The sequence below is a fragment of the Oxyura jamaicensis genome, chromosome 4, assembly GCF_011077185.1.
Source record: "Oxyura jamaicensis isolate SHBP4307 breed ruddy duck chromosome 4, BPBGC_Ojam_1.0, whole genome shotgun sequence".
NCBI lineage: Eukaryota > Metazoa > Chordata > Aves > Anseriformes > Anatidae > Oxyura > Oxyura jamaicensis.
The window spans coordinates 47,523,480-47,583,585 of NC_048896.1; the positions used below are offsets into that span (position 1 = coordinate 47,523,480).

The 60,106-nt window shown below is 41.8% G+C and overlaps 4 protein-coding genes across 8 annotated transcripts in view; 2 read left to right on the forward strand and 2 right to left on the reverse strand.

Annotated features, from left to right (window-relative positions):
* Positions 1-811, forward strand: part of C4H4orf54 (chromosome 4 C4orf54 homolog) — a 4,496-nt gene extending 3,685 nt beyond the window's left edge. The window contains exon 2 of the mRNA XM_035325772.1: positions 102-811. Within this exon, the coding sequence (XP_035181663.1) occupies positions 102-708 (607 nt within the window). The 3' untranslated portion in view covers positions 709-811. The remainder of the gene's footprint in view (positions 1-101) is intronic.
* An 8,207-nt stretch (positions 812-9,018) lies between these two features.
* MTTP (microsomal triglyceride transfer protein) lies at positions 9,019-37,143 on the reverse strand. Its single transcript, XM_035325773.1, has 18 exons — positions 36,960-37,143; positions 31,970-32,157; positions 31,301-31,444; positions 29,192-29,299; positions 28,288-28,404; positions 27,095-27,234; positions 26,082-26,232; positions 22,122-22,279; positions 21,047-21,215; positions 19,889-19,996; positions 19,239-19,451; positions 17,998-18,209; positions 17,248-17,345; positions 17,025-17,146; positions 15,990-16,217; positions 12,143-12,267; positions 11,644-11,814; positions 9,019-10,713 (listed from the first exon to the last, which is right to left on the reverse strand). Exons 1-18 carry the CDS (start codon positions 37,018-37,020, stop codon positions 10,545-10,547), a joined length of 2,682 nt encoding a protein of 893 aa, XP_035181664.1. The 5' UTR covers positions 37,021-37,143; the 3' UTR covers positions 9,019-10,544.
* Positions 37,144-40,153: 3,010 nt separating this feature from the next.
* Positions 40,154-51,128, forward strand: TRMT10A (tRNA methyltransferase 10A). 5 transcript variants are annotated; one of them, XM_035325810.1, is made up of 8 exons: positions 40,154-40,212; positions 41,203-41,504; positions 42,490-42,654; positions 43,727-43,871; positions 44,319-44,393; positions 45,415-45,564; positions 46,699-46,804; positions 49,638-51,128. In XM_035325810.1, the coding sequence occupies exons 2-8, from the start codon at positions 41,284-41,286 to the stop codon at positions 49,802-49,804; spliced, it is 1,029 nt and encodes a 342-aa protein (XP_035181701.1). In that variant the 5' UTR covers positions 40,154-40,212; positions 41,203-41,283; the 3' UTR covers positions 49,805-51,128. The 5 variants fall into 5 exon arrangements, with proteins under 5 accessions (XP_035181701.1, XP_035181696.1, XP_035181699.1 ...); XM_035325805.1 differs by having other exon boundaries at positions 42,490-42,652; positions 43,800-43,871; XM_035325808.1 differs by lacking the exon at positions 40,154-40,212 and adding an exon at positions 40,360-40,431 and having other exon boundaries at positions 42,490-42,652; positions 43,800-43,871.
* Positions 51,129-55,626: 4,498 nt separating this feature from the next.
* Positions 55,627-60,106, reverse strand: part of C4H4orf17 (chromosome 4 C4orf17 homolog) — a 4,604-nt gene continuing 124 nt past the window's right edge. The window contains exons 1-7 of the mRNA XM_035324353.1: positions 60,044-60,106; positions 59,398-59,462; positions 57,688-57,849; positions 57,349-57,430; positions 56,846-57,014; positions 56,494-56,537; positions 55,627-55,823 (exon numbers count right to left, since the gene is read on the reverse strand). The exon at positions 60,044-60,106 is cut by the window's right edge and continues 124 nt beyond it. Of these exons, the coding sequence (XP_035180244.1) occupies positions 55,627-55,823; positions 56,494-56,537; positions 56,846-57,014; positions 57,349-57,430; positions 57,688-57,849; positions 59,398-59,462; positions 60,044-60,106 (782 nt within the window). The remainder of the gene's footprint in view (positions 55,824-56,493; positions 56,538-56,845; positions 57,015-57,348; positions 57,431-57,687; positions 57,850-59,397; positions 59,463-60,043) is intronic.

A 60,106-nucleotide genomic window follows, 5' to 3' on the forward strand; every position in this document is an offset into this window, starting at 1 on the left:
CAGCCTTTCGGCTCCGCCAAGCCCTCGGGCAGCCCCGGGGGCTCGGCTACCACCAGCGAGGCCTCCACCGCCGCCGCCGCCGCAGCCCCAGCGGCCGTCGAGGCCCCGCCGGCCGCCCTCTTCCCGCCGCCGCTGCCGCCCTTCGCCGCGCCACCGCCGCAGCTGCTCTGCTTCTCGCCCTCCGTGCCCGCCGCCGAGCCTCTGCCGCAGCGCAGGGTGCTGCTGGACGTGAGCAGCGGGCAGTACTACCTGCTGGACGCCGCCCCGCAGCAGCCGCCCAAGCGGCGCCTCTTCGACCCCGAGACCGGGCAGTACGTCGAGGTGCCGGTGCCCACGCCCGCCGTCGCCCCGCTGCCGCTGCCGCTGCCGCCCTTGGCCCTCAACGCCGGTGCCTACGGCACAGCCTACATGCTCTACCCTGGCCTGCTGCCTGCCGCCACTGTGCTGCCCGCTGCCGCCCTGCCGCGCCCACTCTCCCACCCGGGCAGCGATGGCAGCACGGCGGCCGAGCCCGGCAGCCCGGCAGTGGAGGCCGAGGGTCCCTACTTCATGCCCGGTGGCGAAGGCCCGGCCACAGCCTCGACGGTGGCCTCGACGGTGGCGGCCAAGCCGCTGATCAGCATCACGGCGCCTGCCGGAGGCCCGCGGCTCGTTGCGCCGCCTTCCTTCGACGGCACGACCATGCGGCTGGTGGTGGAGCACCGGTAGGCAGCAGGGAGGGGGCCCACAGGGGTCCCCAAAGGAGGCCAGGGGAGAGCAGTGCCCTCACAGTGGCAAGGTCATGCCCATGGCCCCTTCTTGTCTTCCCCATCGTGCCTGGGCATGCAAGCGCAGCGTTGCCATTCACCTGCATAACGCCCTTCTCCCTCAGTGGGCTTGTTTCTGTATTTCTGTCTTTCAGTAGCTGTTTCCTCGCAGCTCCCTCTAGTTTCCTGCATCCCCTTTGCCTCCCGTACCCCGGCCTCACCTCTGTGTTTGCTTGGGGTCGGTTCTTGCCCTGAAGCAGCATCAGTAGTTCCATATCCTGTACGAATCCGAGGACAAACGCTTCACCATTTTTCATTCCAACTGCTTTCAGATCGGGTGTTTTCATTGCAGCAAAGCAGGGTACGGCTGTGAAAATCCAGCCGGGTTTCACCGCTTAGCCGCAGGCCTTGGGCAGCGCGAATGAAACACCGTCCTTCCCAGGCCCCATTTTCTTCTAGCCAGAGCCTGCCTTGAGCTCTCCTTTCTTTCCACTCCTGTATTTCACCCCGTGCTGCACATCATCTCTGCCTTCCGTACTTGTTTTCCTCCTTTTCCACATCTTCACTCACCAACCGCGCCGCCGCATCAGGGACTCATCCCTCTTGGCCTTTGTCACCTGTTGGCTTTTGGCAGCACGGTTCTTGCCTGGGTTTCCTGCTGCCCTTTTTCTTTTGTACAGAGGGAAAAAAAAAAAACAACAGCCAGGGATGCTGATTTCCAGTTGTAGTAGAATGTACAGCCTGCATTCATGGCCGGTTCTGTGAAGCATCAGCCCAGGTTTAGTGGGAGTGGGGACCGGTCTGTGGGGAACTGCAGGGAACTGAGGAACGTTTCACACCCCCAGTGCTGGGATGGGCTCTGCTGACAGCAAAAGGCTGCCTGGCTTAGGAAATTAGTAGCAAGAACATCATGGCAGAGAAGAAGATGCTGTGTGCTTCTCTGGAGTAATGAGGATTGCTTAAATGTTTGTGGCAGCTCTCAAAGAATCAACTTTTTATTAGTGACCCTTGAATGTAATATTTTTAGACCCCAGTTCTAAAGGAGAAGACAGCATTTTTTTTTTTTTTTTAAGACTGCAGTCTTTTCTGCAAAAACTGATGATTTTGCTGCCAGCAACTAGTTTGTCTCAATAAAAGAGAATTACTAGCACGAGGGTGAAACTAAACTACACTAGTGTGTTCTTGCCCCAAATTTCAGTTCAGAGAAGCATTTTGGGAAGCCCATAAATACAAGATCAAGCCTAAATTGTTTTACGTAAAGCTTTCTTGAGGTTGAAAATGTAAGATATGAATGAAAATCCTAAAAGTCTGTACTTGAGGGTTTGCCACTTGGGAGGTTTTCCTGCACCCGTTTCTAAATCCTTCCTGTGTATCCACCAGGTCTGCCTCATACACCTTCAGAGATTTGCTGGTGTTTTAGCCATGCTGATCTATTTTCCCTGGCAAAGTGTTTTTTCTACATTCAATTTTCTCACTGATGGAAGCTGGATTTCTGAGTGTGAAGGCTTTGCTGGGACTTTTTCACGTTTTCATTGCTGTTTTATAAACTTCATGATAAATTTCTACGTTGTTTTTTAAGACCCCATAGGCTTTTTTATTCTTTGAGGTGTCCAGATCAAAAGGGGATACATATGTAGGTCATTAAATAAGATCTTTACACCTTGTTTTGTTGCTCAGATAAGGAGAGTGGCCAGAAACAAATCTGTTTGGGGAAGGAATTGACTACTCAAAAATATTTCAGTTGTGTTAATTGCCAAATTCCTAATGTTCATTTAAAAACAGCATGAAATTGGCCAGGTTTGCAAAGCAGCTCCAGTTCACTGCGGCTCCAACATGTGAAGGTAGGGCAGGCCTTTCCCAGATACTTCTACAGCAAAGGGGAAAAATGCATTGAGGTAATCAGAACCCCAAATTTCTACTGCAGTAATAGCAAGGTTTCTGTAAATGGTTTTTTTTTTTTTTTTTTTTTTTTTTCACACAGAGGAGAAAAATAACCTGCTTGCTGCTAAGGAAGTTTCAGGGTTTTCTCTTTTTAAAGAAAACCCAAGGTTTTAATTTCCATGAGTAACTTGCAAGACAGAGAGAAATCAGCTGCAACTGTCTTCATATGTGTGAGGTTTTGTTTCAAGGGAGTTTATTTGTCCACAGGCACAGATTGGAATTGCCCTCAGGATGAAATGCACAGCATGTATACAGATAGTGAACGATTTAACATATATCTTCTCATTTGTCTTCATCACTGTGGAAATTGAATGCAAAAAATAACATCCCGATCCTTTCTAAGAGCTTGAAGTGCCCAGCTAGAGCACACAGCGTGTGAGCTTGACCCCCTTCTCTTCAGTCGTGTGGTTCGCAGTTGCAGGCCTTGGCTTTCTGCCGGGATTCTGGCTGAAAGCCTCTTAAAGAAAATGAATGCTTCTTCACCATTTTCACAACCGAATAATTCTGTACGCCTTAAAAACGGAGCATCAGCATTATGCAGAACAGTACTTGGGACTGCAGGACAGAGCAGCTACCCGAGTAGGTTGTCCACGGGGACAGCAATGTGTACGGTACGTTCGTTACAATGCCAGCATCTCTGTTCAAACAATATTTGCCTCCTATCTCTTCCTGTATCGGTGCTCGGAGCGAAGTTTCACATTGCAGTTTACAAGATACAGGTTTGCACACACAAACTCAGGGTTTACAGTTCCACCCGGTGTACTTGAAAGGAAAAATATGCCTTGAAAACAAGTGCCCAGGATTTCAACATGTGTTTGTTGGAGGAAGATTTTGTAGGGACTTTTTTTGTTCTTTAGCTGCCTATAGAGATGAGAGCAATGAAACAAGGCAATACCAACAGCTATTTATTTTCTCAGGGGAGATTTCTTCAGGGGAGTGTGTCACTTCTAATGTCAAACCATGTTTGCTTGGCTTTGTCGATGACTGAACAGGCCCCGTGTTTGCATGGAGGAGGGTCGGTTTTGCAAGGAGCTGAGCTTCCCAGACCCAGTCCAGCAAAGCCCTCACACGCACCCCAGCTTCAGACACCCACAGGGATTCCTGGGGGCCCTGGTGGTTGCCCACCGGTGCAACGCTTCGCCCAGGGCGCTGGGCGCCTTGCACACCCGGGTACCTGAACACCTGGGTGAGAGCAGCCAAAATTCACCCCCTGCACTCAGCAGGGCAAATCCCACCTGCCACTTGAGCTCCGGGTCTGCGTCTCCCCAAGTTTTAGGTTGGCATCCGTTTAAATGACGCGGCGGGACGGGAGGGATGCGTGAGTGTTGTTCTGGCCCTTCACAGTGGGGCTGTTTTCACTTGGTTGAAATTACTCCTTGGTGAATGATTTAAAATGTATTTATGGGTTGTGTGTGTGTGTGTGCTTTTTTTTTTTTTTTCCTGTCTGCATTCAGAGGTGCCTTTACTATCTAGTGTTGATGGCCAAGTGTCATTCCTTACTCTCATAAATTACTTGTGGCTACCCCAGAACACATACAGTATTTTAAAAATGCTTGTGTTTTTCCCCCTTTTTCTGTGTTTTTTTTTTTTTTTCCTTTTTTTTTTTTTTTTTTCCCCCCTGTTTAAGGGGGTGGGTTATCAGTGTAAAGACATTTAAAAGTGCACATGTGAAGTACGGACAGCGACTGTTAAGGGAATGTGGGTGGTGTGGCTGATGGCAGAGCGGTGGGTTGTAAGGCAAAAAGGAAAATGCCATGAAAGCAATGCGTGGAAAAAAAAAAAAAGAAAAAAAAAAAAAAAGCTATATAATTGGAGAAAAATGGACTCTTTGAGCTGCTTTCAACATAGGTGACACTGTGGGGAGTGTGCAGCCGAAGCCTGGAGCGGTCCCACTGTGAGGATGCCGCGCGGCTCCAAGAATTGCACTAGCGGCGTGCTGCACGTCGGGGACGCTTGGATCGTGTGAGAACAGACTGGTTGGAACCGCTGGATACCAAAGGTTGTAGCGGAATGAGCAAGCATTTGTATTAGTGGGTGGGTTTTTTGTTTTGTGTTTTTGTGTTTTTTTTTGTTTGTTTTTTTTTGAATGTTATGACAAATAAAATGTATTTTTCAGTAAAAGACACACTGCAAGTAAGCCTGCTTGGTCACATTTTTGCAGAGTTTCCCTTGCTGCTGTATAGAACAATAATAACAGCGACGTCACTTACCTGAACACATAAACAGCAATGAGGATTTCATTGCAGAGGGAATGCAAAGCGTCACACTGAGTCTCCCTGAGTTTCTTTCTGACCTGACCTCACTCTGTTTGCCCAGCCCTTGTGGCGACAAGGGGAAGCTGGGCACATGGCTTCATTTGATTTTTATTCTTTTCCCAGATATAGATTCAACTGAAAAGGAACTGCACCGTTTCAGTGCAGTAACTTTCACTGCTATATCGGTTTGGGCATCCAAGATTCTGTATCCTTGTCGTGGTCTGTTGGGACAGTAGTTGGTAAAGCAAACAATTTTTTTTTCTGGTCATCCTCTTTGCTATTTTCCTTGTCTTATATTGCCATATGATCAATAATAAGATCACCTCATTGCTAGAGAGCATTATTGCTTGAATTATTGCCAGGAAAAGCCTTTTGGTGCTTTCATGTGTTGCTTTTACCCCTGCAGAGAATGAGTAGCTCTCTGATGTTAAGCCTAAATGCTTAAAAAAGCATGAGTCAAACACCAACAATTCACAAAAGGGACTTGAAATTTTTAAGATCAGTCCTTCAGTTTAAAAGAATCATTTCTCTTCTCAGTTTTCAGTATGTAAGAGGCAAATTATATCATCCTTTATATATATTTTATGGTATAATTATGTATATCATCCTTTCAACTGCATGCCTGAGATACTTAAAGGAAAACAGATTTTCACCTCACCATTTATTTGCAAGTAATACAATTTGAAGTAAGGCGCCTATTATCAGTCTGCCATATTATTTCAAGACATTCTCTTCCTATAATGCTGAAAGCCCAAGTTTAATGGTAAAACAGTGGTTTGGTGTTTGTAATATTGTCTCTCTCTGGGTTCTTTGAAATGTGTATCTTAGCTTTGCATCCAGGATAGGTGTCATCAATGACTTAACTGCCAATGGATAGCTAATGATTCTTATCTATATCTCTTTGTATGTACAGAGATACAAAGTGACTAAAAGAGAACAGGTGGAGAAAGGAAGAACTGGGAAAAGGGGAAATGAACTGGGGGAGAGTGGAGGCACACAGCCTCATCTCAGTAGGAGCAGGCGATCCCCGGCTATCAAAGGGCGACCAAAAGAGAACAAATTGTGGGAAGATAGTGGAGAGAAGAGCCTTAGATTGCCTTGTTCAAATGAGAGGAGTCTGAAATCACAAAGGGAACTGGGGTTGTCAACAGGGAAATTAGAGACCTGCTCTTTATGTTTCACCAAGAAGAGTCTCCAGAGCCTGGAGCCTGCTTGCCATGCAGCTCTGTGAATTCCCATCACTGCTAGCTTCGCCTGATAGATGATTTAAGATGAAAATTCTACTAAACAGAGGTCCAAAGTACGTGTGTTTAGAGAAATGAACTCTCCCCTGTCCCCAAGAAGCCCAGTCTTGCAGCCAGTGTCCATTTCCCAGCAGCATTTGCATCTTAGACTGCAAGAGTCCACTGAAACTAAGATGGAAGAGTCTCTTAGGCTGTCTCAAAGTAACCTGAAATGTCAGGTGAAATATATCTGGGGTTATCAAGGGTTGGTGGAGAAAATCTTCACAAATTGTCTTCAAAACGTCACTGGTAGGAATGATGTAGGAAAGGTAGAAGTCCAGCACCTTTTGTCAGAAGCAGTGGGAACAAGGCAAAAGGAGAAGAGATTCCCTGGTATCAAATCCAACCAAGCAATCCAGGATAAAACAAGGGAATATGGTACATTTGGGGAAAAAAATGAATAATAAATAAAAACAAACAAACAAAACTATGCCTATTTTACAATAGTTATCATCTTGGATTGTTACTAGGGAGAACAAGCAATTGGCTTGACATTCCCAAGCTGTATCCCTAGTGTATCCCTGTTTTATTTTTGAGGTACCTATCATCTAGTTACCGAATTAGAACCTGACGCTGCAAAATGCTGCCTGCCAGCCCAGCACTGCGACTGCCCTGCTTTCCCTTGACGTCAGCCGGAGCAGGCACGCATTTCAAGTTGAAAATGCAGTTAACAGCCTTACTCAATCAGGCCCTCTGTTTGGTTTGCTATTTTTAACAAATCCCCCTGCATGCTAAAGTACATGGACACTGCAGCGTGCCTTATGTGTGTTCTTGACTCCTAAAAGTATTCATATTTAAGGACTTTTATTTCCTTCTGTTCTGTGATCCCTATGTAGCCAGACAGCTCAGCACCAGATGCCCTCAGGGAGCTGGAGCCGATTCATCAGTAATGTGTCCCTTGAAATCTGGGCTAAGTATTTTACAGGTTGCTGAACATGTGTTCAACTAGCAGCATTCGGCAAGGATTGATTCATACTAATAAAGAAAATAATTGAAATTAAGACCATGGTCCCTCTAACAAGGGAAAAGGAAGGCACTGCCAGCATGCCTGAAGGCTTTCTGAGCTCACACCATTTACACCCAGGCAGCTCTGGTCTGTGTCTGTTTTGGCAGGAAAGGACACATTTTGCCAGTAGTTGTTTATGCTCCAGTTATTTATGATTTACAAAAATCAAGATGTTTAGTCCCGATATCCGCTAACCATCAACATCATCGATGGGTTAACTCATAATAATTCTCAAGGATTTAAGTACAAACCCAAAGCGGATTGCATGATCTTCCATGTATTTCTTATCTGGCAAAGGAAAACAGGCCTCTGTTTATTTTGCTTACAGAACTTTGTGTTTAAACATTGCACAGAGCCCCTAAATTATTATTTCATAGAAGACAGAAATGAACTCTCTGTCTCGGAGGACTACCTTCCAGTCCACTGATCTTTATCTTCCACTGTGCTCTGTGCATTAAATTATGCTTAGGAGTGGAGCAAGATGACTACTGAAATTCGAATACTTTTTGAAGAGTATATGAAAAACATTCTTTAGAGAAAAGTTTCAAAATCTCTTTTTCAAAGGCTTACTTTTTGGAGTTACTATTCCAATTCCTGAATTATTATTGTGTTGTTCTTTCGGTGTTTTTACTTCACTGTGAGATATTATTCAATTGCTACCACTGCTGATAATTTAAAAGTACATGTAATAGAATCACAGAATCACAGAATAGTCTAGGTTGGAAGAGACCTCCAAGATCACAGAGTCCAACCTCTGACCTAACACTAGCAAATCTTCCACTAAACCATATCCCTAAGCTCTACAAGGGACATTATTAAAATGTATGTTAGACATTATTAAAATGTATGTTACATATTCACCATTAACCCTCCATGGTCTGATAAGCATCCACAGTGTTTGCTTTGGTTGTAGCCCTAAGTGTGCTTTCTCTTCAAATGCAGGATTAAGCAATGTATTAATTTCACCTTATTTTTAGAGGATCATCAGTTTTGTTGTTTCCGTAGCTATGGAGCCCACATAAGTAAGCCATTGCCTTCCATTACCCAGCTGTTGGCCTAAGACCCTTCTGGCATCCCCATTATCTCCAGCTGTTAGGGTCAGATAACTTCGGACACAAGAGTATTGCTGCCAGGGGGGAGCCTCGAGGACATTTATCTTTTCTGAAGGAGTAACATGGGCCTTGCAGGCTCCATTTGATTTAGTTTCAAGGGATGTTGTCAAAGCTGTGGAAGCCCTAATTTCAGAATGTCCCATTCTGAAAGAGCTCTTTTCAATAATTCAGACGGTTGTAGGATTTTCCCCAAGAAGATGTGCCAGGGCTTGATGAGTAAACAAAAAAACAAAGCACGCAGATCAGTATCTCCAGGGGACTTGATGTATTTATGTAAAACAGACCTGTGCACATTCACATGGAAGAAAAACAAACTCAGTGTTGGTGGCCAAATACTTGGCAGTGGCCAAAGTACCTTTCATAGTCAGAAAATACTTCATCTCTACTAAGTGGCGATGCAGAGGAGGGGCAGGTGTGTTGTACCTCTCCTCCGGGTGCAGGTGGATGGGTACCTCCAGCACGTGGTTCTTCATGCTTGGGCTCTACCACCCATTGCAGCTACCACCATCTCCGGGCTAGAGTGGGGGAGCCCCAGGTAATCGGGTGTCCAGCTTATGTTGTTGCATCTTACGTGGTGGGGAAGTAAATGGTTCCTCTTGCTCCCATCAACACCACTCCTTCTGGCTATCCCAAGCCCAAAGGTAACAGACAAAACCAAGACTGAAAACAAAACAATTTTTTCATACTGTATTTTTGCCTGTTTTATTTATACTTTGACTAGAAGAAGTCAGCATCATCAGGAAAGACAGCAAGCAGACTGTTTCATCCCGTTGATAGTTTGATTTCTGAGGATTGGGTACTTCTGGTCTTTTACAACATGAAAGGATATGGGATTTTTTTGATATATATATATTCCTGTAATACATTGTTTCATGGTAATCTATGAGGTTTTTTTATTATTACTATTATTTTTAAAAACAAAAACAAAAACAAAAACCATTCTTCCTGGCTTTTTCTTTTATTTTTTTGTTACAAGCACTCACATACCTTGTCCTATAAAATTAAATCAGATGGATCATGTCAGTGATCAGCTAAGCTGGGATGAGGTACATTTTTTTACCTACAATGCTGTTGTAAATGTAAAATGTTTTCTTCTTCTTTTCCACGGTTCTAGTGAAGCCACTGCTTGAATGAGCAAAAAGGTACTCATGTAAGTTATTTTAATTGGATGACTGGCATGAGTAGCAATTACTTGTACTTACTCAAATATGAGCCTAACTTATCTAGAAAAAAATTGTTCTGGCTCTGTGTAGTCTTTGCTAGACTGTGCATTCAAAATTGATTTCTTTCAGGACCTTTTCATTCATCGTAGTTCAGAATTGCCTTAGTGAGTGGGTTCATTTTTGAACTATACCTGCCTTAATTATACACAGTGACATAATTTTTCAGAAGGAAACTTTGAAGAGCAATTGGTGTTGGCTTAACTCTGCTCCTGCTGGTAGCTACAGAAATTATACCATTGCTTTCAGTTGGAACAGAACTGAGTCAACTGTAAGTACTTCTGGAAATGCTACCCCACATTTTTAATCAATTGTATTTAACTGCGGCAGTGAATACAAAAAAAAAAAAAAAAGGGGGGGGGGGAGAGAGAGATAAATAATAATAATAAGCAAGTTCTGGCTGCTTAAAAAAATGAAAGATCCTGTTAAAATTACGTAAAATAAAACCTGCTCTTTTTGTAAACAGGCAATACTGAGTAAGCAGGAATTCATGGTCCCATCTAGATGTTAATTGTATTTGAATATTGGAATGAGGATTGGTCATAGGCCTAAACACCAAAATACTTTAAAATATATTCATAAATAATCATTCTTTATACATCATAATTTTTCTTACTGCATGTCAAAAACATGGACTTCTGTATTCCATAAGAAAGAAAAATGAGGGATTATTTTTGCTTTTGGCACAAAAAAAGTAAAAATAAAGAACTGGCACCACCCTTATGGGAGTGCATGGTACACTACCAAATTGGCCGTTATTTGCCCTAGCTTTTTCTTTTTTTTTACAAAAGTCTTAAATATAGGTTAATATGTAAACACTGTGCACGCACTGGGAGTCTGATCCTGGCCTGTTGAAATCAATGGCAAATTTCCCATTACTTGCAGTAGTGCAAGATCAAGCTCCGAGTTGGTACGGTACGTACAAGCCTAAGGCACTGGGGAAGCCATGGATTCAGGATAGCAAAAGCTCAGGTGCCCATCTCAAAACCAGCTGCTGGAGGAATCGGATGCAGTGCTGAAAACCTTCCTGCACATGTTGGAGTTCTCTTGATGGAGAGGGTATTCACAACCTTCCAACGGTTCTGCTGTCCCTTTCCTGGCGGTGTACCGTCTGCCAGATGGTAGACTTTCATACTTGGTCACGGAATGCCTGTAAAGGTACAACATGGTGGTCTGGCGATAACAAATTTATGCAAAACTGTGCCCTGTAGGTAAGGCTGGAGACAAACACTTTACGTAAGTGTTTACACTGCCACAGTACGTAGGTATAATCAGACGATGTTTTAGCATCAGGAGAGTAACAGATACTTAACAGAATCTTAAGATTTCCTTGAGATCCTCAGGTTCTTTAATTCCTCTCAGGATTACCACCTTTTGGATCAGAAAAGACTGAATGGAAATCTGGCACCGGCTCTGCAAATGTTATTGCCTTTAGGTCTTAGCAAATAGGGATTAGGAAGGAATAATAAACCAGGCTTCTCACATGGCTAATGCAGTTAATACTCTTTGGCTACTGAAAAGCATCTTTTACCTTATCGTCCAGTTGTTTAGATCTCAGGAATGCTGATGCCTTAATAAAATATGGTAGCACACATAACAGTTGCAGCAACTACATGCAACAGGTACCTTTATCAACTACAGTAAATAGCGGATCCTGAGGAAATCTTTCAAGTTCAGCTGGGTTATGGCTACGCACTTACTCTCTCACTAGTGGAATAGACAACTACTGCCAGCAGAGTTTCAGGTCACCATCAGAACTGATCATATGCTCAGGACGAGTGTCCTGCCACATCGGTTAGTTGACTCGTAAAACCAAATTAGAAAACTGGACAAAAGTGCACAGTCAGAGCAAATTCACTGATCTTTTGAATCTCAGGGGTAAGGGATCTGGAAAAATGGGTTAGCAAGAGGCTGGTGTGCATGACAGCTTGCTCTGCACCTGCTTGTGTTAGGGTGAAATTTGGCCTCTGTTGTTAATCTCTTCTGGCTGTGAACACCAGAAGTTCCAGATAGAGCAGCTGGCTGGTGGTCACTGAGCTGTGCAAGGACACCTCATAAGCTGTATGCTTTTCATCCTTACCTGAAAGGAGACTCGACTCTGTCCATCTGCATACAGACTAAAAACGGGTACTGTGAAAACTGCACAGTGGAGATGAAGTCCAATGTGGTTTCTACTTCCAAAGTGGTTTCCATGCCAGTTTTTATAAAGAAGGAATCCACCTCTGTGTTACCAGATATAAACACGGCTACCCTGCAAATAAAGGTATTACAATTAGTTCAAAACATATCAAGAAAGAGGGAAATAAATTATATACATTCCTAGCACCCATTTAATAAATCTGCCCCCAAAGGAGCCCGTTTCTCAGCTAGAGGTATATAAATTCAGAAGAAACCAGGAAGAACTGGTATTTCCCAGGTGGAGATGAAAAGAGAAAAAACAATGTTCTCCCATACACTTAACTGTTCTTCAATTTTAGCTCAAATACAAAGGCTTTTATATTTAAATTATTCTCATTGGGACTACCAAGGCCCAGGAGCCTGAGCTCTCTAAAGCTACAGCACACATGGGGGTATCTCACCTGTTCTTGACGTTGGTTTTGGACTCCCTGTACCACAGGCTGAACTCCATCCCTCCCGAGATGTCAATGGCCAGGCCGCCTTGGAAGTCTGCGCTGGCCCTCGGCCCGGACTGCAGCTGAAACTCCTGGAGCCAAAAGGAAGCACAGGGACACTCCCATCACTGCCTGCAGACCTCGGTGGTTTCCATACTCCCATCTGTACAGCTGTCAGCAGGCTCTGCTGGCAGGCCAGCACAGTCAGTGAACTCCTCTCTGGAACACCAACATCAGTGCGATGTGCTGCCACTTCTTCAGCACACCCAAAAGTAGCACAAATTACATCTTCAGTGGCTGGCCGGCCAAGCCCATAAGCTAATGCACCTTAATTGCCACAGGTATTTCATTTAATGATTTTTCCATCAAACATCAAGCATGCTCATGGCTTCTTGAAACCTCTGCGGCTCTATATGATTACTTCACCTTTTAGGGTAAGAAACAATATTTGAAACAATCTCTTTGGTAGGGCCAACATAGCAGTCAGTTGCTGCTGAAATGGGCTTGAGATTTAACTCAAGAATGCTGTGGACTGGCCACAGCTTACAAACCCAGCACAACCCCAGCAAGTGTGGTTGCCGTGTGCTCTGCTTTCTTATTTTCATCCAAATAAAAAATAATGGGTTGGGAGTGTTGTCCTTCCAACATCAAAGGGCGTTTTTCTACTGACTGCAATGGGGGAAGGAACACTTTCTGAGTTAACTAAAAAATACTTGTTGGTCTGTTTAGATGTGTAGATGAACACCTGTTCTACTTTATTTTACTTTGCTTTTAATTGGGACTGAATTGGTTGGTAGTTTTTAATGACTGAGTAGGTAACAGTATACATTCTGTCAGGGAAATGTATACACAACAGAGGAGATGATATTTTTAAATGTATTGTCAAATTGCACCCAAGAATATCAGAGAATGCTTGGTGCGCGATGGCTGCACAGTTTTAGGCTTTAAAGGCTACCTAGAGAAAAGTCAAGTTTGTCACTGAAACTGACAGAGAATCTAAGGAGCGCTTGTACTGTGTTTTACTAGCTCATCTATTTCTTTATTCAGAGCTCAGTCCTGTGTCCTTCATCTCATGTGCAAATCCAGTCCAGGCTAATGGGAGCTGTGGATCACGGGGACCCAGCCATCTCAGGAGCAGTATTTTCCTTTCCCTTCCTATTTTAAGCATTGTGTGTCATTTGCAGTGGAAAGTGTGATCTGAAATATCGGAATCGTTAGCTGCTGTTTGACATGCTGACGTGTGGTCTGTTTCAATAAGAACAGTTCCTTTATGTATTGCACGGATAGTGCTACTGTAATGCAGCACAGACACTGCTGGAAAAGGCACTCCTTTGGGAACTGGCTATCTTCCACTGGGGTCTGGCTTTCAAATGGTTTCTCTGACCTATTAATAAAGTATTTAATTTCTCTGTGCCTCTGGCAGGTGCGTTGCCTAGGAGAAATATTAACACTACTGAACTTTAACACAGGTGACTTTAGAATCTCAAGAACAGTTCTATGAGAGCTGTTTATGTTATAGAGGCAATTATAGATTCTGGACTGTTATTCTTAGCCCTCAAACGGCACTGTGAGAACTGGCAATGGCTGTGAAACACACTCTGACTTCAGTTTATGAGGTTAGGGGAGAAAAGATGTTAAAGACAGATGGTGGGAGCATAGGATTCAGCAGCAATACTATTAACTCAGAAATCACCTCTCTCTGAAATGTACGTATTGGGATTACTGTAGTTGTAAAGTTAATGAAAGGAAGTGGAGGGGAGGTTCCTTTTCCAGGGGAAACCTCTGGTGGACTTAACAGCACTTCAATTGCACTGTCCGTATCTTATGCATGTTTTTCACCTGTTCTGAAATCAACATTGTGGTCAATTGTGGCACACTGTGGTACCAGAGAGTGAGCAATGTTTCATATGCCTGTTTTTCTTACTTGGAAGAAGAAAAATCCACATTTGTCTTTGTTGCCTTTGTCTGTGTTTGTGTTGTAAAGGGGCTTATGTTCTGAGCAAGACCTGGCCAAGCTGGCCAGGGAAAGCAGAGGTGGTACTCAACAATCAAGAAGATAGTTTAATTATGGCTCTCTTGCACTGGTTTTCCTCAGTTTCAGTGTTATGCCACACACAATTCCAGTCTAACAATGTTTTCTAGTTCAGTTGCAGTCACAGTTCAAGGATTTGACAGGTGGAAGCATTTCTAACGAAGCTGAACTGGGTTATGTGTAAGTGTCCAAACACTGCTGATGTTGCTGCTGACCTGTAATGTTGATGTTAAACCAGTTTTAGAAAAATGTGATGTGTAAAAGCAGCTCAGCCTGAAGCTGTTTACAACAGTGCTTTAAAGAGTTTTTGCCTTTGTGGTGCTAAAGGTAGTAACTACAAAAGGTAACAGCCTTTTGGGCTGTAAATGCTCTCTTTTGGTGGTGTCCAAAGCTCGAATCCCAAAGAGCTTAAGCAGCAACCATGCTAGTGGTAACTCAAGAGAGAAAGCAGATTGGGATCCCATCACAGCACTGCGCAGACTTCCAGAGAGTCAGTTTCTGCCTGAAAATGATACACCCTGATACTGTTAAAAATGGCACCCAATCCCAGCACTGGTGTGCTCCAGACTTTCATGAGGTTCTCCAAAGATGAGGAGCAGAGAATCTGTTGGCTGGCAGAGCTCTCAGGGTGCTCGGCCAACTGATTCTGCCAGGGTATGTACGGAGCTTGGTGCACGCACAGCAGTTGGAAATACTTATTTCTGTAAACACCATGCTCGTACGATCATCTTTCTCATCTCTGCAGTTTGTTAAATAGCTCATGGTAAAGTTTTTGCCCATAATCTGCATGTGGAATTGTTGTTAGAATGAGCTTTACTTTGCCAATTTGTGCACCACCTGGGAAGCCCTACAGACTTATGATACCATTGTCAAGAGGCTGAGCTGGGTTCAGGATGTGTCATGTGCAGGGGGTGTTCATGTGTAATTTCGATCAGAGTGGATTTTCTCATCATCTGCTTTTGACATTTTCTTTTGCCAAGATTTAAAGGAGAATCAACAGCCCTCTGTCAGGTAAAAGAAGGTCATCCTTCTGCAATTTCGCATATGAATGATATTGCCAACAACTGTCCTAAAGTCAAGCAGTTCTTTGCATACTCCAGTTCATGGAATAAAATGCTGGCCCTGAACTTTAACATGCCTAGACATTTAGTCCTCCAATAAGGTATTATGTTGTCAGTTATATCTGTGTGTGAGTCTATATTTAAGCATAAATTGAACTGCCATTAGGGGGTGACAATTGCATAAAAACTGTATAACCCTCATTTTAATTCCTGTATTAGCCTGGCTATAAGCATGTGAATTTTGCTCCTCTTAGCATTGTTGTCTGCAGGTTAGTGACCTGGGAAAGGCTGAGTCCCAGTGATTAATTCACTCACTACCTGACAGTTATTGCCTCATTGCATGTAAGGTCTCTGGACAACTTCTGAAGAGTAAAACTGAGGTGGTTATGTGGGACAGTACTGTCTTACAAGAAACTGTGGGAGAGGAGGTAATAGTAGTAGGAGTTTTCTACAGGAAGCTCAGTTGCATCTGGTTTTATTCAGTGTTACGTTGTTTTCTAGAATGATATGTGTTCTCACCTTTGTCCTAGATAGCTTTTCATGTAGTTTCATTCTAGTTTAATACTTGTGACTTTTCTATTGTTCCCATAGTAAGAGAAGCCTATGGAGCATTGGTCAGATTTATCAACATTTGCGGAAGAGAAAATAAAATGTCTTATATGGGAGAGAGAGCATCTGCTTTTAAGAGACAGAAAAGAAGAAAAGAGTGTGCTACTAGTACCTGTGAGTAATCTGTCAGGAGGATAAGTCCTTTCACCACGTTAATGGGATCTCCAGTTGCTGAGAGCATTTTAGACATTAAGTCACCATAGCCTTGGAAAAATGTAACTGGCCTGAGTTGGACATCGAACAAAATGGCTGACATGCCAGCAAAAGAGTCCAGGTTTTCCTCCCCTTCATCAGGAGTTGCAGCTATTATGGTCTCTAGACCTTGAGCTTCAATCACCACCTAAGAGGTAACAGTAACACAGAATCAATGAAAAAGCTCTGCCTGAATAAGGCTGTTAATGACCTTTCACATTTTCTTAATGTCTAAGAGCCTAACTCAAATTTACTTTGTTGTAGGTGAAAAAGTATGATGTTATGACTTAAGGGAACAAAGTAGAGCAACCAGAAATACTGAAATTACAATAATCTCACAGCATGTTTTTTTCACTTTAGATGAAGGCAGAATTTTCCCACAAGCCCAGCCTTAGTTTCCTTTTGATTACATTTTCCTTTATTTGTATGAATGTTTTCTATAGGCATTCAGGAGGAATAAAAATAAATAAATAATAAATAAAAAGATTTTTGGTGCAATTTTGTCCTGCAGAAACTTAGAAACTTAGGAAGATTATAGTATTGAAGGCACTTGCCAACATTCAGAAAATGCCAAAACAGAAGCATCTCCCTTAAATCTCTTTGATTCCTAGGTTTGAGCCAACCCTTGTATTTCCATTCTACGTTATACTCATACCATGGGACTTGATTTTACAAAATCGTAAGGCTTTTACTAATTATATCATATAAGCAATATAGGCTTTAACAAGAGACAGGACTTGGATATATCATATAGGACAAAACACCTGTCTTCTTGGTGAGGGCACACAAGAGCCTTATTGTCTGTTGCATTGTTTTTTTTTTTTTTTCCTTTATTAGTATGTTCTCTAGCCAGTACAGCAAACCTTATAGACTTAAGCATTAGCTGAATTGATTTAGAAGTTGTAAGAAGAACCCCACATCCTGGCTTAGTTATTTAGTACCATGTAGCAGTTACCTGGCCGGCATGAAGTTGAGCATTTCTATCAAAAATATGGATGTTCAAGTTACTTCTCCTTAAAATGCCAGAGCCTGAATAGAGGATGTCAAGGCTGTATGTGGATGATATATCAGGACCACCTTAATTAAAAAAGACAAAAGGTACCTGTGACTAAACTAGTGGATTAATCAAATGTTTGGGAATACAAAAAGGGTTATAAGGCAGTTTCCTGGTTACATACGTGTAATATAGCCAGAGTAGGCAGAGGAAGAGCCTGGCTTGGAGAAGCGCTCATAGTTATGAGAACGCATGTCCTTCAGAACTCGCCGAACTGTTTTGCTGTGATGTTTTAAAACAAATGAACAAACAAAAGAAAAACAAAAAGAAACAAAAAAGTTATGGTGACAAATGTATTACCCTTCTACAGAAACATCAAATCTGGGAAAGGGTGAATTTCCCAATAGGAAAGATGTTCTCATTTTAAAAATTAAACTTCTGCCTCTAAGCCTCCCCTATCCCAGAACTTCTTTTCCATCTTGAGCTACTCCTGCAGTAATAGGTAGAAAGGCATGCAAAAAAAGGTCTTGCTGGAAAATTAATATTCTTGAGAAACAGAGACATTTTGATTATTTTGTTTCTAGTATTGTGATGTTTACATTTTTTCTTGATCATTGGTTCTTGAAAATCTAAAAGCAAGTGCCCCACTGAACAGATAGAATTAAGATCAACAGAAGAAATTTCCTATAGTAATGCAGGTTGGATGCCTAATTCTCATTTGCACCTCTGAAAATGTAACTAGCTATCAAATGAATATCATTGAAATGCACAAATTTGTTCTGAAATATCGATACCTAAAAGTAGCACAAAGATCAGGCATCATCTTTTACTGTCCTTACATTTTACAGTAGTTCTCTAATGAGAATCTGTGTTTCTTCACATTTCTGCAAAGGAGTGCAAAAGAACTGTATATTTTATAGTGAATTTAATGTACCTTGAAGGCATTTCAAACTGAAGTATATCCTGGATCATGGAGAGCATATACTTGTTCATTTCCAGAGGCAGTTCGCCTATGGAGAGCAGGATGTTTTTCACTTCCATGTAGGTTGGGTTGCTGTTTAAGATGATAGCAGCTGCAGTGGTTCGCACTGTCTTTTCATGGACTTTACGATTCTGGTGGTATATCCTGTTCATTGTTTTCTTCACCTGGTCAGGAAATAGATTTATCAGTCAGTACTCAACTCACATAGATGACTGGGCAAAGTACAGCTTGGAATCTCGTTTATAATGTCAGCTTAAGCTAGGCCCATAGCTAAGGCTAATGCATTAGGATATATTTTCAGCTCACTGTTCTTCATGGTCCTTTTGGAATGTAAGAGACATGCACAGCTCAGTGACCACATGGGGATGTGAGGAATCTGTTATGCTCTCTCAGCTGCAGTCCAAATACAGTCTTCCACACTGATTATGACAGTTGGACTGTAAATAAGTAGGAGTACTAAGATCAAAATACCATGTCAGTGATAAGATCCAAAGATTTTCTTGACTGTTAAGGGAAGATGTACTAAAAAAAAATATCTTGAAATTTTCACTTTCTAAATATGGTGGCCCCACAACCCTGAGAAGGTTATGACACATCTTTTTTACAGATAAAGCTATGGAGAGCCATGTAGCCCCAGTGACAGAATGGTCTCTGGTACATGCACTGCCAGAGCAGCACCCTGACATACCCAGCAGGTATGAAATGGGATGCAGGAAAATGCAGCCAAGGCAGGACCTCTGCTATTTTGTGCCTCATCTGTTAGCCTTGGAGGCTGCAAGGTAAGATGCAGCTATTTCACGTTTCTGTTATGTCATGCATTTTCCCTATGTGAAAACACAATAAAGAACAGGGGTTACACAGGTTTCCACCTGTTTCTAGCAACTTCTGTACGTCACAGAGGAGACATTCTTGCAAATGGAGCTCCAGTTTGCCCTGCAGACTTGCCTGCCACCCTTAATGGCTTCATCTGACTCTGGAGCCAAAGGTTGAGTACCATTGGCAGACTGTGAGCTGGGGATGCAGGAATGTATGGAGTTTTCTGGCAAGAACTAAAGCACATGTAATAACATTCTGATGGAAAAAAATACTTGGGGGCATCTTGAACAGTGGGATTGACAAATGTAATCTGTTTAGTTATACTTCATTCATTATAGTCTCTTGCACTTCTTTTTTTGGGCAGTATCTATTCTTACCTCGTCGGTGAGGGAAGAGGGATCATATCTCTGTATGGCGGTGGCAGCAGTGTTGCTGATGTGCCCTTCTTCTGACTCGGCATACTTCAGAAGCAGTGGAATTGCTTCAGGAAGGAGTGCGTTCTTCAGTGCCAGCAGGTACATCTTCACATTGTCATCTTTCTTAGCCTTCTCCAACCTATTTAGAATCAGCTTTTTGGCTTCCACAACAGCCTGAAGAAAATCAACAGCATGTTTAAGTGGTGGTCCTAATTTTACTCTCTCTCTCCTGAGAAACAGGAACAGCAGGTCTGGGTTCTAGTCCATTTTTGGTTCAGTGCAACACTGCAGAGAGCTAGCAAAAGTGTTCTTAGTAAATTTTGTGTGAAAGCTTCCTTCAAACTATAACCTGTGTGCCCAGAGTGACATGTGGTCCCATAGACTTATAATTCACTTCACTTGGAAGATAACAAATTAAAGTATAAAGGTGGCAAAATAAATGGCATAACTTAAAAAAGTTTCTCTATTAAACAAATAAGTTTATGGGCTTATTTTAAAACAGGTAGGAATATGCTGCCTGTGTCTCTCATGCTCTCCCAGTAACATCAGTAGGGTTCATTTACACGTGTTGCAGACCAGACTCTGGCCAGCAGTGAACAGCAAATACTCACTGGAAGCTTGCAGCCTTCTCTGTCACACAGCTTTCTGATGAGCGCTCCCATGACAATGACAAGAGTTTCTCTGATTTCTTCACTTGCGATATCACCCTTGAACTTAGACTGTAGGCAAAAGCAACACTGTTAGTACTTCTGTCTAAATATGATGAACCACATGAACCCATGTGGGCTGAATGCCTTCATTTCCTGTGGACATCAGTGCATCACGAAGGCAGTGATCACCTTAATGGCCTGGGCTCAGGCTAAGCAGAGAACTGCTCTATCACATAAAATCTGAGTGCCATCTGATTTATGGCACACATAAAATCTGAGTGCCATGTTTCACTTGAGTTACATTCAGTGTCTCAAGTAGTAGAACTAATCTGGTAGCTTTTTTTTTTTTTAATAATATTATTTTGAAATAATATTATTGTGTTCAGTTCTGGGGCCCCCATCGTAAGAAGGACACCACCATATTAGAACAAGTCCAAAGGAGGGCCATGAAGATGATCAAAGGGTGGGAGCACCTCTCCTGTGAAAGCAGGCTGAGAGACCTGAGGTTGTTCAGCCTGCAGAAGAGAAGGCTCCAGGGAGACGTCATAGCAGCCTTCCAGGAAAAGGCCTCCAGGCCTCCAGGAAAGCTGGGAAGGAACTCTTTGTCAGGGAGTGGAGGGATAGGACAAGGGGGAATGGTTTTAAACTAAAAGAGCATAGATTCAGATTAGATATTAGGGAGAAATTCTTTACTCTGTGGGTGCTGAGGCAGTGGTGTCCAAAGAAGCTGTGGCTGCCCCATCCCTGGAAGTGTTTACGGCCGAGTTAGATGGGGCTTTGGGCAATGTGGCTTAGAGGGAGGTGTCCCTGCCCATGGAAGAGGTTTTGGAATTAGTTGGTCTTTAAGGTCACTTCCAAACCCCATCCTATGATTCTATGATAAAATGGTGTCAGGACTTTGATAAGGCTTTTCATCCTTAATTGTTTTGCTTGGAATTATGTTTGTTTTCCATGTAGTAAATGTTGGTAACATTTTACAAAGTAAATAGAGCTTTGGTCTGGACCTGTGAATTTTGTGTGTTTCCAGGCAATATGCTCCTGGTACACTTAAAGGAGACCCTGGAAGGGGTAAGGAAAGGAAAATTGGAAGTATTGTATTGGTTTTGTCCTTTGACTTACAGTTAAAGATTTCAGGAGCATTTCACTTGGGTGAGAAGCAAATCCACAGGCATACAGGAATCGCTCCTGAAGGATGGAAGTACTTGCATCCTTAAAGTCCAGAAACTCCAGTATGGCTTCCAGTGACTCTGGGGTCTGAGCAGAAGTTATAGCATCCACTATTTGCGGACTACAAAGATGTGGAAATGAACATATTGTAATGAGCTTTCATTTTGTAATGAAAGTACTGAATGCACTTTGTTGCACTTAGAAAGAATGAAGCTATTGTGCTAACAGATCTGTTTTTAGCAGGTAAGAGAGAATTATTCTTGTTGGCCAAAACTGTTTTTGAACACAGTTCAGAATGAATTCTTCCATCTCAAAATAGCAGATGGACTCCAAAAAGTATTCATATCCATGGATAAAAATATTTGAATTTATGTGAATACAGGAAACAAAATGCATTCAAAAACACAACTGTTTAGAGTGTCTTTAAGTTCACAGGGCAAGGTTGGAAATGAAAAAAAAATGTTTTACTTCTACAGAAGAGGTAGCAACTAGAGGAAAAAAGGGTTCTACACTACCTGAAATACTTGCAGGTTTATCTTTGTTGTTAACATTCACTCTAATTTGAAAAATTTGATTTGAAAAATCCTGACTGTAAAGTGGGACTCAGAAATGCTTTCCAACTCCCTAGTCTAGGTTCACATGCTGGTCATACCCAAACTCCAATCTAAGGACAACATCCAGCCATAAACCATCCCCTTCTCTGCTACATTTCCATTTGAAGGAAACCAATGGGCAAGTCAAAAACAAATCAGAGAATGTTTCAGAACAAGCAACTGTGATAAGAAACTCTGCCTAAGCTACAAAACACGTTAGCTTTGCATTCTTAGTGGCTGAGTAATATGATGCAAATATACTTTATTACAAACAAACAAACAAACAAAACCCCTCCTTTTTCCTGTAGACATTAGTGAATATTGTTTTTGGATTGCTAGGACATCAGCAGTAGAACTGAACGTTTTCATGCTATTTAGCCTTTTGCAGGTTTAAGAAACTTAAACTTTTTGAAAGCTTGTTCATGATGACTTACAGGAGTTCTTTCTTTTCACTTTTAATGATCTGCAGTATCTCCTCTTTTGTAGCTTTTCTGATGTTCTGAATGAAGGACAAAAAGCTTCTTGCTGCTTCAGCTTTGGAAAGTTTTTCAGGATGCATATATTCCTTGATGCTCTGCCAGTGTTCAGAAAGCTGCAAAATAATTCACATTATGTCAAATCTCTCAGACTGTGGTTTCAGTTCTCAAAATCAGACTTCATAAATGCAGATATGCGGGCCAGCTATTGCTCAAATTAGCTGAAATCCAATATATTGCTAATCCTTTAGCTAACTATTATCTAACTTGTGATATCCCAGTCCACATATCTTCACAACCTTTCTATCTATCTTTCTCTTCCAGCTCTTTAGTATTTTCATAACAATGTACATTGCCTTAAGTACAAATTGTTTTGAAACAAAATGTAATTATTTAGACTGTCCTGTCACCTGAATAAGGTGAACTTCCTTGTCTTGCAAATTTACTGTGCTTTCTGGTGAATATGGTGCTTGTCTTCTGTTCCCATTTTCTTCTAGGTCAGATTTTTTTAAAGTGGGAGATGCAAAGTTCTCATTTCATAAATAAATCATAAATTCTCACAGGATGGTAATTTTCTAAGTGGTTTGTGTGGAACAGGAGTAAATGACCTACAAGTAATTTGTATTTCTTACTCAGAACTGCATAAGATATGCAGTTGTTGCAGATTTGTGTTTATTGTACAAAATGGTAATTAAGAAGGTATTAGGACAGGTATCTGCTTCTTCATTTGTCGTTGCTATATTTATTTGCCATGTCACATTTTTGTCCAGAGTGAGCCAACGTTGTGCCAAAGTACCTGTATCTGTCCTTCCAGCTACGCTCCTATGAGAAGCTGGTGCAGGTATTTTGACCTTTCCTCTCTCACTTGCCTTTGCCTCTGTTATCTCATATTATCAAGAACATTCCTTGGTGAAAACTCAGCTGTTCTCTGCAGGAGTGTTTACTGCAGTTTTCCTGAGTGGGAAATAACACTAGCACCCATTTGACCTTTACTAAAATACTTCCCCTGTTCATGGGTTTTGTATTAGGCAATAACACTTGAACCTGCCATCAAATAGAAGTATCATTCAACAGTACAGAGTGCAACCTCCATCAACTGTAACAATAATTAGGCAACCATGATTGAGACATAGGATATTTCCTGGGGATTAATAACCAGCTGGGAGGAGCTCATGTTCTGAGGCACAGATGGGTCTGTTAACATCAACTGGTGATTAGTGCACCAAGGTCAGTGTGGCTATTATAAGCTGAAATTGGATAAACATATGGGCACTTTCTATTCCCGCTATTGAAGTTGCACCACAGCCGAGCAAGAATTCTCTGACTTCATTAATCCCTTTATTTTCTCCTGTGCAGAGCCCAGTTCTATGAGTTTAGCCTACATCCTAGGGACAACCAAGGTAGGAGATATGAATTGGAGCCATGGCAAGCAAAAGAGAGTGGAGACCAAGTCTTCCTCATTTGGGGGTGCTTTAAGCACTCAGCTGCTGCAAGGAGCAGCTGCCTTCTCTTGCAATGATGATGACTTTAAAAAACAGCACCCACAGCTGAATTTCACTAGGGTTCTTGTTCTCCTGATGTTCTCCTGTCAGGCTGTTTGGATTGAATAACCCAGGGGTTCAGGCACAGGTACATGTGCTTCCCCATGGCAACTCAGCCAAACTCAGACAGCAATTGGGTTGCCTTTGCTCAGACCACAGCATTTCTGGGCTCTCTGGGAAAATCTGAGCCAAACTGAGAGGTCCTAAATCAAGCAAGACTTGGTTTTGACTATCAGTGCCTGTCAGCTACACAAATGTCCCTCAGGTTAGGTGAGCTCAACCGGTGAGTCCATATGGCACACAAAGCTATGTGGATTACTAGTGGCTTTCCTGCAGTGCTGCACCTGAGCTCATCAGCTTGCCCTGCATGGGGGCTGCTAGCTCCAGCACAGTGCTGTGAAATGCAGCTGGAGCTGGTTGTTGTGGGCAAGCAGGATGTATCTCTGCTCCATCAGCATGGGCTTGGCCAACATCTGGGTTTGTAGTTAGTCCCTCATCACTCACTGCCTGCAAATCTTTCTCCTCCTCCTACTAAAAGTCATGTCAAATAGATACGGGAATACTTGCAATGCAAAGGTTGCTTGTTGTACATTAAGTACTTGAGCAGTGAGAGACACCTTCTCTTGTCAACTACTTTGTGGCTTATTCTGTAGCTCTAGGCACACAGAGCCCCAAGCCAAAGTTTTCAAAGGTTGTCTACACAAGAAAGAACAGAAACAACTCCATTTCAGGAAGGGCAAGCACCTGTTTCTGTAGGAACAATGAGTATAAAAAAACTGCAGGAGCCATGAGCTCTTCTGAAAAGAGCATGCTTCATGTTGATGTGTAAACACAGAAATCTAGGTCTAAATTTAAATGTAGATGTTGGCCATGACCTCACAGGAGCTAGTGCTGCCATCTGTGAAATGGGGCTGATAATGGTTATTTTACCAAATTCATACAACTAGAGACAAGACTTGTTACAATTTGAAAAGGGTTTTGAAAACATAAAAAACATACAGCACACCATGTCAGCATAGCATTAATGTATACTATGATATATAAGTACCAAATGTTATGTTGCTGCTTTGGATACAGAGTTCTGTTTATAGACCCCATCTTTTCATAGCAGTTACTGTAAAATACAGTGAGAAAGCAGAACTTCATTCTCATCGTGCCATTAGGTTTATAGCTCAGTCCCCAGGCACAGCTCTGGAATTATACCCTATGTTTGTTATCTTGGTCTGGAAATTATCTTTATAACCATTATAAGAAACTCAGTTCCAAGTGACAAATTGGTCAGCACAAACCCCAGTGGGCAGAGTCTGGGGAAGAGCACCTGTCTCTGCTCTGTTTTAGACCCCTTGATGTTCCCTACTCAGAACTGCTTTAGCACGCATACAACATAAATTTTAACTCATTTTCCCCAATATATTTTTTAAATCTTCTCTGCGGCTCTACATGCTTGACAAGATAAATTATTGCAGTGCAATGTTACTTCCAAATAGCTAGCACAATTTCCAAAATAGTAACGAATTTACGCTCATCAGAAATAGAGGATTCAAACTATGTGTGCTGAAAAGAAGCCTTATCCTGCTTATCAAAAGCTAACAGAGAATAATAGTGTTTAAATTAATATTCCCATTCACTACTAAATTAATTCTACAATGGTAATAGCATTAAAGCTGTTTGCTAACTATCACTATTGCGATTTATATTAGTGGATATGATGAATATTATCAGTAAAACAAAAGATGATATATTTAAAGTAAGTTCTTACTGTACCAAGGTCTTAGTTGATTTTAGATGTTTTACATGTGATTTTTTTTTGCAGGAGGGGAGTGATGAGAAGAATACTGGACTTGCCAATAATACTAAAGCACAATTTTATATTTATAAAATACCTATAGAGTATTTAAAATAAAAGTTTTCCTTCAAGGTCAGGCAGTTAGAACAGGCAGATACATTCCCACATTTTTTTTCCTGCCTACTGGATGTCTAGCTACCTTTAATTTCTAGGAGCAGTTCAGCTCCTCCATGACAGATAATTGTTTATAAACACTGGTCATCCATTTCTGTAGTCATTACACACCCCATTAACCAGAGGATACAAGTTTCTGCGAACTCAAGGTTGGCAAAGATGAGACAAAACGAAAGGGTGTTGCGTTTCTGAGAAACACTGCACTAAATCTTTGAAAGACACCAAAAAGGTTGATACTTTTAGAGGTAGCTCTTAAAACACCCTCATGTGGTGGAACACCATTGCAGCACTACAGTACTGCTCCCTGCTTTGGGGAGTTAAACCTCTCCTAGTGGTCTGCTTGGACAGAAACTTCTATTTCATGCTTCTTTTGCTCAGCTAACCAACCTGATGTCCCACAAGTCTGCGTTTACTTACCGAAGGACACTTTTTGCATTCAGATTTGACTGTCTCTGCTACTAGGGGCATGGACACGTAACTGGAGTCCAAAGTCTTGACAACACCAGCAGCTTGCTTCCCAGCGATCAATCCAGGGCCAGCTTGTACTGACTTCAGTTCCAGTCTCTGCCTGTGCATCCATACATTGAAAACACCATTAGAACTCAAACATTTCAAAGAAATGCAAAAATCACAGGGAGAGAAAACAAAAAGAAACCCTCCACAGCTGAAAAATACAGAACAAAGAATTACTAAAGTTCTTGGACTTGTTTTAAAATGTTCAGATCATAGAAAGTCTACAGCTTTTTTAAGGTAATAGAAATATTTAACCCCGGTGGAATTGCTCCTAGAGGAGCATGATATAAAATACCTAAATAACAAGCTTTATAAAGTATGGATCTGTAGTGTCTCATAAACAGCTTTCAGTAACCATAGACTTTCTGAAAAGTTTCATATATTTGTTCATAAGATCTGGAAATTGGGTTTGTGATTGTATTTTATTTTAAATAGCGTAATGTTAAGGAGATGCCTGAATCATTTGTCTTATATGAATATCACCAAGCTTTCAGTGTTTTACAGTCTGGAGTTGTACACAGACCTAGCTTCCATTACTGTTTCCTTTCTGTGCAGCTGATTTTTTTTCTATCCCTCTGATTTCTCACACATAAGAAATGAAGATCCATTTGGAGTATTTCTTAAGCAACGAGAGAATGCAGAAACAGAACTCCTACTGAAATAATTGTTTAAAATGGTTTGGACAGTTGCAGCTGTTTTAATTTCAATTCCTATGAGTGTAATTATTTATTATTTGCATCTACTATGGTAGAGCCATTAATCAACATTGGACTAGGTACCATATGGATATGAAAGAGATCTAAATTCTACCTGAAGAGCTTACAGTCTTAGATCTTAATGCTGTAAGACATACATGTGAACTGACTTGTACCACAAGTTTCTGCTACCATCCGTAACAGTCAAATTGTCCAACTTACTTTGAAACTATTTTGGCATTTGTTTTTCGTCGGGAATTCAGAAAGAAAACATAATTCTCTTCTGCCTTAATGGATTTAAAGAAACTGTCTTCCAGCACATAAATTGTGGCAGATGTGGCTTTTGTGCTGACATCCAAGATCTGAAAGTAATTAAAAAATAAACCAGAAGAAAGGCTGGTCAATAAACAACAATCTAGGAGAAGATCTCACAGTTCCAAGTCACAGCAAAACTCGTAAAAAATATAGTGAAATGAAGAAGGTGCATGTGGGTTGACAACATCTCAGGCTAAGCCTGCAAACTAGGATCTCCCATATTTTCACAAATTCCCTCTACAAGAAGAGCCACTCACTTCTGCACCATGTGTTTCAAATTCAATACTTATGAGAAAGGAAAGTGTGGTGGAGAGGCTGTGGCTGAGAAAATGACTGGTAATTTAGTTGAAAATACATTTTAAATAAGATGGGAAGCTTTTCCAGGAAAATCTCGTATAAATGAGATTGTCACGTTCACAACTGAGAAGCAAAACCAACCACCTTGCTTGATCTGTTTGTATATAAATTGAAGTCTTTATGGCAAGCGTGAAAATCAGGAATTCAGTCGGTTTATTAACAGAGCATCTGCTACCTTTGTACTTCTCTGAGCTGAGGAATGTCAGCTTCTGACATGGAGAATCCCAGTGCCTGCAGCATGTGTCCAGCTTGCACTCAGTAGTAACCACTTAGAAAGACATTTACTAATAGTGAAGGATAATTAAGGCCATAGTAGGGCTTCAGGAACCTCTGCAGCGTATCTCCTACATCACACCTATTCATAGGAAAGCCTTTATTTCCTACGCAAACCCTACAGAGCTCCACCCAGGAGTCAGAATTTTGCTCAGCATTTATTGTGTACACTGAATGCCGTGACTTAGAAGCTCAGATATAGGTAACAGTTGTCACTATTTGTTCAAAGTGATGTGAATTAGTTTGCTGGACACAATGTCAGCTGAGACAAGGCGGTTTGCACATGAGAATCCATTTCCTATTCTCCCTGTGGGTACCACACATGAAATTTGTACTAGTAACACTATAAATGCACATGTGGAATTTGCCTTATGCAATGCCAGAAAGACCTTTTGATAAAATGACTAATAATTAGTAAGGATATATTTTAAACAGGCAGAACAGATTTTACCTTGTTAAAGAAATCATACCTTGTTGTGGCTGGTAAATCCTGTTTTTTCTATTTCACAGGAGTCCAAGGCTTTTATTTTAGTCACTTGATCTTGCCGCACCTGGTAAGTAGTATTGCATTTCCCAGATATGTCCACCTTGAAAAATAAGAATTAGATTAAGACTATTTTTTGAATTTATCTTTTGGACCCCAAAACACCTTCCAAAGATGAGCCATATTCTCCACTGTTGGCAGCTTGTACATGAGATGCTATGTTGTTTAGGTTTATTTATCAGTTTTGAAGGTAAAGAGAGACTAGTGTTTTATTTTTCCTTGCATTGGTGTTTCTAGCTACCTGTCTTGGATAGTCAGGGGTACTTTCCATTATATGGCTATGAAGGAAAGTAACAATATTTATTTAAACAAAAAAGTTAGGAAACAACTGTCAGGTGGCACTAAACTTAAGAATTTGCATTAAATTCCAGCTTTGCTCATGTTGACAGATGCAGAAGTTTAACTACATAATGCAGGTTAAATGGTTGTGGCTAAGCCATTGCTAACTTTGTATGGATACTTGGTTTGACTTTAAATGATTTTATCCATTGAATTGAACTTAGGAATCAAATGAATTTAAACATCAGTATTATCTCTGTTATAGTGACGTGGCTTGAGCTGGTTTATTTCCAAATCCTGCTAAATTGATTAAAGTACTTTAAATCAAATGGATTTCACCAATTCTTTAAGTTAATTTCAACTTGACTTGTGTCAACAGATATTCAGAAGATTGCCCTTTCACCCCCAACCTCAAACGCAATCAAAGGGCTGATTTCTGCCACTCTTTGTTCTTTCTGAAGCCAGCAGGCGCCACAGCCCTGTCTTTTAGATCAGTCTGGGTTCTGGCTGTTTCTCTGATGATGGTTATCTTGCCAGATATAGCACCATACCTCACGAGAAGTACCAGAGTGCAGCTGTAGCTGGAAAAGGCTAGCCAGACCTCTCTTAAGATTTTGAGTAAAAGCATGTTCATTTTGATATGAGTAGAAGTTTTGGACCTGTAGGAATAAAAAACAAGTATGTAACAAATGTGGTTAAACGAGAGAGAGCAAATATGGATCCCCTCCATAAAATCCCCTTTCTTTTTTCTGTCTGGGAAGCTGAATTTGGACCTGTTGTCCTTATGTAAGCAAACTACAGACGCTGGAGAGCCTGCTGATAAGAGTACAAAGATTTGTTAAGCAGCTGTACCTAAAGACTGTTGCAGAGCATCTTTCCTGCCTGTTAATTGAGAATTTAGAAGTAAGATGTAAAACTTTGCATAATTTCACACGTGACTTCTTTTCCTGCATAATCTTCAAATAATCCCACCCCACATGCACATAATATCTGTTGCACTTTAATCACAGGTTACAAAAACTAGAATGAATCATAGATAAATCACAGAATGACTTAAACGTGTCAAACATATCACAACCTTTGAACTTCATGGGCCAACTGTTGTGCTTCAGCCTCTCCTCTGGCAACAAAAGACTTTGTACCTCCACCTGGCATTCAAGGTGCTTTAAAGATACATTTTTTTTCAGAAACTGTAAGTCAAATCAGTGTGTTATCTTGGGGCAACCCTGCAAAGTGAACTCACTGTGCCAGGGGTAAAAGTATCAAACCACAGAGAAATCATAAAAGGAGAGTATAGACCCTATTACCTGAGAAAAAGCCCAAGTTTTTAATACTACACCTCAGTCTTAGCATGTGAACTGCTTCTGCCAGCGTATTTACAATGTACTGGGAGCCGATGTATTTTGACTGTTCTTCTGACACCCCAGCCCTCCTTTAGGGATGTGTACAGTTGGGAGCCAGTGCTGTCCCGTTTCTTTTTCTGTTGTGTAAAACTGATGACAAGGCTGAGTCTGAAAGTTACTGAGTAGACCTGATAGCAGCTGCAAAGCAGTAGGCTGAGCTGGTGGCCAGGGTATGTGCTCAGTGCCTATTTACAGCAGGAGGTAAAGATTCTCCTGGGATAGGGTGTCACAGCCCTTGCTCTGCTCTGCAGAAGAGAAAAGAGAGCATGACCTTCAACCTTCCTCCTTTCTCACTGCCCCTCTGCCCATGTCCCACCTGCTCAGGCAGCAGAAGGGAGAGCAGAGCTGTTGGCTTAATGCTCCCAGCCACAAGCAATGGGAGAGTGGAGGAGCATGGAGAGGAGGCAAGAGGAGCTGTTGCTCAAACCTTGCTGCTCCTGGCCCAGAGTGCAAGGAGACAAAGGTGCAGCTCCATAGAAAATAAATAAATAAATAAATAAGTGAGGAGATAGATTTGCTTCATTCCCTTTCCAAGCAAGGCTGAGATGCTGAGAGCTACAATTGGCATCTGTGCTCCTACAGAGAGAGACCGCTTCAGTGCTCTTTCAGGGCATGCTACAAAACCCAGGCACCAGTTGAGCCACACTTGCTCACAGTCCCTTTCCTTCTCATTTTCCTTCTCAGTTTCCCAGTAGATGAGCAACATGAACGGTTGCAGCTCTTTCACCATCATGCTCATTAATTTGGGACTATTGAAACTGTGACAGGTGACACTGAAGTCAATAAGCAAGCCCTAGGGGTGGGTAAAGCAGTCACCATAAAACATCTGTTAAGGGTTTAAAGAGATTAACACTGCTCCTCATAGACTTGGTATAACTCCCTCATGACAAACTGTATCGCCCTTTCTGTCTTCAGACCTTGGATAAAATCCTGGCCTCATTGAAGTCAACAGAAAAAATCTTACACAGTAACTGTGCGTATATCTGCATATGTACCCAAATGTTTGTGGCCAAGATGCTGTTTACTTACATACTAAACAGTGTCCTCAAGCCACAAGAGGCTTGGGTTGGAAGGGCCCCTTGTACAGCTAAATTAAAGACTGCTCCAAACTGTCTTTTGTATCGAAAGATAGGACACAGTGGCATATCAAGAACACTGAGAGGATAGTGAATTGTTAAATTCTCCAAGTCTATAACTAAAGATTTGCCTCAGGTGTCCGCAGAGATTGAGTGTAAATTTTGAAAAAGGGAGTCTTACTTTTCCGCGGGCTAACTCAAGCACCATGGGCCTCTGTAAAGCTGCCAGATACTCTTTCCCAATGATCTTCTCTGTGTTTTTTCCTTTGAAGATGTTTTTAGCAGCTGGACGTTCATTCACATTTTCAACTAGGACATCTTTTATCTAGCAAAGAAAAAGCAGAGAAAATTCAGTCTGGTATTCGCCTGGGGTAGGCTGGGTAGGCTAAATACTAAGTACCTAAGTACCAAAACGAGTCCCTAGCAAATGTCATTTTTTTTTTCAAAATGTTCAATTTTTTTTTTCAAAATTTCTAGCAAATGTCTTCAAATATCTAAATATCTTTTTTTTTTTTTTTTGGTCAAATTTGTGGCTAGAACTGAGGGCTTCAACCTATTGCCCCTCACATAGGTGCGTGCGCAAAAGTTGTTTGAAGCCATAGATGCCGTATGAAGCAATTTCAAAATACAGGAGATATTTTGAAGTTCTGGCTTAGGATGTTAGATAAATTCTTGTGAAGTTTTATTCTATAGGAAACAACTAATTGAAGAAGCCATTTTTAGTTGATGAGACTATGGGAGAATAAAAGATTTAGCTTATCTTCCGAAAACAAGTACTTCAAGATAACATTAACAATTAGATAAATGCAGAAAAGGTTGGACATGTCAGTTGTGTGATGGCATTATTTACCGTAACTTTCACCAACTGGTCATCATCATTTTCAGGATTTCTCCATAAGAGGTTGACGTCCACATCAGAAGAAATCCGGTAGCCTGCACTTTTCTTCAGGGATGCTTTAGCCCGATCAACATAGACTTCAGCAGTGTAAGCAAATGTATATAGTTTGTCATTACTTAAGCTTGGACCAGTAGTGTGCCCTGTTTGGAAGGCAAAAACAAAGTTGTTTTAGACATCACTAACACAAGCTGTCATTCTCTCTAAATAACACCTTTAGAAAAATTAAAAATGCAATTGTCAACAAAAGATTATGGGACTGAACTTGCTCCCCTTGCTTACAGTGGCTGTCCTACCAGAGCAGCTGTTTTTTATATCTGTTTAAGTTGATGCTAATCTCATATATACAAGGTAAGAATGTTCACAAAACCCTTTGTTTTCACTCTACAATTAAATATATAAATAGAAGACAGTCAAAATCTTTGGCTATGTTATCATTAGAAATGAATACAAAACGATTTGCAAAGCAAAATATTGTAATTAATCATGCAATTTGTCTGCTTAGCAATTTGAAATATACTGAAACCATTTGTTGGAGCCAATGGAAATTGCTCTCTGCACCTCTTGCACATCTGTTGGGAATCTTTTCACTGAGAGCCTTGCCCAGGAGTGACATGAATGTAATGAAGACACAGAGAAAATATTTTTAGATGCAGTAATTAAGCTCTTGTTCTTCAAATTAAATGACTGTCCCTGTAGCTATGCTTCTCCTGTGAACTGATGTGCTTTAAGGGATATAAAAAGACAAAATCTAGCACAAATGAAGCTTGCATACCTTATTTACAGTGCCATTTCCATCTACATGAGCAACAAACTGGAGATGCTGTTCCCTAGGGATTCAGTTTCAGTGCTCTTTGTGTAAATGATATCTGTAGTATACAAATGTTTTTTGTTTGTTTTTGTTTTTTTCTTTTCCTTTGCAAAATGACCTAGGGTGCCCTATGTCCACATCCTTTTCTGTCTTCTCTTTCTCTGCTTTCACGCACAGCTCTGGGGGGAATGTGTAGCGCTATGACATCAGCCTCAGGCACAGGAATTAAGACCATGACCCTAAAATGTGGCTAAGGAAAAAACAATTTCTTCTTGAACACCCCTTAAGGATTTTGTTATATATGATATGCATGACATCCCTTTCCATTGTTTTCAAGGGCTTCCCTCCCATGCTCTGGATGGCTACAAAGGTCTCCTCCACACAAGACAAAGTGATGAACTCAGTTTGCAGAGGGAAGGGAAGAGAAGGGAAGAGAAGGGAGGAGAAGCTGGCTGCACACACAGTGCTGTTACATCTGCAAAGTAAACATACATGCAGTGACCTTAGGTGCTATCTGTAAGTGTCACAGAACTCTTGCACCCGAATGCTGCATGCTGAAACCAGCAGGAAGTTCCTACTTTTTAGGTATGAAGCAGAAACAAAAAAATCAACACAGAGTTAATCTAAGAAAAGAGAAGACCTTAGGGAGATGCATCTCAGTCTTAAAAGTGCAGGACACCCCCCCCCGGGGGGGGGGGGCGAGAAAGAAAACTCTACCAAAACATCTCAGACAAATTCTTAAGCATGCTGTAATGTAATCAGTGTGTTCAAAGTCCCTCACAGAGAATCAACAGGCTATCTTGATTCATATCATGTTCCTCAGTGTTTTATTTGACTCTGTTAAAATGAATTTCAAATCTCTGCATTGGTAAAAAGGAAAAACAAAGTATTTTCTTATTCAACTATCAGAAAAAAATAAAAAAATCCCACCTAATCCCAGTTAGGTGGATAGTGTAGGGCCATCATGGCTGGGCAGATACATTCTGCAGTGCTCAAAGAATCCAAAAAGCTGTGTTTTCTAAGGTTTTGTTCGCTTCTCTCCCCTGTTCACTTTGACATCAAAGCAGTATGTTAAGGTCAGCTTTGAAGAACCTTTCTCTGAGGAAAACAGCAACGCCGCCGAGTCTGGCCTGCAAATTGTGAAAATTGGCACAGCTACACAGAGGTAAACTGACTGAGGATTTACGCCAGCTGGAGATGTGGCACAGCAAGTTCAGTAATCCTGGGGAAGCAGCCTGTTTGTGTGGGGGACCGCAAAGCTATGGCTATTGATTTTTTTGCAGGGACGCTAAAACATTAAGGTTGGTGGGGGGCTTTGCCAGTTTGGCATATTGTGTGTGTCTGCTTAAAAAAAAAAAAAAAAAAAAAAAAAGAGGTGTACAAACCTTCCTTCAGGTTGCTGTGCATTTCCAAGCCCCTTCCCTTTGCCCCTTCCCCTCACACTCCTCTATCACCTTTGAAACCACGTTGCCTTTGAGAGCAGAAAGTGCTCAGTTCGTGTCCAGGGAAGAGGAGCACCTTTCAGGAACAGCCCCAAGCAGGCTGCTTCCTGGTTCAAAATGTCCTTCATTCGCAGCAGAAATGGCAGCGCTGGTGATTTAGCATTCACTGAGGTTTGGCAGGGGCCACCCGCTATGTGTTTTCTAAAGGCAGAGGATGACACAGTCCCATCTAAAGATAAAAGGTGGGGGAAAAGCATATCCAAGAAAAATGATCTGGGTGCTGAGAGACATAAGTCTAATTAGTTATGGTGGGTGGTGGTACTTTTGCTCACTCTCTCTTTTCAGTTAAAGGCAACTTTCACCTATCTTCCTCCTTCTCGCACACTTCACCCCACAGATCTTTTTTTCTTTTGGCAGCAGTTCTTTCCATCTTCCTCTCTTTCAACAATTGCTTGTCCCCATATACAAATACACTGTTCCCTCCTGAAGGAAAGAGATGAAGAAAGGACACAGGCAGGCAGCTTCTTGCAAGTGTCATGGAAGAGATGAGTAATTGCCAAGTATTTGTAGGAGCTAGAAAACTACTAGCTTCTGAAAGCTTTCACCATTTCATATGTGGAAAATGTTCCCTGGGCTTTTAGTTGCAAGACTGGCGTCACCGAGAGCAAAGTGTGAGCCAGTGATGGACCATGGTAAGAGAGGAAGCAGGGATGAGGCAGCCCCATGGAGATAGATAGCACTTAATCTGGTGGAAACGGGGAAGCCAAAAGAGACAATAGGATAGCACAGTCAGATTGAGAGGCAAGGAGGAAAATTATGCCCGAGCGACAAAGGCACAGGTTTCACTGCCCAGCACCAGCATTCAAAATAGCATTACTAAATATTCATGCTATCTTTCATGAGGAAAACTCTGGTACTACCTCAGAAGGAATATTCCTATTCCTTTCTAATAGAAACCTTCCTAAAAAAACAACCTAGCAATTATCCATACTGCCTTCACAGGCTCTTTCCTTTGTACCCAAGGCTGTGATCCTTGAGGCCCTTATAGCCATTTCCATTTCAGCTGATGGCAAACATCCCACTGCCTGAGAAGGGAGGAGGATCAGACATAAAGACCGTGTTCAGCCACACTGTCTTAGGGTCAGAAGTGCATGCTTTCAAGGTGGAGTGCATAACACATGGTTTGACTAGTTACGTTAAGTGTCTGTCATTAAGGGTAACATGCCAATTCTATAATTAAATCATGATACTGTATAATACAGAAGGTTACACTGCATGGGTAGAGACAGCTGTCAAGTCCTGTGCCTTTTATTAATACATACGGCATGCACAGCATGCGTGTCTCTAACTGCTAGCTGGCTCTACCTTCATAAATCATATTTGCCACTGTTTCTGATACTGGATAGCTTCATAAAGCAAAAACCAGCCATTTATTTGAAAATTGGAACTGCAGTAGGAAAGTTTCATGTGTGTTGATCTAGCTGACTCAGAGGTGCTAATTTCTTCAGCATTTCTAAAAGGTAGGTGGACTGAAAGGCAAAACACTCATCCTAATCTGAGCCCTGTCACAGAGGCACTAAGTGGCCTTTGGGCCAGTAATTTAGCTCTCAGTCTCTCTGCACAAGAGACAGATGAGACCTTGCAGAGCTGAATGGGGGATAAACTAAAGAGAAAATGCTTGCACAGTGCACTGGGGGTGTAAAGTGACAAACAAACAGCACTTCACATCAGTAAATTTTGTTTAACTGATGTTATGGAGAAGCTGGGAAGAGTAGGCACCAGAAATGTGGCACATCAGCATCTAGCCACAAATCTTGCTTGGCAGTTTTATGAGAGTTTTCTGCTGCTAGAGGAACTGCCTGCAAAATTCTTTGCTGTATAACTCCAGTCATGCGTGATAGGAAGGCAGGCAGGAAGGCTGCTGCTCTGTGCTTCCCCAGAGGCAGTGTGTGAGGCACACTGAAAGCACCTCTACCACCTTTTTAACAGTTTAACTCAGGCCCAGGTGCTCCCCTGCTTCCCTTCCCTCCCTGCAGAGGACATCCAAGTTAAACTAAAAGAATAGGTGTTGTCTAATGTTGCAAGACTGCTGCTCCTGTAAGTTTAATGTCAGATTGTCCACAAAGGGCCTCTACTGAAAGGCACTTTTCCTTCCTTCAGTAGGCTGGCGCTGCTAAAGCGGGCAGTCTCCAGATTTGGTACCCTTGACCTTTGTGCAGGACACCTGAGTAAGGCCCCACTCTTAAGGCCTGTGCAGACATCCAGGTTTTCATGCCTTATTGCAGATCAAGCTTCCAGTGAAATTAATGGGATGCTTGTTACTGACTTCAGTGGTAGCTGAGTCAACTGCTCAGAAAGAAACCTGGAGAGCCCGAAGTACTTCCTGGCTCTGATCCACCGGAGCACTTCTGTGTGTTTAACTTAATAGTCCCTCTCCAGCTGGTGCCCCCACAGCACGTCCTGATTAAGCAAGGTCAAGATTCCTGGTTCCCTGGCTCACACCGCCGGTTCTGCGCACCTGAAAACATCGTCTCTTCCCTTCCCAGTGCTGACACGAATGTTACAAGCACCTAAACTTTTGTAATTAACCACTGCATTTGGCATTACTCAGGGATGGCCGAGGAAAGATGCTCCTTTCCGATGCAAAGCATACATCTGTGCGTGCACACTGGCTGTGCCATGGTTGACCTACCTTTAACAGAGGCCGAATACGTGGAAATGATGCAAAGGAACAGCACGGTTAGAAGAATCATGTTGGACTCCCCTGAGCTCCTGACTGCAGCATGAAGTGTGACAGCCTCCACGAAGAGAACTGCTGAGAGTGGAGCTGCGCTCGCAGAGGGAGCCGCCGTGCTGGCCACCGTGTTTATCTAGATGTAGTAAAGGTCAGATTCCAAATTCCACACTCAGGTACTAAGTTCATGGAAGGACTTCCAGTTAATTATTAAGAACTAAGGTAACTAGGGGTTTTTACCCATTCTATTGATTGCCTCAGCTTTCATTTTTGAATACCAGTGCTGTGTGGCTACATTTCTGAGCAGTGGATGTGGCCTCCAGACCTGGCAGAACCAGAGCTCCCCGCACTCCTCCTCTGCTTTAACAAAGGTGTGCTGGGTTCTGCTGCTGCCGGGGAGCCAGGTTCTGCCCCCTGTTCTCCACCCTCATGTATCAACTCTGTGGGCAACCAGAGGAAGATGCTTTATAAGGGTCTGGGAGCAGTTACATGGGATTCTCTATTAGCAGCCTCTGTATTACATCACTCACTCTAAGACACATGGTCTGATTTATGGTCTGATTTTTTGGGTGGTACTTTGGGGACCCAGGAGCTGGACTCGATCCTTGTGGGTTCCTTCCAATGTGGGATATCCTATGATTCTATGATCACTGCAGCAACAGGTTAGAGACTGAAAAGATGAGACAAGCCAGCTGCTCTGTCCCACCCCGATGAATCTGCTGTGCTCAGTCAAGCAACAGGGCAAACCATGTCCTCCTTTTTCACCTGTATTTTCCCCTTTCCTCACATTCACTTTATCTCCCAATAAGCCCCAGCCTGACTAACCCAAGCGTTTTCCCATTTCCTCTGTGAGCAAACCCCAGCCCATCCCTCACTAAGCCATGCTGCCACTGCCACGGGGCTCGTTAAGGAAACCCTTGTCCCTCAGATAACGGCGTGGAAGCGAGTTAACTCGCAAGGCTCCTTGGCACAGCCTGCGTGCCAAAATCTGTGCAAGGGCACACTCTCCCCAGCTAACAAAGCCTCTCTCATTCTGCACAGGGAAAGATCTGCTCCTACGCATGTAAGTAGGGATAAGAGAGAGAACCGTGAGCCATCACCATGCTCTTTGTCTTCATTTTCAGAGGTTGTTTTAACAATATATATATATACACATATATCTTTTCCTTCAACAAGCTAGGTCCTCTGAATAGCTCTTGGTCACGGAGTAATTTTTCCACTATAGCCTGAAGTGCTACTTGCATCGTCGTCGCATTACAGCCTTAGGACTTTTGGCTGGCTGCTAGCTAGTAATATCTCTAGTAAAACAGTGCTGCCCCAGGCTGTATTTAACTGCTAGCAATAGGCCATTTCTGTCATCAGCTCTTCTGTATTAGCGAGGAGCTGTGAGGTGAGAACAGCCTTGGATGGTATAAATGCCTCCTTCATTGCCTTGTGCTGACAGAGAAGCTGAGTACGGTGGATGTAAAATGTCATGCGATGTTGGGAAGCAACAGGGCTGCAACAGGTCCCCCTGCTCATGCTTATTTCCACACATGGTGGAAGCCCCCTGGAAGCTCTCTGTGCACAGTGTGTGTGCTTTGAGAGGGAAGGAGGCAGGGAAGGATGAACAGAATAAAACCTTGGGGCTGTGCCTGCTGCTCCCCAATTTATTGTTATGTACACTGCTTCCCCAGTGCAGGCTGTGAAATGCTCCTAACAAAAGGGACTGGAGGCAGGGCCTCATATGGACACCAGTGAAGGAAGCTGAACAGAGCCCAGAGTAAGTATGGACCAGATGTGCTCCAAGAGGCACCCCCCAGCCTCTATGGATGTCCCAAGAGGAAGATCTCCCTGTTGATTTGAGTATATCCCTGACTCCATAAGCCAAGTCTTGCATCCACCAAAGTCCACAACACACAGAGGTTGCAGGATCAGTCCCTTAATGGATGCCTCACGCCATGCTGGCATATGTATTAGGGTCAAAGTATTACTGTTTCTGCACATTTTCCAGAGTCCAAACAATAAAGCTCGTATCTTTATATGACCTAATAAAACTAATGAGATTTCCTCAGATCTTCTGGGTTTGATGAAATATATTTGTCTTCTCTTCATAAACAATGGCATGAAGCTTGTGGTTTTCACCTCAAACTTTCAGCTGTGAGCACCAAAGTATCCAAGTCTGTCTTTGCCCTGCAGCTAGCACCTGCATGCCCTGACATTGGGTGTTTTGGTGAATGATGCTCCCAAAATATCCTCATTTCTGCCCTGGGGGGACGCAGACACACAGCCAAACCTGTCTAAAGGTGAGTCCTGCGTGTCACTCACATCCTAATCCTTGCCTCCCTTGCCAGACCTCAGCCTACCTAAGGAAGTCAGCAGAAGGCATTTCTTCCCCCGTCCTCCTTCCACCCACTCCAGTGCTGCCAGCAGTCGTGGTGTGCAGCCAGCTTGCTGTTTGATCTCGAGATGTCATGTTATGGCTACGTCAAAATAATAAAATTCAGCTGGGCATCTCTTTCTGCACTTCTGCAGCTGTTCAGGTCTTTGTTCTGCTTTGTCATCACTCAGGAAATGTTGCATGAATGTGCATTGGTGTTTGAGGACGTAGGGCTCTGGATGAGCAATACTGCCACTTTGGAAGGCGCAATATGAGAAAAATTAATAAATGCGTAAGCAGTTTCTCTGCTCTAAGACACACATGAATATTACGCGGATTTGTTAGATGTGGGCTTGACATTTCAAAAAGGAAAGCAAACAAATGGACTTCTCTCAGTAACTGACAGTCAGCCGTTTAATATCAAATGAAAATGAAGGATCCTTCACAGGGAGAGCGGTGCATTTGGACTTGCTGAGCAGCCTGGTGTACAAATCTAGATATTAATAGCAACACGAGCGTGGTTTTAAGGAGTTATTTTTAAAGTAACACAAGAAACAACCACAAATGAAACCAAATATGACAGCAAACATCCAACACGAACAGTTAAAGGTCAGCAGCGTACTGTAGTGACCACATACAGTTCGCCGGTGACTTTAACATAACCGTAGTAAACCTGAAACTGAGAGGGGGGGGAGCCGCGGCAGAGGCTCCCCTCAGCCACGTCACGGTCCCCAGTGCCCGCCGGGATTTGAAGGCGCGGCGAGGGGTGACGGCGTGCGCATGCGCGGGGGAGGCAGCCGCTCCTTCCCCCGCCCCTCCCTCCCTGGGCGTCGCGTGCGGGGCGGCTCGCGGGTACGTTCCCCCCCCCCCCCCCGTCACGCGCAGCGTCCGTTGCCCCATGGAGGGGGCTCCGGGTGCCTTAGGGGAGGGGGGGAGGGAAAATGGCGGCAGGCAGCGCGCTGCGGGCAGGGCTCCCTTCCTTTCCCCTTGGGCACCCACGGCTCGGCCCCTCGGGCCTTGTAACGCCCCATTAAGGAAACTGATGTTAGTTGAAGCTCTGCCGGTTTTCTGGTGCGTGTTTCGTGGCTGTGCGGTTGTTAGCTATGGAGGTGCAGTGTCTGCCGGCGAAGCAGGTGTCTTTGGGAAATTGCACAGCTCTTGAGCACCAGGAAGGTTCTGAAGTAATGTATGAAAGAACAGCAATCGATAGTAAAAATAATAGGGTTATCATTTTAGTTAATTTGGATGCATTTTGCTGAGTAACACTTCATTTTATTCCAACCCTTACTTGTAGTGTTGTGTCTGCTGGCAGTGGTCAGTGTCATTGACTGGTCAGTGGTTTTGGTTTTCAAAAGAAATACAACATAATTTTGAAGGGGTACAGCTTGTTCATGACACTGTTGTTGTTGTTTTGCCCAAATAGCTTTTATAGTTTCCCAAAGTGCTGCCGTGGTTACCATGCAAGATACTTCTTCAGTTTTGTTGTTGCTTTGTATATTCGAGAATAGTTCATGATGCATAGCAGTACAGCTATTTTTTTTTCTCTTATATTTAATCCAGTATCATTCCTTACTTGTGTGTGGTTGTGTGTTCACAGTTTTTCATTAGAAACTGCTGAATAGCTGCTGATAATACGCAGCATTCTAGATGCATTCAGAATACAGGTCACCATCTCTAAGTTTTTTGTATATTAGCACTTGCAAAGGCACTAATCTTACTTGAAACAAAAAAGGCCCATCTCTCATTTATGCTTTATTCAGGTTTGTGATAGGTGTAGAGTGATATTGTCTTGATTGAACTTCTTGCTAATAAATCTAATATCTACTTTTCTATTTCTTACAGAATTGGTGAAAGAAAAGCTTGCTTTTTATGAAATACCCATCACGTTCTAAGATACAAGTCAGTAAACCCAACCAATAACTAATGTCAGCAGAAACGCCAACAGAAAGTCCAGAGGTGCCAACAGAAAACACCATGCCCCCTGACATTCCTGATGTGGAAGGAAAGGTGAAGTCTAGTGACAGCCAAGTAGACAGACAGGTGGAAGGCTCAGATGAGGTAGAATGTCTCGAGCCCCTGTCCAAGAGACAAAGGAAGAAACTACTGAAGCAGAAACAGTGGGAAGAACAGAAGGACCTACGTAGGTATGGTTTATAAAGTGTCTTTCCTAGGATTGTGTGTAGTAGTGAGTTCAACAGTAACAGTGCATCAGCAGAATCTGTGTGTAGATTGCTTGAGCAAATCAAGGCAGTTGAACCAGTTTTCTCCCACACTAGGTTTAAAGCAGTAGTCACAGGCTGCTCCATCTGAGTATGAAGAAGCTTTAAAGGTAAGCACCCTCCCTTCATACTAGAATTGTTCCTCAGCTTGAAGAAGATACCAGGAGGGATTCAAACTTGCATATTATTGGCTTGTAGGAAGGGAGATATGACATGTGGGCTGTCCCCCATTCCTTGTTGCTGTCAGAGCTGGAGAAGCTTGCAAAACACTGAATATGTTTTTTCCATAAGTTATGTTGACTAACAATCTGTTAAAAAGTTTTTGGAAGATGGTGGGCTTCGGTGTTGCTTTGTTGTTGAGATAAAACATACCTGCAAGTGGGCTGACTGTGGTGTATCCTTGTCCTGCTGAAAACAAAAGTGTTCCTTGCTGAGGTAGCAGCTGTTAAGAGAGACCTCAAAGTTGTCTGAAATCTACCAACTGCCTGCTCCACTGGGAGAATAGGGTGGGAAGAAGCAATTGCTTTGGAAGTCTTCTGACAAATTCTGCTTAGTGAAACAGGAGGTAAATCGCCCTGCACATTTTTATTGCAATTTTGTGAATATTTTTGGTTGTTTCCATTAGGAGACCTGGTTTGGAGCACCATTAAATCCATGAGACTGTTGATTTCACTTGGATTTGTCACAGATGTCTATCTCTGTAGGTATATCCAGAACATGATAAGCAAAGCTGGGGTACACGTTTCATTACACTGGTAACAAGACACAAATGCAAACAATAGAGAGAAGTTTAAATGACCGCAGTTATGAGCCATCCACCTTGATCACAGGACTATGTGTTCATGTGCATAATGTGTACCTCAGGAGATTTGGCTGTGCTTTTTAAAGATGAATTTGTTCGTTTGTTTAGGCAGAAACGAAAAGAAAAACGCCAGAAGAGAAAATTAGAACGTCAGTCAAAATTGGACTCCAGTAATGAAGGGAGTGGCAGAAAGCGTATGCGAAGGGAAGTTGTTCCCAGTACGCTTCGCCTTATTGTGGACTGCAGCTTCGATGACTTAATGGTGCTAAAGGTAAAAGAAATATACCTACCAAATGCAAATGTTGACGGGTTCTCCAGTGACAGTGTTGATGCAGGAGCAGAGGATAGTTAACATATTTCAGATTGTGATGACTTCTAGGCTTGCTCACATCAGTTGCTGAATTTTTCAGGGTTTTAAATACACCTTTTTGTAAGCTGGCTAAAGGTTTTGTTCACCTTCATGGAGATGTGGTAAGTTAGCTTGGTTCCAACAACAGGAGTACAGGAACAATTTGTGCAATGTGTTCAGCCTGATGATACATACGATTCTACCTCAAAATGGTTTTGCTAGAGGGGCTGCAAATGCCACAAATACTGTTTTGAAAGGGATCTGAGGCTCCCAGCAGTGTTAGCAAGGATCCACTGAAATCAGAATTTTTAGCATGAGTCTACTGAGTTTTTTCTCTCAGTTACACCATAGGCAGTTGGGACAGGACAATACAATTCAGCCCATGTCTGAAATTTTAGAGTGGATAAAAGTGTGTGTGAGATGTTGGCAGGATAGGTGAAAACGGGAGAGATCAGCATGATACGCAGCTGCTAGTCAAGATGCTTGGTCTGCCATTTTGTCATCAAACACCTTTACCTCTACAAAGAACACATGTTAATCCGCAGCCTCCTGTAAGAGTGCAGTGTTGGAGGCAGACCTCTCTCCTCCCATACTGCTGCTGCCAGGGACTTCACCACCCTGCAAGAATACTTGAATTCAGGGTTTTGCAAAGCCTGTCTTGCCTCTTGTTGACTGTAAGGTGGAGCATGTCCAGCACCGACTGAGTGTAGTTGCAGTGGTAAATCTGCTTGATTCCTCAGATGAATTCTGAGTTGTGTTTTAATATATAATTAAACCTCAGTGACTTTTATGTTTTGTTTTGTTCATTTCATTGAACTATTCAAATCAAGAACATGCATGTAGGTGTCTAAATATCCTTTTGTACAAGATGCATGTTTCCATGTCAGCATATTCCCTTTGACAAGGGCTCTTTTGTCTCATGGGGTCTGATGTCCACTCTCTTTCCATAGTCACTTTTGCCAGTTAAAAGCCTCCTTTTTCTCTCTTTAGCTTCTGACTGGCTCATGGTAAAGCATTTTGTGGTGGTCTGTCTGAAGGACTATGTAAAAACAAATTGTGTTGTGTACAGGATGTTAAGAAGCTTCACAAGCAAATTCAGAGATGTTACGCAGAAAACCGCAAAGCATTCCATCCTGTGCAGGTATGTTTAAACAAGCTGGGAACTGACTGTATTGCCATGTACAAAGTTTAAGAGGGCAGCTGTGCCACAAGCGGGGGAAAAAAAATGAAGCTGCCTTTATTAAGAAAAGTACTTCTGTTGTGCCTGATTAATTTTCAGCCCACGTATTACAAAAATTCATGTTTGTAAAAGTATGTGCATGTCAATGACATTCTCATGCTACGAAAACACAGTTGATAGTCAATTTTGTCTGACAGATACAGAGGGGAAAAAAAAGTGGCTGCATGTATTTGTCTTCAAAATTGTTCCTAACTGTCTGAACGTGGTCTGAGTACCACTTTTAGCTAAATAGTAAGTGTTTTAGCTAATACTTAAGGGTTGAAAAAAAAAAATACTTTGTACAGAGTGGAAAAACGTTGGCATATTAACATTTCAGTCCTATGTACCTTTTTGTTGTTCTTTTCTAAGTTTTACTTGACCAGCCATGGTGGACAGCTGAAGAGCAACATGAATGAAAACGACAAAGGATGGGTGAACTGGAAGGTGAATGACTGACTATTTCTGTTAAGAAGGGGAAAAGAAATCTTCACTGTAATTGTTAGCTAGGTTGTTTGTTGTGCAGGATCTGTGTGGTTGTTTTTTCTTCTTTTCTGTGGCATCAGAGCAATATCTAGTGTGGCTCTTTGTGCTCTAAAATAATGAAATAAATCAAGCAGTGTTAGTCTTGAATCTAGATTAGTTAGTCTTGAGTCTAGATTAGGTTTTTGCTTTAAAAACTCCACATACAGAGTCTTTATGTGTTCTTATTGAACAGATACCATTCTCTGACAGAATAGGCAAGCCTACTTTATTTATGCATTTTAGACAGTCATCTGTCATGACAGTGCTCTGTGCTTTTATTGGGAAAATACCACTTTAAGTCATGATGTGACTCTCCTGCTGGCACCTTGCTATTATATTGCCTTTCAACATTGAAGTGTTCTTTAGAGAAGTAGTTTGACTCAGTGTCAAGCTCATGCAGGTTTTCTTGTGACTCCCTGTTAAATAAGTGCTCCAACAAGTTGAAATAAGAACGCTTTGCATAAATGAAAAATAGTTCTACTTTCAGCAGGTTTCAGCAGTTCTCCTTTTCAGCAGTGTGAGAACTGCTGTGCAAAAGCATAACATACGCCTCTCCTACCAAACAAGTAATGTTAACTTAGCATTTACTTCTGGTCTTGCCTTTTAGAAAGGTAGACTTGAAAATGATTGGGATCCCTTAGGGGACATACTGTAAGATCTGAAGGGAATCACAGGAACTTAAGATTTTACAAAGTTCTTCCCGGTTTTCAGAAAGGTTCCCGATAATTTTTACAAGCAGGTACATTAGGGAGCTGTAGTTGAGGCTGTGGATTATTTATGCAGAACTCTGTCTGCATTGTGCGATGTACTTATACATGAATGCGAGGCATGGAATGACTGCATACTCTTTTATTTTTCCTGCTTCTTTCTTGGATCTGTAATGTTGCCCAGCAATTCATCAGTTGAATGCAACTTCTTTTAACTATTTTTTTTTTTTTTTTAGGATATCCAAATTAGAACAGAGCATTTCAGTGAGCTAATAAAGAAAGAAGACCTAGTATATCTTACCTCAGATTCCCCAGATGTTCTCAGTGAGCTTGATGAGAAGAAAGCCTATGTGATTGGAGGACTGGTGGATCACAATCACCACAAGGTAAACTGTGGGTATGGTTCTTTAGAGCTCTTTCATTGGCGTAAATGCTGTGCATATATAAACTAACAAAAATAAATAATAAGACAACTTCTTCAAAAAGATATAATTCAAAAAATGTTCAAGTTTTCAGGGAAAAAAAAAAAAAAAAACTTGTGGTGGTAGCAGTGGCTTGTGTCCCAGAGTACAGACATGCTGAGACTTTTTGGGATTTTCTCTTTTCGTTTTAAATATAGGAATGGAATTAGTAACACTGCTCAGCTTACTGAGGGCCATATTTTCAGACAGAAGGGTTTGGTTTCTGTTCATGCACTTGTGTGTGTGCTTGTATGTGCACATGCCCAAAAATAGATGAAGAACAGCGCTTGAATCTTGAATGTCCTTTTTTAATGAGTTTGTTGGTCAGGAGAGTTTGGCTATGTAATGCACATGCCTCAGGGATCTGGTTCCATACCTGCACGTGGGATCGTGCTGTGTGGACCTGGAATGTCATGGATTATGCAGCTGGGAAATTAAAGCACTGCAACTGCTTTTCTTCAAGGACACTCCTATGTAATTTCTGGTGATGTTTGATGCTTCAATGTAACGCTAAAAAAAGGGATGAATCTTAAGTCTTACCAAATGATACTTCAGCAGTTAGTCCACAGTTAAAAGCTAGGATGGAGCTAAAGCATATCCTTTGTATATTTATTGTGGTATAAACTGTTCACTCTTCAGAGTGTTTTTTTCCCTATATTTGGTACAGAATTTGCTGATTTTAAAAAAGAAAATTATTTTTCCTTTATTCTTCCTCTCAAAAAATACCCAGTTACTGTAACCTGAGTAATTTTTTATTTAAGCTCAGACTTGCCTTTAAAACAGGCTGTGGCTGACATGTTCTAGAGCTGTGTGACCAGATTTTATTTACAGTCCTTCTGACCATACATCAGAGTGTGACGTATTAAGGGTAGGAAGGTTTTCAAAGGTAGCCCTTGAAGCAGGTACGATCTTACCTGGATGTGTTTCTAAGTATCTTGTAAAGTAATAGCATGGCAGTGCTGGTGAGACTCTTGCAAGAAAATGATAACTGTAGTAATCTGTATGCGCTGATTCAAAATTGTGATTCTCAGTCCAGTTGCTTTGGTGTCTTTCCTGCAGGGAATTACTTACAAAAAAGCTGTAGAGCAGGGAATTGATCATGCACAGCTCCCCCTTGGAAACTTTGTGAAGATGAACAGTCGGAAGGTGTTAGCAGTCAATCATGGTAAGTTCCAAATCACAGGATAATTATATTATTATAAAATATACCTGCCTTGTTAAGAATTTAAACCCTCAAAATGTGCACTATAATGCAGATACCTAATTCTTTATTGTGCTGGTATTTTTTTAATCTAATTTCCTTTGAGAATCAGTAGCTGCCCTAACCGCTAAATATTTTAGGTACTGTTAAATGTAGCTAAGGAAGTTCCCTATCCACTTAGAAGTGCACCTCCTATTGTGTTAACTTGTCCCATAATTAGTATTGGCATTCTTATCATCCCAGCCTTGTTTCTAGACTTAAGGTGTAAGTGAGTAAAATGTTGGAAACCATCCCATGGAATGTATCCCCTCAGGGTTTAAGTGTATGTGGTGGGTTTTTTCCCCTCTTCTGATAGCTTTGCTCAGCAGTAGCTGCTTAGATAGGTGTAGACTCATCTATGGTATAAGCAGTGCTCCGTCTGCTGAGCTTCCATAACTGCATTCTTAGTAGGTTTCCTGGTTCAGATTGAAGTATACAATGATGTTTAATCAAGTCTTGACAGACACATGCACCCCCCTTAGTTCTTCTGTCTAGTATTAAATTTCTGTCATCAAAAAGGGAATTATACAGAGAAAATGGGGTCATCTCAGACCTTTGTAGGAACTACTTGTAAAAGTCATTTTTTTTGCCTCTCTAACAGTTTTATTTTGCCTTGCTTTGTTTCAAGTTTCTTTTATTATTTAACATGTTGCTTGATGATAACTTCAATTTCTTGAAAGGCCATTGATGGATTAGATGTGTGTTGGCATGATAAATGAAACTACAGATTATTTAAACACAGAGGAAAATACACCTTATAGCTTCCTTTTAATTATATGTCCCCAGAATTAAACGATATTACACATAGAAGGGATTAGATAGTTTATATGTTTCTAAAACATGATATTTCAATGTTCTTTATTTAGACCAGCAGGGCTTTATGTGTTACTCATCAGAAGTTAAGATAGCTGTAGAGTTTTACTGGAGTAATAGATTTTTTCTGCAATAATCTAATACTGACCTCTAGTGTCAGTGTTTTTGGAGGTTGTCTCCTACAGGTTTGAGCATTGGGTATAGATTGGATTGCTTACATTGAGGCTTTCATTTATGTGCTTTCCAGTCTTGCACGTTTCTTGTGCCAGATTTTTAGGCACCTGATTTCACTGCAGTTTAGTTGCTGAGATTTCATATTATGTGAGATAGCCCTTCTAAAACCCCTGCCCTTCTCAAGTATTCAAATCAGTGGTTTTTTTTTGTTTGCTTGTTTTTTTTCTCAGTTATTTGCACTGAGATTTTAGTATTTTTCTGCGAACATGACTACCTCATTGCTTTGTGTAATGTATAATTGCACGATTTCTGTTTTGTTTATTCTGACTTTTGGATGCCCACTCTTGGTGCAGGAGTTGAAGCTGGCAGAACACAGTATGGGGCTTGCCAGATAAGACTTTGGGACCTGCCTGCTCACTATGGAAATACTTTTAATAGGTGTGAATTTGAAAAACCCTGCAGAAGAAGAAATTTGTTATTAGCTGCCTTGTTAGTCTTTGAAGCACTTTAATTCAATGGGGCCCTCTAGTGGTGGGAGAGTGACAGCATCGTTAGCAGGGGAATTCACTTGTTGCTTATTTTTTGATTATTATTATTTTTTTTTAAACCTTTTTTGGGGTCACGTTTCCATATACCTCCACAGGCAGTTCAGTGCCTGTCTTGCTGCGTTATAGTGGAACGAGGAACGCATAAATGTGTGAAATGTGCTAGAAAATTGACAAACTGTGAGATGAAACTTTTTCCAACTTGATCTGGAATGTTAAAACTTGGAAGATGGGAAATCAGTGCAAAACACAACTGCCAGTGTAGCTGAGAGAATTTATTTTAATCTTCAGCTTTCTATCCCAAGGCTAATACTTAGTAGTGTCTGTTACTGGACCATTATTGTTCCATCCCAGTCTGTAGTGATGTCTGTTAACTGTTTGCACTGCCTGTTCCTGTCCTTGCTTCATATTTTTGTTGCTGTTGCAGCCCCATATCAAAGCCCCTGTTGTTCTGTTGAAGCCACTCTCTTTCCATCAGTTCTGTTTTTGCTATGCAGCTGAAGAGAGTTCCTATGCAAAGAAGATAACTTGTTCCTTGTACTTTTCTTGTTTCTTAAGCCACTGTTTTTGCCACAGATGCTGTCTGCAGTAACTTAGAATGATATGAATACAGTCCTTTGAGAGATCACATCTTCACAGTAGTTCTATGGTGAATAACCCACTTAATAAAATGGCCAGCTCTTCAATATCAGTGTCACAGACTCTTGTAAACTGTGGATCCTAGCTGGCTTTCCAGTAAGCCTGGATCCAGGAAATCTCTTGTAAATGTGACACTTTTATGTAACTTGACTCTCAGTGAGTATGAGAGCTGTGCAGTTCCTCCTCTTCTTAATGTTTGCCTAACTCTAAATTTTTTTCTCCCCTCTGTAATTTGGTCCTTTCTAGTACTGTGTCACTTGGCATTGAGAACACGTGAACTGGGTGCATTCTCTGAAGTCAGCATTCTCCAGTGGTGTTAATGCTATTCCTGTAGCCTCGAGCCCAAGGAACGACCCTTATGCCCCAGATTTGTCATCCATGTCTGGTTTACTTACCAGCCATAGGGCCTCCTCCTGCCTTCCCTGCTACTGCAGAGCCCCAACCTATGGTTTCTTGGGTAGCCTGTGATTTTTCTAAATAACCAAATGCACGTAAACCGCTGTAAAAATGAATTTTGGGGGTGTGTTCCTATCAGCAGTTCAGTTACCTACAAGTAAAAGAGCCGATGGTCTTTCTTGACATTGCAGTGTTTGAAATCATCCTCGCGTACCTGGAGAAGAGAGACTGGAAGGAGGCCTTTTTCAGCGTCTTGCCACAGCGGAAAGGGGCTGTTCCTCTGGGAGAAGCCAACAATTCATCCACACGTGCTCTGTCTGAAAAAGAAGGTGAAGACAATGACTCCGACAGCAACTAGCCTTCAGAGTGAGAAGATGAGACGTGCAGTTCATGGGATGACGCTGGGACTTGAAGTAGTTAAACTCTGGAGATCATCTGCTGCCCTTGCGATACTGAATTGTTGCAATGCTCAGTAGTTGGCTTAGAGCTGTTCCTGAACAGAAAGGGTAAAGACACATGCAGTTCTTACCCTGAAACTTCCATACTAAGAGCTTTTTAAAAAAATAATTGAATGGCAAATGCAGAATTTATTTTGTTTCCCAAGGAAGCTATTTTATTTATTTTTGTTTTACGGTTTGTTTGTTTTTATACTTACAAAATCGGGTCTATTACCCAAAAGAACAAGTAATTACTATTTTCATGTGTGTACTCTTCTCCATATCAATTCTAAGGTTTCCTAAAAACAGTGCATGACAAGCATTCCTGTGACCTCAAAATCTGTACCACTAGTGCCTGTCGTAAAGTGTGCATGAACATTAAAAAAAATAAAATTCTAATTTTCCTGAGCATCTCAACAGATAGTAACAGGCAACCGAGCTGCCTTTGTCTGCCGGGCCGCTCTCATTTATACATCTACATCTAGTTAGTTGGGGTCAGAAGACGAAACACAAGTTGGGGGTTATGCCAGTGGTTAATGCTTCAGTTTGAGTGGGATGGATGTCTGCACAAATGCCAATCGTGCACCTTGGTTGGTACCTGGTGCGTGATGAGTTGAGGTGACATGATTGCTTTTGATGATTTATTGATCATCTTAGCAAAATTTAACCTGCAGTCTCAGAATATATGAGGAGTCAGGAACTCCTAGTTACAAGTCCTTACTCTTCACTTTCAGTGTTACCTGTTCTGTCCCATGATCATGTATTAACGGCAATGTCTATCATTTTTTCTTTAAAAAATAAAAAGTTATAGTTTCAGTCTTAACTGTAATCCAACTTACTTTTATCTGATTTAAGAGCTTTCGCAAAGCGCTGAAATGGACATCTTGGAGGTGTGGCTTCACTTCTCACCTGTGAGCCTGCCCCATCCCTTCTGTAGGGCTAGCCAGGTAGCAGCAGGGGGCATGTTGGATCGTCAACAAGTGCAGTCTCCCGTAGGTTGGCTGAAGAGCTTAAAAACGTCATAACTGCTGAGCTGGAATCGGGGATGATACAAATATGGCTTAGTTTGTATCCATTTTTATTCTTTCTGTTACTGCTTTCAAATTGCGAGTAAAAGTGGGGTCCCTACAATGTCCCTATGGTCTGTAAAGGGTTGGCATTAAACTGGTCTTAAATTTGTATACATGGTGTACTTCTCCCTATACTTCTTAAATTACCAAATAAAGGCCTCTTCTGTTAAAAGCATGGATTGTAGTTTTTCCTTCAAATAGTTTTTTTATTGTTGTTTTATTAGGCTATACAAAAATGGGATTTCTTTTGTTCCAGAAACTAGATCAGCTTTTTCATGAGAGCACTTCTGGATTTATTTCTGTAAGAAAAAGTGCAGTGTAAGTATACCCACCATGTATTGTTACATATAAATGTGTGTCACACATAAATATCACAAAAAGGTGTGAAGTGGTGAGTTACAAGGAGGTACATCTTTACAGCTAAGGTACTGCATGTTAATGTGCAGAGCACCTATTAAACCTGATATAAGCTTCTTCGGTCTCTCAAAGGTTTTCTTAAGACTTTTTAATGTGAGTGCCTCATTTTAGTAGACCAAAAGGGGACTTTGGAGACACTCTGAAAGAGTCTAGAGGCATTTTATGGAGTTGTTCTGCTGACAAAGCATTTTTGTTCTGTGAAAGAATTGTGTTGCAGCTTAAAACACAGCCTGTCTTGTATATGCAACAGTGAAGTTAAATAAAAGTAAACGCATGCACATGCATATATTTTTAAATCAAACTTCCTATTTGAAGCTTACCTATCTCTGGACAAATTTGGAATGTAGCCCTGTCTTTGCTTTAATCTGCAGAATCAGTAGGATTTGCATGTTGTTACAAGACAAGGTAGCAATGACTGGGAGTGTCTCTTGGCTCCCACTTTTCTGTCTTACACATTTAAATTCAAATGAAGGAAAAGATAGTCTGGCATGCTGCCATTGGAAGGCTCCTAGGGTTACTCCACAACATCACAGCAGCTAAAGGACTAGTCATTGCCCGTTCATACCATTGCTTGTCCAAATGACTAGGTCTTCATGTCGTCTCTGGTGTCTTCCCCAGTGATTTCCATTAGTGCTGTATTTTTTCTCTGTTCATGCTAACCTAATCAGTCACACTAGGCTGAAGCCTGTGCATCTTGTCATGAGCTGTCTCTGCAGGGTGCTGTCCTCAGGGTGTGTTAACTAGTGAGATGGAGCAGTGGCTGAGAGCAGACTGCTGTGACTGGTGTTTTGATGGGCAACACCCTCTCCTTTCCCATCTCCTGCAGTTTTGCAGCCATTTAGAAAAGGCCTGTTCTCTGTGGACCTGGATGCATACTGACAACACTTGTAGCCCCTTTCTAAATGTGCTAGCTACTTAGATAAAAAATACTTAGATATTTCACTGGTGGAATCAGCAGCGTTGGACATGGTTGTACTACAGTAAATTGGGGATTTGCTTTCAGGCAGCATATCAGCTCTGCAGAAGACCTCAGGGAGACGTGACAGTTCAAGAAGTGCAGGATGGTAGGATGGTCGTTTATTGACATCCCTAGGAAAAGCATCCTGAGTGAGCAGTTTTGGTCTCATGCTGCTCTAGCTGTGTCCTGTTTCATTCTTCGCCAACTCTCCCCCCCCAATGTCTCTGGCTGCACCTGTGAAAAAGAGCATAGGCTTTCCCAGTAATACCTCCTGCCACTGCAGCAGGGGGCAGGAAACAATCAAGTGACCAAAAATCTGGATTTGTGAGAAATGGTAGGATCTGAGAGTGGCTTCCCAGCTGTTTGACTTGTAGTGAGGGGCCTCTGGGCATCCTGCAACATGGCATGGCACGCATCTGCCAGTGACAGCACAGTTGCTCATGGTAAAGTCTGGGCACGTCACCTGGAGAAAGACACCTAAACAGAAGCAGCAATCCAGCTGTTAAATGGGAAACTGCTGCTGGGGTCCCAGGTGAGAGGGAAGTAAGTCCTCAGTAAGAGACAAGTACGAGGTCTGAGCCGAGCACAGTGAATGATGAGCCATGAGCTATATATATTTGGCTGCTTAATGGAGCAGAAAACAAATAGAGTTGTACAGAACAAGGTTTTCAGTAGCTAAGGCCATTAAATTAAATTAGAGCTTTACATTAGCTTATATGTGTACTTACATTTACCTTCCAGTTGCTGGCAAGCAGAGCCCATGTATGACATGCATCTGTGCCCTCTGCTGTCTTGCAATGTAGCTCATATTCCACTTTTCAGTATTTTTAGTCTATTTTTATCTTGAGGAAGAGAACACCCATTATCTTTATTTTCCTGTAGTTTAATATATAACTGGTGGGGGTTGGGCTGGGGAAGACAATTCAACCCTGATTAAATCATGCAGTCCAGGTGTTCAGAATATTGTTTTGTTACTTTCAATGAATCTGTTAGTGTGTTTCTCCTTCTCCTGGCTTCCTTTTTTCTTTTTTTGTTAGATAAAACTAAAATGTCTTTGCTTATCTACAGTGAATAAGTAATATTGTAGAGCTAACAATACTCAAATGCATTAGAATACTAATGCATTTTATTCTTAACTGCTTACCGAAATCGTTTTAAATGGCTACACAGCCACCTGAACCTAGCTCTTCTTTTCCTCCTGAAAACTTGCCCATGTTTAGTTAAGGTAATTTGTATAACTCAGTTCTGGTTTTACTGCATGTTGCAGAGATTTTACATACGTATTGTATGGGCCAGGTCTGCAGTGACAGGGTCACCTCTCTGAAAAGGGACAGAAATTAAATACTTGCAGAGGAAGATTGGTCTGCTACCCGAGCACTTCACAAAGCATTTAGAAATACTTGACACTGATGCATGGGCAGTTAAATTAGTGCACTATCCGAACCTTCTCAGTAACAGCAGGCGGTTCCAAAAGACTCCAGGCTGCCAGCTGTTAGGGCAGGGACAAGTGATAGTTCAGAAGATGGGGCATCTAATTATATTACAGAATAAAGAAATGCAGCTGCCTCGCCAGAACAGTCGTACATGGATCTTCATCCTCGCTGCACCCTGGTGTGTTTGTAAGAATCTGCTTCAGCTTCTTCTGTTAGAGAATCCAGTCACTATCTTTTTTGCCATCCCCTATCTTCCCAACATAAATGACTTTTAATCTGGTCTTGAGGCTCACACACTGAATATAACCTTGTTCTCCCTTCACTAGGATGGGTGAAGCACCTTTGAGGGAGATTTGTTTCCAGGCAAAAGTGTTAACAGCAAAAGTGTTAACAGATGCTTTGGGAAATAAAGTACTGAGAAGATGCAATGACTTCAGCTGACCTCGCAAACTATCCCACTTCTGGCCATAACGTGTTTGCTCAGTAGCCTGTCAGCTTCATGGAGGAAATGTAAGTGTGCTATCGAAAGGCTGTGTTAACACGGTGGCTTTCATTCTGGTTCTGTTCAGTAATGAGTCTCCAAGGCCTCCGAGATGTAATTACAGTTTTCAGGCTCAGCTAATGCAGCGTGATGCTAAGAGACAACTGATAAGAAACGCTCAGGACAGAGATTTATATAGAATTAAGGCAGAATGAATATGGCCAGAAGTACACATGCAGTTATTTACCACAGCTCGATGTATGGTCACTCAGCCCTGCCGTTGCTTTTGCTGCTGTTTGTTTTCCATTTCATTTTGTAGCATTTATACTGAAGACATAAGGGAAGTTTCAAAGCTCTGCCAAAGTGAAGGGCGTGCATCTTGTAGCAATATCATGTTTGCCAGCTCCTCCCATTCAAAGCTTTGCCTCAATTTACTGTGCCCAATGGGCTAATGCTCTTGCAGAGCTCTAGAGAAATTACACATCCCAGAAACTGATGCCCACGTCGATCGTTTTGTACAAATGAGTTTCTGCATCTATGGTGTGAGTTGGCAGCGTATCTGAGTAAAGGACCACTATAAGTGCGTGGCTTTCCACTGGCCACTCAGAAACTTTTGAGATCTTTTGAATGAGCCTGGCTTCGCTGAATAATCTTGCTCTGGAAAATTAATGGAAGTGTGCTTGATTTACCAACTTGCTTTGGTTTTGTGAGAATGAACAGAGGCATGTTTAAAGAAGATAAAATCCAATTCTTCTGCTTTTGCAATTCACTCACAAAACCTGAGATACTTTTCTGCCATTATTGGTCTGTATTTTCATTGTTTACATGGTGGTTTTAATGTTTGTTTCCAACCCCACACCATGGATGCTAAAGTTTGTGATGCTTTTATACTAATAACGGAGATACGGAAGCAAATAACTGTTTGCAGTGAGGCAGACATCTGCAGTCACTCTGCAGGCCAGATTTTGAGAATCCAGGGTCTTTTTATTTATTTTTATTTATTTATTTATTTTTTTCCCATTGCCTGGGTCTTGGCATGCATCTCTCCAGATTTTAAGTGTGCCCCTCTCCTTACTCCAGTATGTCTGTGGCTGTAGAGTCAAATCTGCCCACAAGAACTCTTTGTGCAGTCCTGGCTACGACATTCAAAAAGATGAATCTGGTGCCAAAAGTGTTGTCTCTGTTTGTTTGTTTGTTTTGTTTTGTTTTTCCCACCTAGCCCACTTCACATGTATCTACGCAGAATGATTTGGTTGAATCATATGAAGATCAAATTTAATGAGCAGAAAATTATTTTAAAATCTTTACATCTATCTTTACATCTCTTATAATCCTTATATCTCTAAGTATACTTTTTTTTGTGTGAAAGTGACTAGCAGATGCTTTAGTGGTTATGAGGAGGTGGGACTGCCCTGGAAGGGAGGCGTCCGTTGTTGTTTTGGGGGGTGTGGAAGCAGGACTCTCTCTTGTTTCCATTTCCAGCTCTCTCTTGGCCAAGGTTCTTCCCTGGGGAAAATGTGTCTGCATGTGCTGGACGTCTGTTTCTCAGCCTTGAGAATAAAATACGTTCTGCATCCTTTTCTGGAAAAGATCGTGAAAAAGAAAGCTGTAAATTCCCAGACTAGGCTTAGGGTTTTGGTATATTGATTTGGTTTTATGTACGCAGCTAAGAGTATAGAAACCCATTCACTCTTGAGCAAGGAAGCCGCTCCCCCTCCTCAGAGACCGTTTTGAAAATGAGAAATCATTGCTTTGGAGATTTTTCCTTTGTCCTTCTTATACTTACATAAGTATTTACTCCTCCACTCCTTCAGTGGGGTTACAAACAGTAATAAATGCTGGTAGCATTAGAGCTGCCCTGAGTGGCTTTGCTAAAACAATAACGTACTCTGTGGCTGACTTTTGTCGTCTCTTTGTGTTTCGGAGGGGACACAAAGAGGTGATGGTAGTCTCTGTTTGGAGTGCCAATACTGTTTGTTTGCCCTGGCTGGCTAGAGGATGCAAAAGTGGGCTTTAAGATTTACGTGAATGTTGTATCAAGAGAAACCAATTGAGTGGCTGCAAGAATAGAGTGTCTTTGAATACCTAGCTCTTAAAGAACTTAAATTCAGATTTTAAATTTAATTTCTCACTGAAGTTTGGTCTTGCTGCAAAGACAAAAGTCAGAGCTGCTGAGCATTCACAGTCCCTGTGCTGTTCAGTAGCATCCTAGACACGCGGTGTCTTAACGTTTACCTTTTCCCTTACTTACCATGCTTCATGTTTTGACTTGCTTCTGATTCTTTAGTTGAAGGCCTGAATGAAAGAGGAAGAAAGTCACACTTCTTGAATAGTATAAACTGAGAACTGCAATGTGCAGGAGGCTTATTTTAAAGGGGTTTCAGGTGCTCCTAAAGCTTTGTTCTGCTCCTGTAATAACTGAATCTGTATCAAAGTGCATGGGGTTGATTGTAGTTAGGAGTGTTTTTGATTCAAGTTCTGCCTGATAAAACTTCAATCACAAAGCAGCTTTCTTTACAAGATTCACAGGTGAAGAAACCAAAACTTGCTGGTTATGAGGCTTAGCCCATCTCTAATCCTGGCAGCATCACTGCAGATTTTACCTGTTACTCATTTCCCTTTCTGGACCTGTCCGAGGAGGGGGGTGAGGCTTTAGCAGATAGTGGATATTCATGTTCTCTGCTGCGCCTCCCTTCATGGCGTGGGGCTGATTATTCAGCAGGTCTTCATCAGCCAGTTCTGAGTAAATCAGGTTGGACATTAAGTCTTTCTCTGAAATTTGAAGGTAGCAGAAAATTGATTTATGTTTCCACCTGCTGCTCTGGGCGTTTAGAGATGATGTTTTGTTTGCTTTCCACCTTCCCCCAGCCCACAGCAGCCACTGGGAGAACATTCTCCCACCCTGCACTAAATCTGAGCGTGCTGAGGTCTGACTGACTGATTTCTGTTCAGAACAGCCCCACCTGGGCCGAGCGCACCTCACTGGGACCTAGTCCTTCCAGCTCAGCAGTCCCACTCAGTTCAGCTCGGAGGATGTCGGGGGTTTACACAAACATACTAGAGAACTTTCCTTTCAAACATGGATGCATGTGCATAAGTTCGTTACCTTTTAGGCTTGCCTTCAAGAGCCATTTCTGGATCTCTGTAAGCGAATCTGTCTGTAAAATTTTGCTCAGTTTTTCCAGCACCTGGAAGATGTACAGGATAGCTACCATGAGAGAGAAGCTGAACGACAATATAGTTTTTATGTATTTTAGTTTATCTCTATCTGTGTGAGTGTGCAGAGTCTCACAGCTGCCTAGCAGAGTAATTGCTAAATTCAAAATCAAGCGAACAGAATCCACACTTTGAGGAAATAAGTTCATCAAATAACATCTCACACTGTCCTCAAGGGAAAAATGTGTAACATCACAGGGGGTCACATACCACAGCGCTCATGTCTTACCTTTATTTCCCGATCCACGTAGTATGGGCTGGAATTCATGTTCTCCTGAACGTAAGGACTGTGAGTCAAGTTGGCAAACGGAGAGGAAGGCTGGGTGAGAGACTTGTGGGCTCCCTGCACAGCTGCAGGTTGTGCAGAGGTTTGGGATCGCTTTTTCAAAAGCTTTTCCAAAATAGAAAACAACACGTAAAGAAATGGCTTGACTCCATTTAAGCAGGAATTAAAGGCAATCTGAAATATGTCTAACACTGGTCCCCAACAAGGGTATACAGTAAATACATGTAAAGCTGTTATTTGACTGAATATGGCCAGGAATAGGAAATGCATGGGTTGATGGTTACAGCTTCTAACACCGTCACCAGGAATAATAACAGATATGTATAGCATAATATGTACCATTGTTTTTTCCCCTTTATTGCTGAAGGAAACGTGTAGAACTGTACATCCTGCTTTGCTTTCAACTGCCTTTTGGAATAGCTATGGTGTTTTTTGTTTGTTTGTTTGTTTTTTGAAAAGATCTGGATTTTGGTACAAGAATGAAAGTGATGGTGGTTAACAGTTAATGGACGTTAGATCAGTAAGGAATTAAATCTGAACTTCTGTGTTCTGTTGCTCTTCCATCATGAATTTGTAGTGTGCTCCTGAGCAACTCTTCATTTCTATGTGTGCAAGCTTAAGCATTCTACTAAAAGCCTGGGAATCAATATGTTTGACCGAAGGCTGTGTTTGTAAGCTCAGAGGGGAAATGCAGAGACAAAGCAAAATGCACCCAACAGAGTTCTTAACAACAGTTGTTTACTGTGTGGTGCCGTATGGCAGTATCTGGACATTGTATAGTTATTTTGCAGCCAAAACACAGTAAATAATTAGAAGAACTGTGATCTAAATGTATAGGTGAACAGTAAAAGTAATAGACGTTTTTTACTATCTTCAGATTGGGGACAAAAGAGTAATATTAAGACAGAAAAGAAAAAAAAATAAAAAATGCATAAAATAGAAAATGTTAAAAAAAAAAAAAAAAGAAGAAGAAGAAAAATATTTCTTATTTTTAGCATCTTTACTGCAAAACATCTGAGTAGTGCCCTCTGGTGTTCAGTGTCACTACAGCACCATTCGCCTTTCAGTTTTAGGCAATCCTCCTTGTGATGCGTTGTTTATAACAGAATAGTAACTTAGCACTCGGTTATTGTACAGTCACTACAGAGGAGATGAGAAAGTGCCTGCAACTTGAGACTAAAGAGCCACTACACGGAGAATCTTTTACTGGAATTTATGAACACAACTGCGAAGCGGGATCTAAACCCCAGCATGCTTCTTCTGCAAAACAGCATTAGCAAAAGTAAAGCTGTTGGCAGTAAATAATCTAAAGATCCCTTGTGTTGAGAGGGCAGGCTTTTTACTGTACTTACTTGTTGTATAACATGACCATTTTTTCCCCAGCAGTCTGAGACAAAGTGAGTTTTATTGCCATCTTCATTGCATTTGACCACTTTTCTTAGTAGCAAAGTATAGTTACAGGGCAGAAAGTAATAGAGGTATAGCTTAGTCGTCACCCTACTTAATACCATATCCCTTCCAAGCTCTCCTCATATCCCTTTTCTGGATCTGTGTTGTCTTTCTTAGTGATCTGAGACAGTCAGTTTGGGTTACAGTGGTCAGAAGTGAGAAAGAGAGCACTTAAATGACAAACTACAATGTTTTTTCCCTTACCTTTTCAGGTGAAGTAGGCTTGCTTTGAGTCCTTTTAGGAACATCTGCAAGTCCTTGTCTGTTTTCTGGAAATCAACAGACAGAGTGTTTTATCAAGTTGAAAAATAACAGGCATAAGGTACATAACAGGCATAAGGGGGAGCATTTTTAATTAAAAAAATGTGCTAGCCATATTTTAGAAGCCCGTATTTCCTTTTTCTGTTTGCTTTTACTACCTTACACGGTATACTAATGCAATTATTAGCCTAACAGAGCTGAAGAAAATCCTGGAAACTATATCACAGGTGCATGCTTATGGTGCTGTGTAACAACCACTGCAGAATGTTGCTTGCAGATGTAATAATTGCTGACAGCTGTGAAGTTGTTAGTTGTATAATGAGCATGGGATCTTTAAAACTGATAAAGAGACAAGTGGAGTCAGCAAGGAGAAATCTTCTAAGATGTGGTGGTTAACAGAGAGAAGGGAAGAAATACTTGCCTTTTTAATTGACATTTTTTAGTCTAATGGACTAATTGCCCTACGTTCCCTTTACCTGGACCCGAGCTGTTATGACACAGTGCCCTGGCTGAGACCTGGTTCCACCTTTAGCAGTTCAGGTTCCCCTTCTGCTGCTGTGTGATGCAGCAGCGTGGTGCCCCTACTCACGTGTCGCAGACTGTGAAGAGCCTGGTGCCTTTTGCATGAGAGCCTCGAGCCTTGGAAGGTAGC

Bases quoted from the DNA above. Each gene is read 5' to 3' on its own strand.
- MTTP (XM_035325773.1), bottom strand. From the start codon at position 37,020: ATGATTCTTCTAACCGTGCTGTTCCTTTGCATCATTTCCACGTATTCG. The intron at 16,218-17,024 runs GTAACTGCTACA...GTTACCTCTTAG, and splicing joins CTCAACTTCATGCCGGCCAG to GTGGTGATTGAAGCTCAAGG. The intron at 11,815-12,142 runs GTGAGATACCCC...CTTTATTTGCAG, and splicing joins AAAACCAACGTCAAGAACAG to GGTAGCCGTGTTTATATCTG.
- TRMT10A (XM_035325810.1), top strand. From the start codon at position 41,284: ATGTCAGCAGAAACGCCAACAGAAAGTCCAGAGGTGCCAACAGAAAAC. The intron at 41,505-42,489 runs GTATGGTTTATA...TCGTTTGTTTAG, and splicing joins GAACAGAAGGACCTACGTAG to GCAGAAACGAAAAGAAAAAC. The intron at 46,805-49,637 runs GTAAGTTCCAAA...TTGACATTGCAG, and splicing joins GGTGTTAGCAGTCAATCATG to TGTTTGAAATCATCCTCGCG.